General features: G+C 31.5%; 3 protein-coding genes, 1 non-coding gene and 1 pseudogene across 5 annotated transcripts; 2 read left to right on the forward strand and 3 right to left on the reverse strand.

Annotated features, from left to right (window-relative positions):
• Positions 1 to 13,839: 13,839 nt before the first annotated feature.
• On the reverse strand, positions 13,840 to 16,365 carry LOC129320874 (1-aminocyclopropane-1-carboxylate oxidase homolog 1-like; annotated as a pseudogene).
• A 6,458-nt stretch (positions 16,366 to 22,823) lies between these two features.
• LOC129319518 (uncharacterized) lies at positions 22,824 to 25,782 on the forward strand. Of its 2 annotated transcripts, XM_054964623.1 has the most exons (5): positions 22,831 to 23,018; positions 24,772 to 24,886; positions 24,980 to 25,069; positions 25,197 to 25,295; positions 25,467 to 25,782. In XM_054964623.1, the coding sequence occupies exons 1-5, from the start codon at positions 22,951 to 22,953 to the stop codon at positions 25,566 to 25,568; spliced, it is 474 nt and encodes a 157-aa protein (XP_054820598.1). In that variant the 5' UTR covers positions 22,831 to 22,950; the 3' UTR covers positions 25,569 to 25,782. The 2 variants fall into 2 exon arrangements, with proteins under 2 accessions (XP_054820599.1, XP_054820598.1); XM_054964624.1 differs by lacking the exon at positions 24,980 to 25,069 and having other exon boundaries at positions 22,824 to 23,018.
• A 1,432-nt stretch (positions 25,783 to 27,214) lies between these two features.
• LOC129321153 (U11 spliceosomal RNA) lies at positions 27,215 to 27,342 on the forward strand. Its single transcript, XR_008595941.1, has one exon. It is a non-coding gene; the product is annotated as a U11 spliceosomal RNA (small nuclear RNA).
• A 4,002-nt stretch (positions 27,343 to 31,344) lies between these two features.
• Positions 31,345 to 32,262, reverse strand: LOC129320870 (enoyl-CoA delta isomerase 2, peroxisomal-like). Its single transcript, XM_054966528.1, is given in 4 exon segments — positions 31,345 to 31,573; positions 31,575 to 31,665; positions 31,668 to 31,931; positions 31,934 to 32,262. Coding segments are annotated over 4 exon segments (708 nt in total). The 5' UTR covers positions 32,157 to 32,262; the 3' UTR covers positions 31,345 to 31,443.
• A 27,964-nt stretch (positions 32,263 to 60,226) lies between these two features.
• On the reverse strand, positions 60,227 to 61,992 carry LOC129319610 (disease resistance RPP13-like protein 4). Its single transcript, XM_054964708.1, has 2 exons — positions 61,210 to 61,992; positions 60,227 to 61,102 (listed from the first exon to the last, which is right to left on the reverse strand). Exons 1-2 carry the CDS (start codon positions 61,990 to 61,992, stop codon positions 60,227 to 60,229), a joined length of 1,659 nt encoding a protein of 552 aa, XP_054820683.1.
• Positions 61,993 to 72,089: the final 10,097 nt, after the last annotated feature.

Raw genomic sequence — 72,089 nt, forward strand, 5'->3', positions numbered from 1 at the left:
CTTTATAAAATTAAAATATTAAAATAAAATTTTGCATGAAGTTAACCTCAAAAAAAATTATACTGCTAAAAGTGTTTTTTTTATAAATATACAGATTTTATTTAGTTTTCAATGGTTGTCCCAGGAACAAAAACATAGGGTGAACGAATCATTAATATTAATAATATTCTCAATTAAAAAAAAAAGTCTTCACGTTCGCAACAAGATTTGATCTCATTGTTGCTCTTATGAGAAATAAGACACGTTTATTATTGTTATCTTTTCATCTTTTAGTGATTGTGCTTTAGTGAAACAACATCATTATCTATGTCTTACAGTGTTGCTTGAAACAAACAAAAACCTTTTTATCAACTCAATTTGATTAAAATCATATTGAACATATAACAATAGATTTTGCTCTAACAAAATAATAATAATCTTTCACAACATAAGGAATCAGAGTTCAAAATTTTATTAAAAGATATACTTATATTTAATATTTAATTATGTCTTAAATAGAAGAATATATATGCACAATCAAAAAAAAATTATATTCAACCTATATATCATTTAATTTTTCTTTTAGCTACCATTTGAGGCCTATAATATAGACTAATCTGGTTGGTAGCTCGCGGGTATCACTTTAAAGGATATATTTTTTATTAAAAATTTTAATTGTCATTGTATATCCAAAACTCAAACTCTACACCTCTAATTACTTAAGAGGAGTCAACCCTAGCTAGTTGATTCAAGTAGCTCGGGGTTTTATTATAGAAAAAAATTACATATTTAAAATATTTATTTTTAATTAAATCAAAACATGCATAATTTTTATAAATTATTTAATTTATAACAATTTTTTATTAATATTATTAACGTATTAAAATTTACATATCTTGATTTGATTGAATTAAGGTAATTAAATATATAAGTCTTGTCCTTTATTTTATATATTATGTAACTATTATTTAAATTGTCTAATTAGTGATTATAGGTGTTTTATTTAGCCTAATTTAAACCAAATCAATTCTATATCGTTTAATGATTATTATTCTTTGAACCCAGATTCGTTACAAGTCACCCAAATTATTACGAATGGAACGACTTTAACACCATAAATAATTATATCATATAACTTTTACAAATTTACCATATATGTTATTTACTAAGAAAAATGAATAAATTTAAAATTTAATTCCCAATTACAAGATTCTATCGGTATTACTATGACTTCTTTGTTTGATATAAAAGAAAATAAAATAAAAAGTAATTTTAAACACATAAAATAGCTTCCACGCTTTAACTGAGAAAATAACAGTAAAAAAAATAAAAATTTCTAATAATAATTATGAAAACATTCGGAATAAGTAAGTGAAATTAACATTAACCTTGTAGCTACTTTTTCTTTCTGTTAATATGATTGTCCTTTTACTAAAAAAAAGAATAATTAAAATCCATCTTCGTTGCCCCATATCAAACGCATTTCTCTTTCCTTTCCTTGACATGCAGAGGTATGATCCAATGAAACACTGAATTTATTATAATCATAAGAATGATTCTATATAATCAACATATGAATGAAAATATATAACATGTCACATCTGTAATATCTCAATTTAAATTTTAATAGTTAATTTGGATTAATAAAAATTTTAAAAAAATATTTAGAGGAAAGAAAATTAGTAAGAGATAATTATTAAATCTAACTTAGGATATAATTCTAAATTAAAATTTAAAAAAATAATTAAAAAATAATAAAAAATAAAAAAAATATTATTAAATTATTATTATTATAATAAAAAAAGAAAAGGAAGAAGAAGAAGAAGAAAGAAGAGAGAGGAAAGAAGAAATAATAAAAAAAATGTGAGATCCACTGAATTTTTATAAAAACTCACATATTTCCTTCGTTTCTTCATTCTTTCCTTCGTGTGCGAGCTGAGGCAGAGTGAGCGTGAGTCGCCGGTGCGAAAAATCTAAGGTAAGAGTTTTTAATAGAATATTTAGGGTGTGATTTCAAATTTTTCAAGACTAAATAAGTATTCAAAAATTTTTTCTTTGTCATCCTTCCTCTTTGGTTTCTGAGTTTGTACTGGTAGAAAATTTAAGATTTGGAAGAGAGATAAATTTATGTTGAATAAATATGGTTTATGAGGTTGTTAGTAGTATAATAAATATTCTAGAGTATAAATTTGTTGATGATCTTTAAATTTGTGGCTTATAGATCAAATTCTAAACTAGATTTGAAAATATATGTTGATTTATTGAGGTTTAGATGATTATTTGGGATGAGAAATGAATTATTATGGCTATAGGATTATGATTCTAAGCTAGAAACTCAATTTTTAATTTTTGGGTATTTTAGGTACGAATTTATAAAATAAAAAGAAAATTTTGATAATAGACATTAGTTTAGAAGTTGATTTTTAGATTATTAATGTTTATTGATAATTAAAAGAGGAGTTAAAAATTTTACTTAATAGTGTTAACTCTAGATTTGTATTAAGATTGATATTAGGAATTATGTTACATTTTTAATTCTATTATTAGAATTATTTTATTAGTTTCAAAAATTGAAACTAATATTTATAAATAATATGTTATTTGTAGATTGTATTATTGGTGAAGATTGTGGTGGGAGAGAAATTTTAAGGAATAATTTATTAAAAAAGCCATGAAGTAACCATGCTTTTAATTTGTAATTAGTGTTACTTCATGTTAATTGGGTGATTATTGAGAAAATTATGAATTTTGTAATATCGTATAATTGTGCAATATTATTATGAATTTGTTTGATTATTGTGGGAGGTATTGGGAGACTTGCTATTGTTGTTGTATTTATGTGCCACGTGGTACGCCTCTATTGGAGCTCAATAGATGGCTTGTAAGGACTCGGGTTAATCTACCTTTGGCCAGATAATTTAGCACCGAGTGAGGGCTATGGCTCGAGATTAATGGAGCGATATAAGAATGGTTATTTGTGTGTATTATAATATTTTTTATATTTTGTTGGAATTATATTATTTTTAATTCTCACTTAGTAAGCACACATTTAATTGTTTATATACACTATCATAAATTGGCTATGGTTACTGGGACTTTTGAGTCGCATTATGTGATTAACAATTTTCAGGAGAAGAACCACGAGTGACACGTGGAGGAGTCCAAGAGGCTTAGCGGCATAGATCCACTGTCTCTTTTGGGTATTTAATTTATTATTTATAATGTGTTATATTGTCAATATTAGGGCTTTTTGTTTATTGATAATTATATGAATATATAAATGTAATTATGCCTTTCAAACTATTTTTATTTTTGATACACTTTGGATGACTGTAATTTTAATATTTGATTTACTTTGGATTGTTTAAAATGGCATGATTATAAGGCCAAATAACTGGCTTGTTTTAAAAATTGACTAAATTAGTTATTTTACTTGTTGGGAGTATAAGGATGGACAAATGTGATTTAGTTTACTTGTTGAGAGTATAAGGATGGACAAATGTGATTTAGCCTAATGGCATGTGGGAGGTAAAAATTTATCTAAAAATTTGTATTGTGCAAGTTTAAGCTAATTATAAAATATTTTTTTATATTAAATTTATTAATATAAAATGTGTTGGGTGGCTGTAACTCAACTATGGTTAAGTTAAATTATTTAAAAAAAAATTAGTGTGTTACAACATCATATTATTGTAATCAAATATAAAATAATATTTAATTTTCACAAATTATGTACAAAATAATTTTTTAATTTATAAATTATTTATTTTTAAATCTTAAACAAATGGCCTTTATTATAATCATAATAAATATAATCCACTGATGAGTAAAAATAACCTATATATATTTGCTTTAGTGGGATATGAAGAAGGTAAAATTATTTTATAGGATGAAATTCGTAAAACCATTTATTATTAAGGATTAGATATTAATATTTAGCATTCAAACAACGAAAACTTACATATTTCAAGCATTTAATAGTTGAGATCCTTGTGTTAAATGATTTCTAAAACGTATGGCAACTACATAGCTATGCTTCTTCAAAATACAAGGCCATGAAAATTCAGTGAAAGAAGGTACAAAAATCAGCTCATGTCAGTAAGGGATATATATCAACAAGAAGATCCATATTATCTTGGGAGACTTGGCAAATAAGCATGCCAACTCATTTATTAACTTCTTTGAATATGTGTTCGAAAGTGATGTTCCAGTTTTTTATGATGAAATTTTTAATTTTCTCAATAGTTTTAAAAGGTGGATGACTATAAAAGAAGTTATTTACTGGATAAATGAAAGACTGCTGCAAAATTAAAGCTGTCTCAAATTCTTTCCTATAGTAAAGCTTAAGGATTTTTTTTCAGGGAAAAAAATTATGGATAAATAATAAATGTCATACTGGTCCATCATTACGTTTCCATGCACCTTGTATTTTTTATGAATTACCTTTTCTATTTCTTTCATGCATACCAAACATTACTTAGAGAAATAATTTCCCCTCTTTCTCTCTCTTTTTTGCCACATAGATACCACACATTACTTTTTCATTCTCAATCCCATTCTCATTCTCATTAGTGATTCCATTTCCCTTGCATCTATTTTAATATACCAACATATTCTTTGAATAACACCAAAGGGGGTGGGGGGAAGACTAGTCGAACTTTGTAAAGAAATCACCACAAGAAAGCTACCTTCTACTTCAGATTAAATTGATGATACTTTAATCTACATTTCAAATGATAATTCCCTCTGTATTGCAGATTTGCTTCAACCTCATTCTTATGGATGGTTGTCTTTAGAATGGAACCGTCAATTAATTTTTATTTTTCACTAATAATGTATGAGAGTTTAGGAGAAGGAAAGCATGCCTGAGTTGATGTGCCAGTTTAGTTACTACATGGGAATAGAGTTATGATAGAACTCGGTTCAAACACACAGCAAAATGCAATTTCAAAGAAAAAGAGAGAAAGAGAAAAAAAAGAGAGTCTGAATAACCATAAAATGCAAAGTGAGGGCCTTTTTCTCATATTGTTTTCCCATGTAAACTGTCCACACCGTGGTGGTGCTTTCAGTTACGTAACTATTCCCACACAAATTTAAATAGTTAAGGGAAAAGTGCACTCTTGACTCCAGAACATATTATACTTGTGAATTCAAGACTTTTCTATATTATGATAAAGTCCCACAAGCTCATATTGGGTCCAATTGACCAAAGGTACATTTGACTGTTTGACTGGAAAAAAAAAAAAAAAACTGATCATATATTTGATTTTTGTGACTTTCCTCAGGCTCTTGGGTTTGCTTGCTTGAATGTTAAGACCTATTCTTTGCACAATGATGGTATCATAAATTGGATTCTAGATATACTCTAACAGTTACATGCTAATAATATAATTGCTCAAATTTCACATATTCTTGTCCTTTTTTTTTTTGGGAACCTGACCTGGCAAGCTGATCAAGATCTGCTTATTCACCAGAGAATTCCTTAACATTCAGCAAATTGATCAGATCATTCAATAACCAATCTTTTTTTTTCTTTCATTGAGATCACATGTTCTTGGGCTGATAATTCTTCCAGTTGGGTGGTTTCATTACTAGTATCAACAGCTCCCATGCATGATTTCTTAATAGATTGGACTATCAGGATGAAAAAAAATTCTAATCACATGGTTCTGTCTACTGTCAGATTGGTTTTTTCTTTTTTTGTTTTGCAATCAATTTTTAAATGGCTTTACTATCGCTATCAGGAAACATATTCAAGGCTCCAGCTTGTTTCACCTTCTGTCTTCGATCTGCAATACGGTGAGTTTGTCATAGTGCTCCAACTATGCTTCAACTAAAGACAATAATTTGGATCCAACTCAACCAACCACCAAGAATAAACCTGAAAAATTTTAAGATCAAACTTAAAAGTTAGAAAAAGAAAAATTTACTTCAATGCTCATTCGGAATAAACCTGAAGAAATTTGAGTCAAGCCCAAATACCCGAATCCCCTTGTTTTATTATTATAAAACCTAAAACATTAATTTTTTAAAAGTAAAAATTGAAATTAGATAAAAAAATAATATAATATAATATAATATAATATTTAACAATTTGAGTATTTGGGTTAGCCCGAAAGTCCTAAGGATTAGAGTTGAATTTGGTTACATGAGTTTTTTTCTATATGATAAGATACTTAAAACCCGATCCAAATAAGATGACCCAAAATGAATCTAACCCATCGAAATTATTGGCTCTAGCTTCAACTGGTTTAATCACGAGGATGTCACATATACAATTCCTGAAAAACCAGAGCCAAAAGAAACACCGAGAAATGGAATGCAACAGTATTATTTTATTGATAAAATAGTATTCAGACTGAGAGATTGCACACGGAAGAGAAAAGGAAATGACGACAAGTAAATGAAAATTATAATCAGAGAATTGCATCGATCTGCCAGATAGAAGATTTCAAAAAGAGAACATCATTCATAACTATCTGACAGGATCCGTGGTCAATATGCATCGCCCTCCAAATTCAATTCACGCAACTTCCATGTGGGTTTCCTACCCCGCTAACTTCTTCTAGGCCCTTCCTCAGTAGTGACGTACGTTAGGTCATGGCCCTCCACATCCCCCTCCTTAGACTCATTCAATATAGGCTCGATCTCTTGGGCTGTGACATTACCCACCCTTTTGTGTTAGACCTTGTCCTCAAGGTCACAAAGGGATAAAGGCGCAATAACTCATCATAACGTCCTTAAGTCGAAGGCACAGCACCTTTCCATTAAACTAGAACACGTAACATCCATTGGTTACCCACCTGTACCCAGCGTATGTCTTCTATGTCCACTGGCTAAACCAGAGGTCATTCAAGAAGAGTTGTCAAAGGTTAAGGAAGGGTGGAGGCACCGCAGTCCCCTTCACATTTCTTAAGTAAAGAAACATGGAAGACAAGATGGATTCAAGCCTGAGATGGCAACGTGAGCTTATAAGCAACCTTGCCAATCTTTGCTTCTACTGGAAAAGGATCAAAATAATGCTTGGCCAATTTATAGAACTTCCTTAAATGTACTGAATGCTGTCTATATGGTTGTAGCTTGACAAATACCATATCACCAATGTCAAAGTGAACCTCTGTACGTCTGGTGTCTGCAAAGCGCTTGAAACGGGCCTGAGCCTTCTCTAGATTGCTCTTCAGTACAAAAAGCAATGCATCTCGTTGAGTTAACTGTGCATGCAGATCAGGGCATGTGTCACTAGCTAATTTATAGTTAAGTATTGGAGGTGGGTCTCTCCCATATACAGCTTTAAAGGGAGTCATTCCAATAGAACTATGAAAGGAAGAGTTATACCAGAATTTAGCCTAAGGTAGAAAATCTAACCATTGCTGGGGACTGTTAGCCAAAAACACCTCAGATACATTTCCACACTTTTATTAACAATTTTAGTTTGTCCATCCAATTACGGATGATAAGCAAAGCTCATTTGTAGGTGAGTCCCTTGCAATCGAGCCAAATGATGCCAAAAGGAACTGGTAAATGCTCGATCTCTATCTGAAAAACAATAGACACTGGAATACCATGGAGTTTCACAACATGTTGTAAAAAACCACAGCAACAACCTTACTGTTATAATTAGCCTTCAACAGTATAAAGTGTGCATATTTGGACAACCAGTCGACTGCCACCAAGATCACAGAGTACCCACATCTCACAGGCAAAACTGTAATAAAATCCATTGAAACATCTTCCCATATCCTCTCAGGAATGGGTAAAGATTGAAGGAGACCCGCAGGATGAAGCTGAGACGCCTTAGCTCAATGGCACACTAGACACTGGTAGATAAATGTACGAATATTCGTCCTCATATTTGACCAATGGAACAATGTCACAATCCGCTTAAAAGTCTTATGGGATCCAGTATGTCCACCCCAAACAGACATGGAACTCATGTAAGATCTATTGAATTAAATAAATTGCGTTAGCAGGAATCATCAATCTCTCTCGCCCATACGTAGCACCATCTCTAACTGTATAGCCCAGAAATGCATTAGGATTTTGCAAAATCTATGAGCTCAAGTCTTGAATGTCCAGTGACCTCTTCACAGTATCATAAACGCAGTCCATAAACGTGTTCCGGGCCGTAGATAAAGTAAAAAGGATAGAACAGGGCAAGGCATCAATAGCTTGATTAATGTTACCAGGCTTGTGCTCTACTTTGAATTGATATCCTAACAATTTGGGCAAACACGCTTCTTGTTCAGGTGTATGGACTCTTTGGTCCAGTAAATGTCGCAAACTCACATGATCAATCCGAATGATAAATGGATGACCAAATAAATAGTGTCGAAATTTGACCAGTGCCTCTGTGATAGCATAAAGTTCCCTATTATAAACTGATTGAGCCTGTATGCGTTTCAACAGCTTCTTAGAATAAAAAGCGATAAGGTGCCCCTCTTGACTAAACACAGCCCTAATACCCACTCCAGAAGCATCCGACTCTAGTATAAATGGTTTAGAAAAATCAGGTAAAGCCAATACGGGAGCTTGAATTAAGGACTCTTTCAAAGAATCCAATGCAGTTTGTGCTTCCTCATTCCACTTGAAGGTGTCTTTCTGTAAAAGCTGAGTTAGTTGTGCTGCCACTTGTGCATATCTCCTTATAAATTGTCTATAATACCTGGTAAGCCCCAAAAATCCACGCAATTGAGAAACGTTATGTGGTGGGGGCCATTGTTGCACAGCCTACACCTTGGATGGATCCACCTCCACTCCTGCACTCGACACAGAGTGGCCCAAATAGTGTATCTTCAATTGACCAAAATAACACTTTGATAATTTGGCATATAGACTATGCTGTGCTAATACTTGTAAAACAACACTCACATGCTTTAAATGTTCTAACCAATTCAAACTATATATCAAAATATCATCAAAGAAAATTAGCACAAACTGATGTAACTGGGGTTAGAATATTTTGTTCATCAAAGATTGAAATGTTGCAAGTGCATTGGTCAGATCGAATGGCATCACAAGCCACTCGTACAGACCTTGGTGAGCTCGAAATGCTGTCTTCTCCCTATCTTCTTTCTTCATCAAAATCTGGTGATAGCCTGCTTAAAGATTGAGCTAGGAATAATACAGTGAACCCTTCAACTCATCAAGTAACTCATCTACAGTTGGTATATGCACAAGCATTTAAGGCTCAGTAGTCAACACAAAATCATCAGGTTCCATCTTTCTTTTTAACCAAAATCACTGGTGTTGAATATGGGCTATTGCTCAATTGAATCAACCCTTCTTGTAATAGCTCTCTTACCATCTTTTCAATCTCGGCCTTTTGACTAAAAGGGTACCTATATAGTCGTACTCTCATTAGTCCCTTTCCATCGTATAACACAATCCAATGCTCATGTTTGCAAATTGGCGGCAGCCCTTAGGGTGAAGAGAACACCGACTGAAATCCTTGTAACACTTCGACTAAGTTAGATAGAGTGGGTCCAATCCTGCTAATGGTCCATAACGCTCATCCGGCTTGTCCAGCGGACTTAAAACAAACAACTCTGCTGCAGCCTCCAATTTAGTAATTCGAACCATGCTGTTTAGTTGGGCTTGAGTTAAGGGTGGATTCTTCAACCCATTAAGGGTTACAAACTGACCATCCTTCACGAAATGTATAGTGGTTGTGCTGTAGTCGGCTACGTGTGGACCCAACGTCTCCAACCAGGCAGCTCCGATGACAACGTCGACCTCCGCAATCGATAAAATGAAAGCATGAATACAAATTAGATGGTTACAAATTTGTATTGGTAGCTCCACAATATACCCCATACTCGTCATCACTTTGTTAACATTCGGTGCTCATCGCAGTACTGAAAATGGTTCTATTCGTAACCCAAGATGCCGTGCAATTCGAGGATGCACGAAGTTGTCAGAACTTCCTCCATCCAAGAGTACTTGCACAGTGGTGTCATGTATCAACCCATCGAAATGAATGGTGGTAGTTCCCTACAATCCCTTAAAAGCATACAGCGATAAATGGTGTAAGTTGCGTCCCTAGTTACGGCTTCAGTCTCTATTTCCGTTATCTCCTCAGTCTCATCATCTCCTATGAGCATCATCAATTGTTTCTTTGCACATTTGTGGGTTGGCGTAAGTTTATCATCACAGAAGTAGCATAATCCTTTTTCTCTTCTGATATGCATCTATGCTGGTGTGATTCACCTTATTGGGGGTCGATTTGGAGTTGGCAATAATGCTGGAAGTGCGCTCTTACTGGTCAGAACATTATGGTGGTGGAAGACCCCACTGGAATCGGACTTTTTCCTACTCCAACGGTTGGAGACGGAGAATACATTGTTTGTAAACGAGATGGAATTATGGAGATATTCTCCTTGTCTGCATATAATCTTCTAAGGGCCACTGCCTTCAACAAAGTACTCAGCATCTGTGTCACTACCTCCCTACGAATTTCTGGTTTCAGTCCACCTACAAAACAATCAATAAGGGAGCCTTCAATAACTTCTTCCGATCGGTTAGCCAATGCAAGGAACGCCTTCACATATTCATTATACAAACCCTGTTGAGTTAGTTTGAATAACTGTACTCTAGCGCAGTCGTACTGAGTACGGCCGAAATAAGCCTCCACAGCTTGAGCCAAAGCTGCTCAGGTAGGAATCTGGTTTGATTTTTGCAACATTTGAAACCATGCAACAGCGATACCTTCCATGTGGATCCAAACCACAACCAATTTTTGTGCATCTGTGGTTTCATAGAATTGAAAATATTATTTTGCTCGAAATAACCAACCTGCCGGTTCCATGCCGTCAAAACGCAAAAAATCCACCTTGACCTATTTCATAAGCCATGCTGAATTTGATTCGCAAATGGAATTATTGTTTCCTTTAAATTCTCTAGAGGTCCTCCTTTCCTGTTCTTTTCCTGACGTAACTCGTCGAGCGACCACATTACATTATTCATGAACTCCTCAATCTTAGAGAATTTCTCCTTAGTTTCCTCCATAAACTCTTGAACCTTCTTCACCTCACCCTTCATCTGTCAATGAGAGCACCTTAATACCACGTACACAATTCCTGAAAAACCAAAGCCAAAAGAAACACTAAGAAATATATGCAACAGTATCATTTTACTGATAAAACAGTATTCAGACTGAGAGGTTGCACACGGAAGAGAAAAGGAAATGACCACAAGTAAATGAAAATTATAATCAGAGAATTGCAAAGATCTGCCAGGAAGAAGATTTCAGAAAGAGAACATCATTCATAACCAACTCTACCTCACAGGATCCTTGGTCATCTATTTATGCATCGCCCTCCAAATTCAATTCACGCGGCTTCCATGTGAGGCTCCTAACCCTCTTACTTCTTATGGGCCCTGCCTCAGTAGTGACATACATTAGGTCATCGCCCTCTACATCCACCTCCTTAGACTCATTCAATATGGGCTCAATCTCTTGGGCCGGGTTAGAGGAGTTTCAAGGGGGGGGGGAAAACATTCAGAATATCCTCTCCAACAGCAAAAGTGAAGTCGTGGTTCAAGATCTCCGTGCAATTCTCGGTTTGTTTCATCCTCTAGATTTTCAAGTTGCCCACGAAGACTTTTTTCTGTTTTTAGTTTCTCATTTTGATTTAGTTATTTGTATTCTATGATGTAATCGTTTCTTTGTACATAGTTTTGCTTTTAATATATTTTTGCCTTTTATTTAAAAAAAATACCAATATGGAAAAAAGTTATTGCATATTTATATATATATAAAGAGAGAGAGTATAATGATAAGTGGAAAATGTTTCAAGATCAAAGTGATGGTACTTATATACACTACTAAAGAATGGTTTTTCACACTTCCATTCTACATTGATGAATAGATAATCATTGCATGGATTTTTTTCACCGTTTATATTAGAATAAAATACTGTGACTTTAATTTTGTTTTGATAAAATTATAAAGATTTCTCATCTATTTTTAAAACCTCCACTTTAGTCCAATTTTTAATCTTATTAAAAATATTCCATTAAAATATTTTTAAAAATATTCCATTTTGTTTAGGAGGACCATACATATTTGTTGTTGGATACGCATGAAGAGTGAAGAAGCATGCAACTGATAGTCTTGGTTATTTATATAGATAAGAAATAACATTAATATATTAAAATTTATTTATAATTTAAATGGCTTAATTGATATTAATTTTTCTATAAAGGTCATTTTTTTGTAATTTTATTAGACCATTTTCTATAACATTTTATGTCTTCTTTTATAATTTTTTGGATAAATTAAGGGTCAGAATAACGGAAATTTAATAGAAGGTAATATTGCCCCTTGAAAAAGTTTATTTAATAGGATATCGCTTTACCCTTCAATACAGAGTACTAAGTGCTCCTTCGAAAAAATTTAAAGGTAAATTAGATTTTTAACCCTTTTTTTTTTAATTTTTTAGCTTATCACATCTTGGAATACATGATGATTGATCATAAAATTACAAAAAGATACAAGCGTAATTTAAATGTTCAAGAGTTACATAACTTGAAATGAGAGAGAGCGGAATTACCATCAAGTCCCTTGTTGTCATAGTATGCAATGAAGTCTTGCAATGAGGTATGCCTATACACCGGAGGGTCATTTGGGGATAACAATTCCTTGATAGGACCATACATTCTTGTTGTTGGATACGTATGAAGAGTGAAGAAGCATGCAACTGATACTCTTGGTCCTTCATGATGATTTGCCACAACTCGATGCTCCACACTTCTTAATTTGTCATTCGACATAAGCTGCAAGAGCATAATTTATATAGAAATTACACTGTTCATGAATCATATAAGAAGTGAAACTTGCAAATTTGTTAAATATATAACCGCTTTTAGTATTTTATTAATATTGTATAAAGCCGAGAATACAAGTCGATCTTCACAGACTGCCCATTTAAACCAAATTTTTAGGGGCCGGGGTTCGAAAAATTGAGATTAGTGAAGCTGGGCTTCTAAGCTCTGTACGGTTTCAAACTCGGGCGGCTTGTTTTTTATTTTACCGCTACAAATTAAATATTTTATTTTTAAATTAAATTTAGAGTTTAAAATATATATTTATACTTTAAAATTCTAATTTATATTATTTTTTTAATTCTTGAGCATTATCATTTGTATTTTTTAAAAATATAGAAGATTATAATGTGAAAAATAAATTTTCAAAAATTTAAAAATTTTTAAATAAAAAACTAAAGAAAGAGCTTACGAGCTCGACTTTGAAGTCCAATTAATAACAATTAGGTTTAAGAAATAACCAATTTTAAGGCAAATGGGCTCTTGAGTTTAAGCTTATAAGAGTTAAACTTGCTCGTTTACCAACCCTACTCTCATACCCTTGTTTTCAATTCTTGAAATACAAATTTGCAAGTAAGATTTATTAATTAATGAAAGAACATGATTTATGAGTAATGGTATTATTTTCTTAAACAAATTAGCCGACGTCACAAAAGCAAATTTTTGTTTTGAGGACTGAAAATCATAAAATGAGAGGAGCAAACTTTTAGATCAATTTGCTCTCATTCCATGATTTAACAATCCTCAAAACAAAAATTATATTGGATCCTTATATTGGATTTCCAAATCTTCTTATCTATATATATATATATATATATATATTTAAGTTGAATTCATTTTTTTGGTATTTTAATGCCATTCCCCTTCTAAATATCACAATTTTCATAAATGATAAAAGCACGCAACGTTTTGTTCTGTTCACACAAAGAGAAAACTTAAGAAAAGCATCACAGAAAATCATACACACAATAACACTTCTTTTAGGAATCCTTTAAAGCTCTTAATGCATGTTCATCAACATGTAATAATACATTGCAGCATCAACACTTACCGGTATTAGATTTATTTCAAGAGCACCTAATTTATAATGGCTAGATTTATTTGGGCCACCAAACTTATTTGAACCGGCTTTAAATACCCAATGCATATAAAAAAAGTTCATATATTTAAACCTAACTCTAACACCTCCAACTTATTCGGATAAGCTTGAATAATCAAATTATTAAATATTATTTTTTTTAGTCAATTTCAATTTGTACATTAAAAAAATAAGATTTTCAATTTTATCTTATTTAAATTTTATTTTATTAATAAAAAAGAAATCAGGTATTTGAGCTAAATCTATTTGGATTAAGGTTTTGCCTGAATAAACCTGAAATAAAGAAAGTTTTCCAAACTCTCAAACTGGCCTTAAAATTTTTTAGACTTATTCAGGCAAGCCTATTAAACTTGGCTTAAATTACTAACTTTATTTATTTTTATGTAACTAATGTAGATCTCCAATGTTCACAACTAGAGCTCGAGGTAGAGGAGGAACATCAATTCACTGATTGTGACACAGAACTTGAAGTCCACCAATATGGTCTTGAAGCAGAATGGTAAGGAAGTCAGGATCTGAGTGTTTGGTTGAGAAATAGCAAGTTCAGGCTCAGGACATGGTGGATAATAATGACTCAGAAGACAATGCCCTTTTGCACAATCCATGCCTTTAAGATGATCTGCTCTGAGTCCAAGTGACTGATAATAATTCAAACAAAATGTTTCCCAATGCCTCAACTTGCTTTGAGTACTTCATTGTCACATCCCTGTAAATTAGATAGTTCCCTCATAAACATCTTCTCAGGTAATGCACTCCATGTAACATGAAAGTGAAAAAGAAAAAGGTAAGAAAGAAAAGAAATGTCCCAATTTCCACACAAGAAGGATCTTTACTTCTTCGTTTTTTCCCCTTTCCTGCCATATTTTTTTGTCTCAAGTTTAAAAATGGTGTTATTTTAATGTCAAGCCTCTCACACAGAGATGAAAAATAGTCATGTATCACTAGACAATCGGTTCAACTGACAAGAAAATTGTATCAGCTTAACCAGAAGTCTCAAGTTCTAGCTCTAGAAATACACCAACATTGATGATAGAGCTTTTACTTGAAAGGATCTAATCTAATTTGATGCAAATTAATATGGGCATCGTTCCCTTCAACTCAACATGAAGCAAGTACAAAATGCTAGATGTACTATGCAAACAAATAAAGTTATGTAATCCCACTTAGGAATAGAGGGGCCCACATGGTTGTGTCTTTCTCTCTCTGGAAAGCACGTGCCCTTTTTACGGTGGAGCATCCGACATCTTGGACATATACCATATTGAGTTGGAGTACTTAATGAGGAGTCAAACTAGTCTGGATGGAGTCAGACGAGACCCTTTCAGGCATAAACCCTACCACCAACACTGTTGCATTCCTAGAGCAAACTCTAGTTAAATTAACACAACTCTCTTATCAAATGAACCAAGCATCCGGTGGTGGAGCATGTGTTTTTTGAAGAGGAGGGAAGTAGAGGGGCCTGATAGGTTATTTCACTTAGTGTGCAGTACATGACTTGACATGACAACGGGCAAAAGATAAGACCGCTAACAGAGATCTCCTCAACATAGTTAGACAGCAATTCTAGACTATGGATTTACAGTGGAATTCAAATTCACATCCTTGTGGTGAGTGGTTTCAATATGCTCAGCAACCAAAACCAACATTCACTATATGACGATATACTGATATATTGGTTTTTCCATAAACACAATACACCTTGAACCCGAATTCGATCAAGCAGAGTAGGATTTCTGATGATTACATGATTAGAATTTTCTTCATATGGCATTTGAATGATCTGTGAGTTCAAAATTTAATTACCTACAGACCAGAGGCAATTCTTAGGATCAAGAGGTTCAGGACCCATCACACAAAACAAAGTGTCTCTCCAATAAGCATATTCGACTGATACAAATCGAAGTTGCTGTTGAATTTCACCTTCCTCTTTTCCTCTCTACTATAGTACTCTGCCTTCACTTCCCTTGGCAGCTCGTGGAATTCACGCGCCGCCGCCAGCATCTCCTCCAACAGCGTCACCGGAATCCCATGATTCACCACCTGGAAAAACCCCACCGTCTCGGCAGCACACCGGACTTTGCCCACGACATCAGCACGATCTACGTCGTCTTTGAGGTCTATCACCGGAATCTTGAACTGAATCTGACCCCTTTGACTCCGGAGACCTTCGCCTCCGGCTACCTCCTCCGGCGGACGAACGAAAATTCGTGGGAGCTTCGTGATTCCAGCGTCAACGAGGCCTTTAACGCCTGATTTGGATTCATCGAAGGCCTTCAGTTCTGGCAAACGATCATAAATGTTGGAGCTTTCCATCGTTTGAGAATCGTAAAAGTTCAGGTTTTTATAAATTTAGCTTAGTTACTGGCATTGATTTTGTTGAATTTCACGCTGGGAGGAATCGGACGATGGCTTGGAGATTGTGATGAAGTAGAGGAAGACACCTGGATGACGGCCAGCTAGTACGTGGTTCCATATTTTATTATTTTGTTATTAAATATTTTAATATTATATACAAAACAAATTTGCACGTTTCTTGTGGGGGGGATTAAACTAAATAATGTAAATACTAATAAGAGAATTTTTTTTCTATTTATCAATATTATTAGAATATAATAAAGGTTGGATTTAGTGGGAGAAATCTATCTCTTGTAACATAACAAATTTAAATTCAAAAATTTTTATTGAAAAAGATATTTATATTAAATGTCTAATTATACCTTGAATTATTTTTAAATAAGTATACATATAAGTAATGAAAAATATTATTACAATATACTTCTTAAAAATTATTACTTAAAAGTTCTCTGTACAATTCGCGAAATGCCATTTGCTTTTCTCAAAATCTAAATTTTTTTGGTTTAAAAAAATCATTTTCGTTTTCTTTTCTTTTTGTTTTTTTTTGGAAATCTTTTGTTACATTGTGCCTGTGTGAGGACCTCTGGAAAAATTTGAATATCAAAATTTCAATATTTCCATTTGAAATGGGAACCTGAATCAAGACCATTTGGCAAAGTAATGTGGCAAAGTTTTTTAACAATAGTATTTTGGCCTTGTGGGATCAAGGTTTTCTAAAACAAATTCAAAGAGTTAGTGAAATTATAATAAAATTATAGATTATATATGAGTGTGTGTTGTTTTGCATATACTTTTTTTAAAAAAAGGTAAAGATTAGGGAAAATATAATTTTTGTTCTGAGTTTGTTTTTAAGAAAAAAAAACTTATCTACTTAGTCTTAATATATTTAGAGGGGAGGGAAGGTGAAAAATTTTGCTACTTTCTAATTTAGTTAAAAAAAAGGAAAAAATGGGAGGAAAGTAAAAATTTTAATACATTTTTCCATTTCATAAAAAAATATTCCATCTTGAGGCCCATAAATCTACTCCATGAGTGCTTTGGTTTCGATGATTTTGAAAGTCCAAAAACAGAGCTTAGAATATAAAGTAGGTCCATTGTGCTATCAATTAAAACCTGTTTTTCTCTAAGTTAGGGCTTTTTTTATTATTTATAAGTATTATTTTATTAAAAGTAATCATATTCAATGAAATATTAAATATTATATGTGAACATTTCTCTTAACAGAGATTTAAATATTAATCTGTCACGTTGTGAGAGGTTAATCTTTTTTACTAAATCTAACCCTTGTTAATACTAGGACTTTAGAAAATTAAAATATTTTTATATTAAATGATTTTTAGATTAGTCAAATTAAGCCTTTAAAAATGGGCTTAAGCTACCTGTTCAAGTACATATTTATTTTAATTCTAAAAGTTATGATATTTTATATATTTTGATTAAATTTAAACTTTAAAATATGTGCAAAACATAAATTTATAATACAATAATCAATAATTTAATTTAAAAATAAAAAAATAATTTTTAAATAAATTAAAAAAGAGGTTCTAAAATCCAATTAATAAAAACCAAACTTAAAGAATTAATTAATTTTAAGATAATTGAACTTTTAAGCTCGAGTTCACATGCGTCAGCTCATAATAACCAAGTTATATGTGTTGTAGGCTTCATGCATCCACGTACAAGTGCTTTTCACTAGCTTTTAGGGGGGGGGGGGGGAGGGAACTTGTCATCTACTCATCCTGCATTTATGTTCTATCTTCTGTGAAATTGCCCAAATCTAAAGAATTGGAGCGCACAAGGAGAATGCATTTGAGAAACAAAAATACTTTGTTTTCTCCCATAGCTCATGTTGCATGTGGAAGGACATTTAATTTGTTCATCTTCTCATATCTTATCCTTCTTAGGCTTTCTTGGTAGGTGAATTCTGGTGAGACATTGAACTAGGGAACACATTCAATGTTCACCGGCCCTAAAATAATATGAATTGTCCAAATTTAATTTTTTTATTTTTTAAGCTAAAAAATTATAAAATTTAATAAATCTATTAATTACCAATGTGTAGAGTTCATTTTTAATCATATCAATTCAAATTTAATTTTATTTTTATAATTTTTATAAATTAATTATATATATATTTACTCTAAATTGTTTTGAATTTAACAGTATAATAAGTTAAAAACTTTGAATTTGAATAGGATAGATTTATAAAAAATAAAAAAAATATTATTAAATTTTAATTTTACATATTGGTGATTAATAAATTTATTCAAAATTTTATAATTTTTTTTTAAAAATACAATAAAAAATTACATAAATCCAAACAATTCATATTATTTCAAGAATGATGAGCACCAAACATGCTCTCCATTGAACCACCCTTTATGGTACAAACCAGAAGTTTTCTTTTTATTATGTATGCTTCTGGTCTGCTTTTCACGGGGCCACCAATTTTTTTCAACATCATGGTTTGCAAATGTCCCGCCTATATGCGTACCACTATCAAAAGGATTTTAGGTTTATTTGGATAACCTTTAAAATGTGCTTCTTATTTTTAATTCAACAAATAGTTAAACTTTTTAAATAGATTTTTGTCAAATATAAACTAAAAATTAAACACACATTTTATTTCCTTTAGATCTCATGAAGCAGACTTTGCAACCTATCGTTCAGGATATCCAAGTTCTTACCTCACATTTCTGCTAACATTTCTTCATTATCACAAATGAAGAAATTTTTTTCTTTACAAGCAGCTTTTCTCCTTGGTTTCTATGTAATTGATTGAGTTTATGACATTTTCCTTTAGTATGAATATATATATATATATATATATATTTGACCTTTCCTTAAAAAAGAAAAAAAATGATTTTTTTTTCACAATTACCCATTATTTATAGATTGAGCTTTGATAGAACTACATTGACGATAAAACTCTCCTAATAATTATTTAATATAGTTGCATACAAAGACTCAAATTTAAGATCACTAATTAAACTAGTACAATGCTTTACCCATTGAGCTAGGTTTTCATTGATCAACTTGTTTGAGTATTTTAATAAAAGTTAAAAACATTTTACAAAGAAGTTGAAAGCTGCTTTTTTTAAAAAAAGGAAAATGACAATCAAAAGCCATGCAAAAAAATCAATGTGAAATAATAATTCGAAAGTTTTATTTTTATGAAACCTAGTTATAAAAGATCTTTAATATTTTTTTTATAGGTCTTTATTTCTCATTGTCCCCCTTTTAAAAGGCTTGTTTGGATTCCTTTTTTTTTAATAGACAGCAAAAAAAACAAAAACAAAAACAAAACTTCACGTGAAGGGTCCTCAGGGAGGCTAATGTGGAGACCAAGCACAGCATCCATGGCCTTCTTGGTCATGGCGTACCAGTCTGCTTCGCTGCTCAGTACCCAAGGAATACACCTCACGTTCGTAGTCCATTCACACTGGAGGGAGGGACCGTCTTTCCATAATCTCACTCTTTCATTTCACACTGGATATGGTTTCATTAAAAAATGGTCGTACCAGATTTGACCGTGCTTGTGCTGTCACTCGCAGTAGTGCCTTTTAATCCGGTCTCTAACAAGTCCCAGATTTGCTTGATTCCATTTCAAAATTGAGAACCCGACCTAGCTGGATCAATCTGGGGCAATAAATCATCTCCACATTTGTACTTAGTCTGAATTACCCTAACCCATAAGGATTCTCTTTGATGAATCATCTTGTAGGCCTTCTTTATAATGAACGCCTGATTCTGCTCCATCAAGCTCTTCACCCCCAATTCACCTTGCTTCTTGTCTCGGTACACTTGATCCCAAGCAACAAGATGCACATTCTTCTTCTTGCTAGTAGAGCCCCAAAGGCAATCCTGAGAATCCTTCTCTATCTCGTCACATGCGGAAGCCGGGTGATGACTTCATGTGTTTTTAGGAGATTTTAGGTTTAATTTGAAATCATTTAAATAATTTTTAAAAAAATGAGACTATTATTTTAAAAAAAATGAAAGAGAAGTATTTGAACATAAAAAGGGAGAATTGGTAGTGTTTTGTTGAAATAAATGAATTGCTTGAGTTAAAATTACATTATAATGTTATATTGTATGTAGGGTGATCCAATAAAAAGTTAAAGTGCTATGTGTAAGTAAAAATTAAAAAAGAAGAAAAGGTAAGATTTATGCTACAGCATATTTAAATTATGCTACAGCATAATGCAAAATAACAATAACAGTATTAGTGACAAGGTGGTTTACATCGCAACGTAACTCAATTATGCCGTGCGTAAGCATCAAGTAATGAAAGACATAGTTTTCATGAAAAGCTAATATTTTTAAGGCTCTAAATGTTTTTGCTCGTCATTCTTTATCTTTGCTCATCACCAATAATTACAAACTAACCAATGAAGAGATAAAAATGCCATGGATGAAGTGGAGAAATTTGAATTTCATGGGAGCTTAGTGATTTCATCCAAAATTACTTCGATTAAGCTTTTATTCTCTTTTTCCTCTTTATTTTGATGTATTTTCTATTTAGTTTTGTAAACTTATGTGCAGTTAAATCTCTTTAGATCTACAGGAACTATAAACCTATTGATGAATTAAACTCATTTTTACCCATTAATTAAGTTTATTGTTGATTTTAGTTGCTTAATCTTGTACTTTAATATCTATTTGATACTTGGCCAACATTAAATATGATTTTGGATGCTAAGATTTTTTTTAAGAAAAGGAAATCTCATTTAGACTATTGGATTGAATAATATAGGATTAGATTTTATCTATTTATAATTAGGATAGACATATACCTAATTACCCTAGATAATTATTGTGGAGTGTTCTTGGTTTGAGTTGTCTCTTGAATAATTATGTTAGAAATAACATAATTAAATTAAGAGAGATTTATTAGTAAATTAAAAAATACTAATAGCTATTAAAACTTTTGATTAAAAAAATTGACTTTGAAATTAATTAATTGAGTTAAAATGAAATTTAAGAAGTTAATAGAGGATTAATGACTCTAAATTACTTTTTACTCAAGTGATTGTTGAATTTAAATATTTCGTGGTTTTTTTATTAAATTTAATTTTAATTTTAGTTAATTAATAAATTATAATTACCTTTGCTTAACGTAACAAAAATAAAAACTTCATTGCTTAATTATTATTTTACTTGATTTGTTGTGAGATCAATTTTAACATATTAATATATTTTATTTTAATCAGTATCCTCACGGGGATACATTTTTGTGTGCCTCAACGGTAGTAGAGCAGTCTGCATAGGATATATAGGGATAGTAGACCCCACCGAATTGACCAAAGTATTCCTCCCAGCCAGCGTCAGATTGCACGCTTTCCAGTTTTTTGAAGTCCTTTTAGCTGACGGCTTTTGAAATAAACTCAATTCAACCAAATCAACGTCGTCCCAATAAGAAGAAAACTTCTAATTGGTGGCATACAAGTTGTATCAAAATTATAAATTTTTTGTAATTGATAAAGTATTTTGTTTTTAAAGAATATTAAGACCTGCTTTGATCTTTATGAGTTTTAAAAACTCAGTTCATCTATTTTTTATGAGAAAAAGTAAAAAACTTCTTCATGCTTCTACATCAATTTTTTTTCGTCAAAGCATGCCGTATTTGACCAATTCATTTAGTTTTTACTATTGTGAAAGACTGTGGATTATTTAGAATAATGATAACTAATATAAATACGCCAAGAAGCCAGCTTGTTTTAAAAACACGAAATTAGGGTTTTTTTTTTTTACCAGTAAGAATTTAGGGTTCGATTTATATAATTATCTCTGTGTTTAGATGCTTATTTTAAGAATTAATAAATAAAAATAAAGAAAAAAGTTAATTAATAAAAAATTTTTTTTATTAAAAATTCAATTTGGAAAGAAAAATCTAATATTTTTAACGTGTATAAAATAAATAGTTGTGCTTTGTATTTGTAATTAGAATATTTTTTACATTTTAAATTTTTAATTATATTAAATTAACTCATAGTTGCCAAGAAAAATAAATTAAGGGATAGTAAAAAATTTTATTCTTTAAATTTACCCAAATAATATATTTATTTTTAAACTTTAATTTTTATCAATTAAATTTTTAAAATTTCTTAACTATATTTAATCAATAATTATAATTTAAAAAAATAATTATTTTTTATATTTAAAAATATAAGGTATTTTTTAAAAGATTAAATGTTAATAAATGTAAGATATTTTTAATATTTTAATATATAATTATTATTTTTTTAAATTATTTTAAATAAATAAATTATTTTATATTTATTTTAAAACAAAATATTTTATTAAATAAAGATAAATATAAAAAGATAATATTAATTAAAAAATATATAATTATTTTATTGTAGTAAAATTGTAAGATTCAATTAAAAATATTTTATATATTTTTTAATAAAAAGAATTGTGTAAGGTTTAAGATTAAATTTGAAAATTAAAATATTAAATTTAAAATTAAAGTAAATTATTATTTTAAAAATTAAATTACAACAAAGACATGTAAGCATAAGAAAGTGACTCTCCACTCTGTGGGCTCTGCGACTTGGCCATTTGCTTCACAGTACTATTAATTATTAATTTCTCTGCCTCGAGCCGCTCGCTCTTCTCTCTCGCGAGGTGGTGACCCCCTTCGAGCTCCGACTCAGCTCTCGCCATCTCTACTCCGAAGCGAGAGAAAGAAAATGGGGTTCACTTCCTTTATGGGTCGTGTCCTCTTTGCCTCTGTCTTCATCCTCTCGGCCTGGCAGATGTAAGTCCCCTTTCCAGATCTGTTTACTGTTCTCAATTCTAGTCCGATTGGTACCGACGACTTCGTTAATCAGCATTTTTTGTTTCATTTTAATCAATCTGGATTATCTTTTTTGTTTGCTTTGTTTCATTTATTGTACTGATTTGATTTGTTCGTGGGTGTCATGTATGACCTGATGTCTTCTTCGCAAAAAGTTGAAGTATGTTTGTCGAGTTTCAAAAAGTCAACTTGAAAGCCATTGGCAACAGCTTCGATTTCGTTGTGAAGTTCGATGTATTTTCTTCTAGAGTTGGTTCTGGTGGTTGATTGTGTTGATGATATATTAATATTTTTGTTTGGCTTTTTTTTCACAAATCTGTAACCATGTGGGGGTTGTGAAGTGACCTTGATGGAAATCTTCACAGGGGTTTTCACCGATACTTACAAGAATTCTATGATTTTTTACAGTAACGAATGGTGTGAACCTCTGAAGAGCTTGACTTGGTTGTTCTCCCACAGTTAGATGTAACTTTAAATTTTGGCCTTGACTTTTTTTTTTTTTTTTAAATTGACTGTAAATTGTGAAGATACTGGAGCAGTGGAAGAGCTCAACTCAACTTCTCGAGTGGTCACACTCTTATAGAAGTAGGGTTTTACGATGATTTTCATTTTTGTTGATTGCTTCAATTCTATGAGGATATTGAGGTTTCATCGTTCACCACAAATTTGATATCAAGTTGAATGCGGTCACGTGTTGAAAGATCTTATTTTCATACTTTTTTTTGGGTCTATAAACGGCTGCTGAGTAGTTAATATATAGGTTAGAGAATTAACCTTTTTTTGTTGTTGTCATTTCCTTCTTGCAATCTATTGGAAACGGAATATGGGACATTACATCATGTTATCTTATTTATATATCTATGAATTATGAATGTATGTATAAAATGTATTTTTTTCTACCTCAACCTGGGAATATAGCTAGGTAGTTAAATTTCATAAATAAACCCAAGTTCGCTTGTCAGTTTTGTAAAGTAATGATCTTGTTTGTTAGTTTATTTTTGTTTAACATGAGTTATATGCAAATTTCTACCTGACGTATGCTAAAGAAAGCTTAGCTCCTATAATTAGATGAATTGTTCTCTTGAGCTTACAAATGAAGATTTGAGAGTGTGATGATGTTATCATAGCAGTATGCAGTATTTGCATTGATATAGCCTGCACGTTCCTAGGTTTTATGAATTCGATGCCATTGGTGAACCTTTTGCAAACGACTTGATGGCACTCTCTCTTTTTTCGAGGGTAGTGCTGTGTCTTAGGTTTGAGAAGGAACCTAGATAAGTTTGGGAGCTCAAGCAGTAAAGCAAAACGCATCTGTGGCCTTCTCTGCTTTATTAGGTTTTGTTATTCTGGAATCTTGATTTGCTTTTATTTCCTCGGGGTGGTCTTTTAGCAGCCTTTTCTGCAATTTGAAGTCATTCCCCAACCACCCAAAAAAAAAAAAAAAAAAAATCACTACTTAATGTTGGATTACTCATTTAAAGTTTATGTAGGTGTAAATTGACCGACCCACACCATGTATCTTCATGAACAAAATATCAGGCCCTAAATGTTGGATAACTTGGTTAATTCAGGTTTGCTAATGCTTTCACTTTGTGTAGCAGTCTGTCACCACTTTAGCTGATTTTGATTGCTTACAAATGAAGATGTTTGAGTATAATGGTATTATCATAGCAATATGCAGTATTTTGCATTGACATAGCCTGTATGTTTCTAGGTTTAATGAATTTGATGCCAGTGGTGGACCTTTTGCGAAGGAGTTGATTCCCAAGCTCACTGTTATGAGAAAAAATTTGTCCTCCAAATTGGGGGTTGAGGTTCCAAATATTGATGTAAGGCCTTGTTTTTATCTATTATCATTTGTAGCAATTGGATTTCATTCTTTGTAACATCAGTTTCCTTTCTAATTGAGGTGCCATGTACAGGTTCAGTATTTTGTTACTACTATCATTGTACTGAAGGGGCTTGGAGGAATCCTATTTGTGTTTGGCAGTGCATTTGGATCTTTTCTACTTGTAAAACCTCGCTTTCTTGTATTAGAACACAAATTAGTTGCTATTAGTTAAATTTTTTAGACATGCCATTGTTTTGGTCTCGAAGTGTTGTAATGAAGATTGAAAAAGGTTTTTGTTTGCTTTGCAGCTTCTGCATCAGGCGCTCACTGTTCCACTTCTGTATGATTTCTACAACTATAAACCTAATGGCCCTGAATACAGTCTTCTGCTGAATGATTTTGTTCAGGTTAGTGCAAACTTGTGGTTGTTATTATTCGAGCATGATGGTGTCATACAATTATCCCACCTAGTGGGACAAAGCTTCTTGTGCAAACTTGTGTGATTCCCTGTGTTTTGCAGGTGATAATTTCTGAAGTTTGAATGACATAATATGTTTTGGGTTTGTTTCCTGTTGCAGAACACAGCACTTTTCGGGGCACTGCTGTTCTTTATAGGGATGAAGAACTCAATTCTCAAGAGGCAACTGAAGAAGAAAGCCCCAAAAACAAAGACAACTTAGAGCAGAGGTGCATTGATGTGTTCTCGAAGAACAGTTTTTTGACAGCCTGCTGAGTTTCAGCATCGGATTTGTTTAAGCTTTCTTTATATGTTTTGCCTCTTCAGTTTGGATTAGATACTTTGACTTGTTTTGATGATAATTTTATTTATATAAACAGAGTGGGCATACAACGTGTTTCTGGATATATATATATATATGCTTTGGCTTCCACGTATCATTTTATTCTAACATTAAGCTGAGCTGAGATTTGGCATTAAGCAAGGCTTCTAGCCATTGCTGCTTCTACTTCCTCCTCCACCAAATAAGATGATTGTTATTGATCACATAAATGGTTTAAGGCACAACTATCTTCTTAAAAAAAGGGGCGGGGGCGGGGGGGTCTACAACCATGTTATATGTGCAATGATTGAGAGCACCCAACTTTACACCCACCTTATGTAGGGGATACTAATGGCTTGTTTGATATTTTTTCTGTTTTTATGTTCTTGAAACAATTTTGGGAAGTAATATTTTAGCACAACTTTTGAAAGCCAAAAAAAAAAAAATCTTTGAATCATTATTCACAAAAACATATTTAAAGTGATGAAATAAAGAGTGAAAAATTATTTTGTTATATTAACGTGATTGTATTTAATGAAAACGCATTTTTTGCTTTTTGATCTGATTTTACAGAATGAAAAATGACAAAATATTAAAAAGATGATATTATTTTTTTTAGTTTTTTAGAATAATTTTTAACTTCTTTTGTTTTTTAGAGTAAAAAATGGAAAACATATTTTCAAACAAGATTTTTTTTTATCTTTTCAAGACAAAAAATCATCCCAAAAGTAGGTAATCAAACAAGTAAATGTTGAAAGATACTATTCCAACTTCCTACTTTTTGACCTCGGCAAGATTTCAACTCAACAAAGCCTGAACAGCCTCCCAACGTCCTGCAAGTAAACTTTGAAATTTGCATACTGTTCTGCCTTTTCAAAATAAAATTTGGCTTGTTTTAGGTGAATAAAAACTGAAAATTTTGTTCAGAATCTGTCATTTGTTCAATGCCAAGGCGAATATTTTCCAATAAGATCCAAAAGGTTTCTTTTGTCAATGAAATGGAAGTGACGAAAAACCATTACCCATTCTTCGATTTTTAATCCACACGCCTACCTTATACGAAGATAGGTTCAAAGAGCGAAAAAGAAACTTCATGGAAAAGTGAAATTTTCATCAGTAGAAGTATTGTAATGGTGTTCGCCTTGATTATTTTTCCGTTTCTATGGCTGTGGCTTAAAGAATGAAGTTAAAGTCATAGGGGCTTGCTTCCCCAATAGCTATCAATCTCGAAAGCAATTTAGTTGTAAAACAAACAAGAAACACAGATAAGAATATCAAAGAGTTGCGATGGACGAGAGCATGATTCAGTGAAACAAGTGAGTTAGTTGTGAGAACAATCACAACTCAAAGATGACTTCAAAGTTCAAATACAAACACGCACGAGAGAGAGAGAGAAGAGAGAGAGAGAGAGAGAGGTTGCAATGCACAGGTAGTGACAAGATTTTGTTTTACATACGGAGGGGAAAAAGAGTCCCACATCGGGGAAGGAGAAGCAAGGAGCGAGTAGAGGGGGTATAAGTACGAGCGATGGGGCGGGGAAGAGACTTAAAAAGGGTCGGTTGGCTAAATATGCCACGCTCGTCCTCGTTTGGCGAGTGCTGTATGGCTATCAAGACATATGGCCGACATAATTTGTGGAACCTTCATAGGGTTGGCTCGCGTGGCCGACCCTCCGACCTCCAGTTTCCCAACTCTCGTTCTAGATTTTAGTTTGTTAGTCATTGTTATAATGTTTATTTTTCTGTTTAATTTTTTTAAAAAAAGAGTTAGTTTTGTTAATAAAAAAATAATAAACAAAGAAAAATCATGAACGCTAATAGTCGAGCCAAAAAAACACTTAAAAAATTCTACAAAATCACTAAAACACCAAAAGAAAAAACCAAAAAAAAAAAAAAACCAGTTTAACAAATGTCCAACAAACCATTTGATTCCATCTTTTTTTTTAATATCACCTGAAAGAAAATTTGTAGCTTTATTCGCATCTTTGTAAACAAGAAACAAACAATAATTCTTCATAGAAGGCTATAAACAACAAATATCATTGATAATACCAGCACTTTTCTACTCACGAGTAACAATCACACCCTTGATAACAACCTTATATAAAACCTAACAATCCCTTTCAACACATATTTCAAATCCCTAAATTTTTTAGCAAGTGGCAAAGTCTTTTTCAAAGTTAAAACTTCAATAATCAAAGTGAAGAATCCATCACCTTCTCATTTATACTTGTCATGAAATACCCAATTCATTCCTTCCAACAATCCCAATACCACTATAGCCTTTTCCTCATCAAAAGCTCCATCATAATTCAATTTAATCATGCCTTTATTAGGAAAAGTCAAGAACTTAACTTTCTTGCTTTACTAGCCTTAAACACATTTAAAAATATGGATAGCATTAATTTTACACATAGATTTGTCAACCAAAAAATTTACCTCAATAGGATCAACATTTTTACCTTCAAAAAACAAGCCTACACAAATTTTTCAAATATACCAAAAGTAAGAGCTATTTGCAAACCATATAATAACACAATCCTCAATTTTGCTTACCAAAAATTTCTTAATTTTCATTCAAGAACGACTACCAAACTAGATAGCTTTAGCCCAATGACATAATAAAACCATATGTTCCCTAGTTTCCTCTTCATTACCACAAACTTTACACACAAGATTATTTCAGCATTTCTTTTTCCATAAAGCATCACAAGTAGGCAAAGCACTTGTCACTAATCTCCATAAAAAATGCTTAATGTTAGGTATACACTTAAGCTGCCAAATCTCACCAGATTTCATTATTAATTCTACTAGTGGAGCTAGGATCTTTTGCAACTACAACTCTTTTCTCCATTGCATACTTATAACCCCAACTTTATAGTGTGATATACCATTTTTAACACCATCCCAAACAACTTTATCCTCACAACTAAACAAATGAAAATGCATACTCAAAATCTTACATTTTCCGCCTCAATAATCAAAGCATAAATACATTGCAAATTCCAACCATTACCATCCATCAAATCTCATACGAGTCCATTCATTTCATCCTCAATAGAAAAATTGACCTATAACTTTCCATTTTCTAAGCCCCATACCCACCTATTCCTCCAAACTTTACATCTTACCCATTTTCAACTTTTTACCCCAAGTTTTTCAGTTAAAAAATCTCTCTCAACAGATACTCAACCAAGATGCAAAAGAACCTTTTTGACTTCTAAAAAGGATGAATGTGAAAATACAAGCCTTTTAAAATATTAGCCCAGAGATAATTCTCACAATTCAACAATCTCTAAACAGATTTTGCCAATAAAATGGTGTTAAAATTTTCAAAACATTTAAAACCTAAGCCACCTTCATCCTTAGAAATCGTCAATAATGCCCAAGATTTCCGGTGAATCCTCCTCGCATCACTCTTTGGACCCCATCAAAATCTAGCAACAATTTGATATAATTCCACTCATGACTTTTTAGGAAACTTAAAGCTGAACATAGGGAAAATAGGAATGGGGTTAGCAATTGATTTAATTAATTCCTCCCGTCTCCTTTCAGATAACAACAATTTCTTTCGCCCTCAATTCTTTCAATCAATCTTTTTCTTACAAAAGAATAGCTTGACTTTTTACCCCAAGTTTTTCAGTTAAAAAATCTCTCTCAACAGATGGACTCAACCAAGATGCAAAAGAACCTTTTTTGACTTCTAAAAAGGATGAATTGTGAAAATACAAGCCTTTTAAAATATTAGCCCAGAGATAATTCTCACAATTCAACAATCTCTAAACAGATTTGGCCAATAAAATGGTGTTAAAATTTTCAAAACATTTAAAACCTAAGCCACCTTCATCCTTAGAAATCGTCAACAATGCCCAAGATTTCCGGTGAATCCTCCTCGCATCACTCTTTGGACCCCATCAAAATCTAGCAACAATTTGATATAATTCCACTCATGACTTTTTAGGAAACTTAAAGCTGAACATAGGGAAAATAGGAATGGGTTTAGCAATTGATTTAATTAATTCCTCCCGTCTCCTTTCAGATAACAACAATTTCTTTCACCCTTCAATTCTTTCAATCAATCTTTTTCTTACAAAAGAATAGCTTGTGTTTAGATCTACCCTACAAAATAGGCAGACCTAAATATTTTCTAGATTCATTATGATTGTTATTGTTTGCTTTTTTTAATTTTTTTATTTATTTTATTTTATTATGATATATATATATAAAAGAGAGAGAGAGAGAGAATGTGTGTTAATTATTGTTTAAAAATTAAGTTTGGATTTTACTTAACTTAATTATCATATTTCAACTTAGATTGTAGGGAAAATTAGTTTGTGGGGTCCACGTAGTTTTACTAAATTATCCTTTTTTTAAGGAAAATTAAATATTTTTTTAAATTTTAATTCAATTATAACTTAAACTTAATCATTTAAATTTGTAATTTATTTTTTTAAATTTGATTCTTACAATCCAATCTTTATAATTTTAACAATTTAAAATATTAATATTTATATTTGTAAAATAAAATTATAAATATTAAAATTGTAGTAAATTTTAGGACTAATATTTAATTCATCAAGCTTTTTAGTCTTTGCAAAAACTATTTAATTTTTTATAATTTTATTTTTTAGTTAAAGTATACTTTCGGTCATATATCTTTATATAAAATTTTAATTTAATCACTTAATTTTATAAATTATATTTTTAATTTTCTAACCCTAATATTATTAATTTTAATTATAATTTTTTTGAATCAAACATTATTATTATTAAAAAATTAAACTTAATATGTTAAATTTTAAAAATATTTTGTTAATACTTAAAAGTTCAATGTAAAAACTTGTGACTTAACTATATTGTTAAGATTAAAGAATTAAAAAATATTTTATAAAGTTAAGAAATTAAAATGAAATCTTATATGAAATTGAAGGACTAGACATATACTTTAACCTAATTTTTAAAATATATAAACTAATATTTTAAATAATTAAAATTATAGCAACTGAGCAACAGGAGTCAAAGTTCAAGAACTTATTACAATGAGTTAAAATTACAAGAATTAAGTTATAACAAATTAAAATTAAGGATTAAATTATAACCTAATTAAAATTATATAAATCAAATTATTATTTTTTCTTCTATTTCCCTTTTTATTCGATCTTTGTTTTTTACAAAATTAGATCCCCTAGTCATTCCGTTTGTGAATCTTCCAGACACCGTTGGTTTGTGTTGAAATGAGATGATCTGGCGCTGAATAGACTTGATTGAACAGGCAAAAATTGCCACAATTAATATATATTTTTTAATTGATATATAAAATAATTATTATTGATATATAAAGAGTTTGTAATTAAAAATTTAAAAATTTATAAAATATTTATTATTAATATTTAATAATATATCATTAATAAATATTATAAATCAATTATAATATAAAATATAATAAATATTATATTTATCAAGTTTAATCTTATAATATAGACTATATTTACAAAAGCCTCAATATAAAATTTTTAAATTTCATTTTATAAAGAAAAATTTCAATGAATTTAATTTTTAAAAAAATTTACATATTTAATCAATTAAATAATAATAAATACAAAAGTTCAACTGAAAATGGAGAAAAAAAAAATACCTGAATTTTTTATATATATATATATATTCAAAACACAAAAAAGTATACAACTATAATACCTCATACGGGCAACGGCAGGTTGTGGGGGAACATATCATTGGATTAATTAATCATTAATCACTAATTAAAATGGTAATCACATTCAGATCTTCGATACGATGACCTTATGAGTCAATCCCAGAACCTCACACATCTCTGGATACAAGCTCTTCCTTATCTCTGCATACACTTCACCGTTCCATTTCCTCTGTGCTAACTCTTCCCCTAGGCGCAGAAGCCTCCATCACGCTCTCTGCGCTATCGTGCGCCGAATTCACAATCCCCATCTTCATAGCCTCCGCCGCTTTCACCTTCACACCTCTCACAACAATTCGCGCATGGCGGCCGATGACCGGATCTTCGATCTCATCCCAACGGAGAAGTAATCAGGAAGCGTCGTCCCCATGTCGATCTCTGGCATGTACAGAACGCCTTTGTCGCCCCTCATAAGAATATAGTCGTAACTGATCGCGAGCATGAGACCGGCGCCGGCTGCATGGCCGGGGAGTGCAGCGATTGTGGGCATCGGGAGGGAGATCAGCGCCACGATGACCGGCTTGAAGGAATCGACCATATGGTGGAGCCGGTCCGGGCACCGGAAGGAGAGCCAGCGGATTGGGCCCAGGTGAGATCGAAACCGTTGGAGAAGAATCTGCCGTGGGCAGTGGTGATGAGGACGGAGCCAGGGGTGGCCTGAGAGCGGATTTGGGAGAGGGTGGAGAGGAGGGAGGTGATGAGGGTGGGATTGAGGCGGTGCTCGTCGTTGCCGGTGAGGGTGAGAACGAAGAGAGAACCTCGCTTCTCTAGAGTACACATCTTGGTGTGGGTTGAAGATAAAAAACTGCAGAGCTCTGAATCTGAATTTCAAATATCAAATCCTTTTTATATGTTTTGAGTTTTGATCACATGACCATAAAAACAAGAGGAGGTGAGATTAGGCATTTATTATTTGATTGGGAAAAGTTCATATGGTCATTATGTGAGCTTTTATTTTACCTGAATTTACTTATTAATTATTCAAAAAAGATACATTATCATTTTATAAATAATTATTTATTAAATTATAAATAATATTTATTAAAAAATTTAATATGTACTACCTTTTATAAATATTATTATTAAATATTTATTTATTAAAGGCTTATGTTCACTTATTATTTTATTAAAAGTACGTTGAGTGACGCACAAAGTCAAATTGCCTTGCTAATGTATGAGAATGATGAGTGCTTTGATGGAGGAAAGGAAGGGTAAAACACACATAGCTCACTGTTATAAAATAAGCTTATAGAAATATTTTTTTTGACTTTAGAGAACGCTTTTAAAGTACTCCTGTATCGAGCGCTCCAAAATTTACAGGAGCGCTTTTTTAAAAGCGCTCCCATAAGAGAGCTCCGATTTATAACAGCACACGTCATGTATGAGAGTGTTTTTTGCAGGAGCTCTTCCGTATACTGACAATTTATCAGAACGCTCTTTTAAAGAGCGCTCCCGTAAGTTACTTTACAGGAACGCTCCTCAAATGAGTTCTCTCGTGTATCATATTTATTTTTTTTTAAATCAAATTTTTTAAATTTTTCTTTTTACAAATCTTTAACAATGACAAATCATAATATAAAAATTAATTTAAAAATAATATCAACATAAAAATTTAGATACAAGAAAAGAATTTAAAACTGATATAACAATTTCAATTTTTAACTAACCTAGTTTAATTTTTAACAAGCCTAACAAATAAAACTATTGTTATTTTTTTAACATTGAAATCTAACTTTCTATCTCAAACAGTCAATAATATATTCTGACCATTCTTCAAACTATCTTCTATTTGCTCCAATAAAATACTACACAAGATATGAAAGCAATATATAAGTAATTAACATTATATTAACTTAATTTCAAAGCTTTTAACTTACATTTTTAGGAATGATCACCTTTGTTGTGTGATTACTTCTCTCATAAACTTCATAACATAGTATCCACATTCTCAACCTTGTAATTGTGTAGGTACCTATAAAATAATAAAGAGTTATTATCAAAATATGGTAGAAATAAATCTAACTTAATTTAAAATACTTCAGTGATGAAGTTATATATATGGATACAAGTATTTGCTGTCGAAAATCCGACAGAGTCTCCCCTATAACTTGGAAGTTCCAGAATTTTTTAAAAATTCTACATCAATCCAGAACAACATATTTAGAATAACAAACATAAAATATCAATCAAACAATCATTTAGATATGTACCAACTTGTTTTATTAAAAAAAATAATACAAACCTTTATTCTTTTTCATTGAATAAAACTCAACAGAATTAGGTCTTTCGGTGTTTGGAGGGAGACCTTTACCTCCTCGATACGTGCTATAGCCCTATTATATAATGATTAAGTATATCAAGTAAAAATTAATTGTTATAATAAACATATATAAAGAATATAGAACTAAAATTTACTGATTAAATAATATCCTCATAGATTTAATATTCTTAAAGTCACTATCTCTTAATGAATCAAGATAATAAATCACAGGGATGAATGAATTGATACAAACAAGCACCCAATGTTGCCTGAAAAAATAAAATATTTCATTAACTAAAATATCAACTAAAGTTAAAAAAACAATAATAACAATTTACCCTGGATTGTGAGGAGCTAAAAATAACATGTTTCTTTTGTCTTTGACTTTGAATGCATCAGTTAATCTTTTGAGAATGGGTACTCAACACTATAGGTACTAGTGTTCTGCGGGCTAATAAATGAAAATTTTGTTATCAATGAGCCCGGCACCACAAAAGTATGACATAAGTACCTAAAATGAAAGCAAATAATAGAATTATTCACAACTAAAATTAAATAAATACCATAATAAGTAATAAAATTGAGAAAGTACCTGATGTATAAATTAATTTGTGTGTTTGGAGCCAATCCTTAGTCAGAATCTCGTTTATATTTCAGCTGCTAATTTTTCGCTAATTATTTCACCATAAATCTCCTTTTCAAATTCTACTTCACGGATCTCATTTTTAAATGTTGTCTGCATAATCACTTCAAGTGCATTTTGATGAGGATATTTCAACTGAGAAGATTCTGTGCTGGTCTTTTCCTGCCTTAGTCACAGAGGTAGATCCTTTCGACGGCTTTTCTTTCGCTTTGATAGCTTCTTTACAACTTCTTTAAATTTGGAGGACTACAAGATGTAAAATGGATTGGTAAGGCTGCAAGAAACATGAAGGATTTTAAAGAACCATCAATTATTATACCTATAACTTAATGAGCTTTTTTTTATTTGAACTGGCAACTTAGCATCATTTTCTATTGGAATAGTTATAGTCACCTTTAAGTGATCAGCAGGCAACGGTTTGAAATGTATAGTAACACTATTGTCATTATACATAAATGCGAGTGCCATAACACGACAATGTGGTGATTCTAACCATAATTGACATTGAGACTCACCCTAAAAATTAAAAATTAATATTTTTAAAAAATGTGAAACATAATTGTGAATAAAGAAAAGATAATAGAAAGAAAAATTATAACCTTAAGAAAGTCTTCTTTAGTATGGAAGGAGCAACTATCTTTATCACTGGAGCTACCTTATGACACATTTACAACTCCAATCATTTGCTCAAATCTCTTTTCCATTTGAGCTTGAAATTTTTTTTCCATTCTCGCCTCCATTTCTGCCATCCTTGCATTAAAATCATCTTTAGTAAAAATTTTGGACCGACGTCCAAAGTAAGTGCCTTAAAAAATGCCAAATCCGACTCCTCTACACGACCAGAGACCTCTAGAGCTCCTAATGCCCTACCAAGGACATCCACATACTCCCCCACATCATCTTGTGATATTGATTGTGATAATGCTTCCTATTGAACAAATTGTAAACTAATTATTAAGTAAATAATGTAAATAAAGTAATACACTAAAATATTAATACTCACACAATCCTCTCAGAATTTTGAGTACGTTCATCAGGTAATTTGCCTTCTTTATCTTCACGACAGTCTTCCAAACAAGAGCTCGAGAATTGAAGCTTGGTAACTCACTTCTTTCCTCTATTCAAAGAAGATATTAGAATAATTAAAAAACATTTGCTTATATATATATATATTATATATAAAGTAATATCAACAGACGATATTAATTGAAACTTACCAACCATGTTCAATATCTAGATAGTTCTTTCGTCCTGCTCTATATTGAAAAGGAGTACTGCGGCTCTAAGAGATTGACCTGGTTGATCTGTTGAAATTCAGGCTGTTGGCGCATTTTAATAAATTCATCCCAATGCTCTTGCTGGATCTCTGGATACATTTTAGGAGGATGAGGATTGAATTCTTCATTTGTGGAGCATCACTACTGTTCTCAGGTGGGGCAGCCATATACCTGAAAGGAAAAAAGTAAATTTTTAGCAACAAAAAAAAATTAACAACCAAAAATAAATTTTTAACAATTAAAAGGAAATTTAAATAAAGAACTTACAAGTGTTAAAATAGAAGGCATTATCTCCAGTTGAAACATCAAATGTCCATGATGTTCCCATGAAAGGGTCATCCTCAACATTAAAATCTTCATCCTCTTTATTTGTTAAAAGAACAATCGACCAATTTTTATGCGCTGGATCTGACACATAGAACACTTGTCGAGCTTGTGATGCTAAAATGAATGGTTCATCTTTATGAGCCACCTTATTAAGATCTACTTGAATAAAACCTAACTCATCAATTCGAAAGCCGTTTTTATTGTCAACCCACGTGCAACAAAAACAGGTTCGCAAAACTTGATATAATCTAATTCCCAAATGTGCTCTATAATCCTAAAATATGACATCATTGCATAGATTGGGTTCTTGTCTTTAAAACTAGAGACATGCATTGATTGAGCTTTAAGCGTTACACCACTATTTTGTATAGTGCTCCGAGCATCTTGGCTTTTCGTATAAAATGTAAAGTCATTAATTGCATAACCTGTATAAGAAAATACTTCAAATCCGGGACCCCTAGTTAAAACTTCAACCTTTCTTATGGGTGAGACTCTTCAGAAATACGAGCTCTAAACCAATATATAAAGTGCCGGTTGTGATATGTTGCTAGCCATGTTTCATTTTTACCTTTATTCTGACTCTTAACTATTGCCTTGTGTTCGTTGATATATGGTTGAACTTCCTCAGTATTGTGTGAAACATACAAGTGAACTTGCTCCTATTGTGTCTTGTCTATGTTAATGAGTTTCTTCTTAATGATTCCACCTTGTTCACCTATGGTGTCTTTTGTGTACTTTGGCAACCCAATGGCATCCACATTAGAGAGATATCTATGCATAATTCAATTGCTTCTTCCATGATGTACCTCTCAATAATACACCCCTCGGGTTGACTTCAATTTTTTACATATCTTTTTAATACTTTCAAGTAACGCTCTACTGGGTACATTCATCTCAAATAAGCGGGGCCATACAATTTTATCTCTCTAACTAAGTGAAATGATAAATGAACCATGATGTTAAAGAACGAAGGCGGAAAATACATTTTCAACTCACTTAAAATCTTAGCTATTTTATGTTCTAGCTTTAGCAATTTTTTGGATCAATCACCTTGCTACAAATTGCCTTAAAGAAGAAACAAAATCTAGTAATCGTGGCTCGCATCTTCTTCGGCAAAATGGATCGTGTACCAACCGGCAATAAATTTTTCATGATGATATGATAATCATGAGTCTTAAGACCTACTAGTTTGAGGTCTTTCATGGATACGAGGCTATTTACATTTAAAGAATATCCTTTTAGCACTTTAACTTCATGCAAGAATTCACAAAAAGGTAATTTTTCCTTTCTAGACAAAGTGTGAGCTGCTGGAGGTAAAAAAGTGTGTTTTCCCTTCCTCTCTGGTGCCAACTCTTCTCTTAACCCCATACTAATCAAATCCATCCTTGCATTAATACCGTCTTTACTCTTTCTTGAAATATGGAGTAATGTGCCCACAAGACTATCACAGACATTCTTTTCGATGTGCATTGCATCCAGGAAATGCCTAACATCTAAGGTCTTCTAATATGGTAGCTCAAAGAATATGGACTTCTTTTTCTAACCATTCTTAACAATCTTAATTGCAAATGGTTTTCTAAATTTAATTTTTAAATCTTTGACCTTTTTAAAGAGCTGTTCACTAGTTAATGGCATGGGAACTCTACCCTTCTCCGGGTGGCCATTAAAGGCCTTCTTCAATCATCGGTAATGATGTGTTTGCAGCAAAAATCGTCGATAACCAATGAAGACATTCTTCCTACAATGTTCCAACTGCACTGAACAAGTGTGTTCTTCACATACTGGACATGCATCTCGTCCTTTGATACTGTATCCTAATAAATTGCCATAGGCAGGATAGTCATTTATGGTGCCAAACAATATTGCTCGCAGGATGAAATATTCTTCTCTATACCCATCATAAACTTCCACACCTGTCTCCCATAAAATCTTCAGATCTTCAATCAAAGGAGCTAAGTACACATCTATAGCATTTCCTAGTTGTCGAGGCCCAGAAATCAACAATGATAGCATCATAAATTTACGCTTCATGCACAATGCTGGAGCGAGGTTGTAGATCATCAAAATAACTGGCTATGTACTATGAGTACTACTTTGCATGCCATGTGGGTTCATTCCGTCAGTGGCTAGTGCAAGGCGTAAGTTTTTATCTTCAACCCCAAACTCAGGGTATATAAGATCAAACTTTTTCCATTGAGGAGAATCTGTTGGGTGCCATAGCTTGCCATCCTTAATTCTCTTATCAGCATGCCATGTTAAGTGTTTAGCATCTTCTGCAATGCTGTATAGGCATCTAAATCTTGGTATGATTGGAAAATACCATAATGCCTTTGCTGGGCTACATCCATTTCTTTTGTATCGTAATGCATCACATTTTGAACACTTATCTAAGGTTGAATACTCTTTCTGAAAGAGGATACAATCATTTAGACATGCATATATCTTCTCATAGCTCATCTCAATAGAACAGAGCACTTTTTTTAGCTTCGTAAGTATTAGGTGGAAGCTTGTTGTACTCAGGTAACATTTCATATAAGAGTTCAAGCAAATTCGTGAAACTCTTATCGCTCCATCCATTCGCTGCTTTTAGGTTGTATAGTTTCAAAATAACTGATAGTTTTGTGAATTTTTTACAACTAGGGTATAATGGTTTATCAGCATCACTCTTCAATCTCTCAAACACCTCAGGACAGTCCCTAAGATCCTCTTCAATCACATCAATCATTTCATCAAGACGGTCAACATCATATATCCCATTATCACGATCAAATATTGAGTAGCTCGCACTATCCCTCCAATTACTTGCATTATTCCTTGTCTCCCCATGCATGGTCCAACAAGTATAAGTTGAATCAATCCCATTACATATTAAATGATCTTTCAATTCTATTGACTTTACTCTTTTTCTATAGCAACACTTCAAACAAGGACATATGACTCCACGAGGGTCTTGATCACAACAAAATGCAAATTCAATGAATTCATCCACACCATCCCAATATTCTCTAGATAGTCGATTAGCTGACATCTACTTACGATCCATATCACTAATATGATTAACAAAATTCAATAAACAAAAGACTTAAATTTCTATAAAAAAATTCAACAGCATCTTCCTTAAAAGAACAACCTCCCAAATGATCAAACAATTGAATTCCACAACACAATACATTTAAACTAAAAAAATTAATTCATCCAAATAAAAATTTAGTAGCATAATGCATCTAAATTCTGTCAATTAATTGTAATTTAATTAATAATAATAATCTTCCTTAAAAGTATATTTCATAAATAAAATAAAAATGTTCAAGTAGTTTCCTCAACTTTAATCTAAATTATCAATTACAAATACTCCATAATTTTAATATAAATAACTTCAATTCATATATTATATATAATATTGATTATTAAAAAAATATTTGAAATTTATTCTCAAATATATATAAATTAATTATTAAAAAAATACCTTCAAAGTGTAATCTTCACGGTAGAAAATAGCAGTATTCACGGCAGGACATCGCTTCCTCTGCTGTACAGCAGCGACGCACAGCGGCAATGGAGGTCTTCACGGCGTCGCTTCCTCCGGTGTACAGCAGCAGCACAGATTTGCAACAGCAATGCAGATCTGGAACAGAGATGCAGATCTGGAATAGAGATTCAGATCTGGAACAGCAAATAGCAGAGATAAATGGATGGCGGCGTGATGGAGATGGTGACGGCGATGGTGATTTCAATGCAGGAGATGGACGGCGACGCGGCATAGAAATAGAGACAGATGCGCGACATAGAGAAGGAACGAGTGGCAACAGTGAACTGGAACAGCAAACAACGGTGATGATAGACTAATACAGCAAGGATCTGGAACTCGTTGGGAACGCACTGCCTCAACAAAAGAGAGAGAGGTTTGAAAGAAACTGAATGGAGAAAAGAAAACTAATGGGAAATAAATAAAGGCTGGAAACACTCTTTCGGAGTGCTCATTAAAGAGCGCTCTTCCGAAGCGCTCATTATGGAGCGTTCTAGAAGAGAGCTCTTGAAGAGTTCTTCCACAGTGCTCTTTGACGAGCGCTCTGCCGGGCTCTTCCAAAGCGCTTAAGTATGAACGCTCCCGAAGGTATTTTTAAATTTTTTACAATATTATATATATATATATATATATATATTAATTAGGAATGTTATCTTATTGAGAAGCCTGACATACAGGAGTGCTTATTTAGAAAAGCACTTCGGTAAATTCTGCATTCACATTTTAGAGCGCTTGTTTAAAAAGCGTTTCTAAATACTCACTCCTAAAGATATATTTTGTAGTAGTAGCTTATAAAAGCCTACGTTGTATTGACAAAAAGAATTGTGCTAGCTAATCCTGGGGTGATGCTAGGTCAAAGTTCGAATATTACGTTGAGCAAGTTTGTTTGACTGGGTGAATTTACAGAATGTTGAGATATTTCCAGTTATGTGCTTGTTGCTTATTTACAAAGAATGACAACAATATACTCCTTCAAATTTGAATTTTGATAACAAAAAGAGTAGGTAAATTGTCCACGTTATCAAATCACGAGGGTGCGCTTCATGTGAAGAGACAAGGGTGAGTGCACTGTATATTTTGAGCAATGGTAAAGAGTGGATGAGGTTGAGTCATGGTCTTCCTGAATGCAACCTTTTATTTAGTTAGGTGGCCTTGTATTCTATAAAACTAGATTGGACTTTTATCAATTCCTCTCTCAAGCTTAGTTCATCAAATTTGATCCAAATAATTAAATTAATCCATTTAATGATTAATTTAATTTTTAATACGTTGAATATGGTAGTAGACACTTGAATTATTTTGCCAACTTAAACTTAAAGGTGCCACGCAGGCAATTTTTTTTTTTAATCAAAAGGAAATTGTTGTATTTGAACCAGCACCTCTTACATCTCTCTGTTTGTTCTCTCCTCGCCCTTGCTGCCCATATCAACCCTAATCTTCCTTTGAAGAGAAGGTGCATTTTGTAGAAGCTGAAAAATTTGAACTCCAGCTTTCTCTTGTCTTAATCTCTTAGATTCCTTCTTTAATTATTTTTGGGAAAATATTATCATCAACTCGTATAATTTCATTGAGTTTTGTTTTTAATTATTGTAATTTTTTTAATATTTTCAATCTTTATAGTTTCAGTGAGATTGAGAGACATTTGTTATTTGAATTTCTTTAGTTTTCAATATTTTTAGTAATTTTAATTTTTATAAGAACTAAAAATATTAAAATAAACACTACATAGAGTACAAGAAAAATTTGATACAACTATAAAAATTAAGAAATATATTTTTTTTTATTTTTTTGTATTATCAGGAGTCTCACACAGTGAGATAAAGTTTATTGTTGTTGTTGTATTATAATGGCTCTCAATTTTAGGGCTATACATGGGCAGAGTAGAATTGGACATCATCTCAACCCGATGCCCAGCCCGATATTCAGGTTCAGGCATTGGGCGGTGCTGGTCGTCGCCGGTGAAGGTGAGAACGAAGAGAACCTCACTTCTCGAGACTCGAGAGTGCAGATCTTGGTGAGAATTGAAGATAATATGGTGAGAGCTCTGAATCTGAATATTAAATATCAAATCTTTTTTTAAATGGCTTTTTGACTTTTGATCACACGATGACAAGTGATGGATAACGGAGGGCGATGGAAACAAGGGACGAGACTAGGCATTTATTATCTCATTGATGTTCTGACGCCCAAACTTTTTTAAAATTAGGTTAGAAAATATATTTTTTTATGCGCCACTTTTAATCTAGAGTAGAATAAATAATTGATCATTAAAATATAAATTTAAAAATATCTAGGATTATAAATTAATTTTTTGTGCTATGTTACTTTTTAACTTTTAAAAATAATTAACTTTAATTGTTAGTTAATTAAAAAATAATATAAAAAAGTTTTAAAATTATAAAAAAAATCAATAAAATTTTTTGATCTTTTTCTATATTTTTTTAGCCTTTTAGTGTAATTTTTGAGAATTTTTTTTACTATTTTTTGATCAATTAATAATTAAGTTAATTTTTATTAATGATAATTATTTTTAAAAATTGAGGGAGGACATTTCATAAAAAATAAATTTAAAATCCAACACCTGCACCTATAATTTAGAGGGAATTCATTCTATTACCTTTTAATCTATGTCAAAGTCCAAGTTGGCAAAATAATCTAAAGTGCCTATCATATCAATGCCTATAACACAATTCTTAATACCATTAGTTTCTATTTAAGGGATTTAAAGAAGAGGGGCTAACCGATTTAATGGAAAAAAGGAAATTTAAAGAGAAAATTTTATTTAAGATCATTTGACCACATTTAATGAAAAAGAAGGTTCCTTAATCTCTAAAAATTTATTTTAGATAAAAGGTACTTAAATGAAATTAAAATGCATAGAAAAGTATCTCACTATCATTCATCCTTTCAAATTCTCTGCTAAAGTTATTCATTTTCCTATATAAACTTGTTTATTGACCTATAAAAGTTATTTCTACAATTGTTGAATCTTTATTTTATTTCAAGTGTTGTAATTATGACAAAATAAGTTGTTCATTTTTTTACATCAAGTTATTTATTGATCTATATGAGTTGTTTGTTCCATTATTAAATTTTAATTTTATTTGTGTTGTAATCATGATAAAACGAGTTGTTTATTATAGATACTAAAGTTGTTCATTAACCAACAAGAGCTGTTTGTGTTATTACTGAATCTTTATTTTATTTCAAGTATTGCAATCATAATAAAATGAGTTGTACATTACCCATACAGAATTTATTCATTTACTTACATGAAATTGTTCAATAATCTACAGGAGTTGTTTATGTAATTACTGAATCTTTATTTTATTTCAAGTGTTGTAATTATAGTAAAATAAGTTATTTCTTGCCCATACTGAAATTGTTTATTCACCTGTATGAAATTATTTATTGACCTACAAGAGTTATTTGTATTGTTATTAAATCTTTATTTTATATTCCAAGTATTATAATCATAGTAAAATGAGTTGTTCATTACCTATATTGAAGTTGTTAATTTACCTATATGAAATTGTTGATTTACTTATAGGAGTTATTTGTGCCATTACTAAATCTTTATTTTATATTCTAAGTATTGTAATTATGGTAAAAGAGTTGTTCATTGCCCATTTTAAAATTGTTCAATTTCTTAAGTTATTCATTAAGTTGTTTGTATTATTATTAAATTTGTAATTATTCTTATCAATCAAAATAAGTCAAATTAAACCTCCACAATATATATATATATATATATATATAAATGTAGAATGAGAACACATGGCCATGTAGTGTATAATGGCTAATTTTCTCACTTAAGTGGTTTTTGTTAATTAAGTCTCTTCTAATATATATTGATTAACATTATTAGAGATTCTAGGTTGAAAAAAGCATCCTTTATCACTTACTCTCGAATTCTAATTTTTGCAGTATATTTATAGAGATAAAAATACTCATTAAGTAGTTGACTAAGAACATCAAGTAACTTAAAATAAAAATGAAAATAAAAATATTAATAATATTACCTAAATTTGTAAAAGTGACCAGCCTGTCAAATGTTTCAAACGTCTCAAACGTCTATTAGCTTGAAGTCTTAATGTGAAGACTGACCACTCTGACGATGCTATGTAAGGTGGAGAAATTTTGACCATTGCCACGTGTGAGTTCTTCATTGGAAGTTTAACGCTTTTATTCAAATATCTTTGCTTCTTTTGTTCTTCAGTGTTATGCTCCTCCCATCCTACTCCTCTTACAATTCGTCCTCGATTACCACCACAGATGAGCGAATTCGATATGGATCTGACCCTTTTCCCTTTGTCCTCATCTCTGTCCATGGACGTTTTCAAGGAAGAATAGCCTTAGGATTCCTCATCCTTTCTCAGCCAATCAGGCGAGTCCTTCAAATCTCACATTCATTTTTTTTACCATAGATTTAAGCTTCTAAGCTAGCAACCAGACTGTGCAGGCACTAACGATTAGAATCTAGCAAGGAGCTCAGATTTCTAATTCATCTTCCTGCTTCGCTCATCAGCCTTGGCCTTGTTCATTTTCTTCATCTACCATCGTTCTAGTCACCCAAATTCTCAAATTGATCTCCATTTCCTCTGCCTTCGTTCTTCTTTATCTCAGTTGTTGTGAATCTGGAAGATAATCCCAATTTTTTTTTAATGATTTCTCTTGTGGATTACTGTATATGTGATTTTGTGGAACTAAAATTGCAGAGAGAAAGTGAGAAAATGCAGCGATTAATTTGGGGAACAGATTGGAAAATGGGATTTTGATCATGTTCACGCATCTTCTCTAGACCCTTTTTGGGGGGGGGGGGGGAATGGATTTGGAACCCATTCAAATAAAATTAAAAAGAACCGTTTATTTTTCTTCTTTGTTTTGGTTGTTGCCATGGATTTCAGAGCTGGGAAAGATGGTTATGGATTGCCCTGGTTTAACCATGCAGTGCCTCTTTGACGAAACCATGAGCCTTCCATATCTTGTGTTCTTGATTTGGATTTCTTGTGGCTTCAAGTATTGGGTCTGCAAACCCACCACGAAGCAGTTCACAGCTCCATATAAGCAACAATACTAGTGAAGTTGGTAGGTGACAAACCCACTAAGCATTTAACACCACAAATTAACAGCCATTTGAGGAATTTAACATTAAAAATTATAAAAAAATTTAACATTAAATTGAGTTATCCAAATTATATCTGAATTGTTCAAAATATATTTGAATAATCAAATTATAAAAATTATAAAAATTTTAATATTAAATTGAATCGTTCAGATTAAATCTGTATTGGCTAGATTGATAATAAGAAAATTAATTAAAAAAGGATTAAGGTCCAATTTTATTTTTGTACTTATTTTTTAAAAACGTTAGGCACCCTATACTTTTAAGTGGAGGCAATTTTCCCTTTAAAGTATTTTTTGAAGTCCAAAAATGCCCTTTTGTCAGGAGGCTATTAACTTTGCCATTTTTTCGTTGACATGGCATGTGCGTGGGGCCCATGCACAATAACAAGTAAGATTTTGATTATGTATTTTAGTGTTAATTTATCCTTAATTTTTTTTTCAAGAGCCCTAGGCACTGTATGGTCTTTTTTTAGGAGTACTAAATACCTTAAATTCATATTAAAATAAAATTTACTAAACATTGTTAAAATATTAACTATTTTTATATTTAATAATTTAAATTTTATTATTTATAAATATTTATTCAAAATTTATAAATTACTTTTTAAATATTAACAACTCAAACTAGCATTTCATAAGTTTATAGATAACTTTCTATTTTTTATATATCAATTTTTGATCTTCTCTCCGAGACAATGCCCAATTCGTTAGGCCTTTTGTGCGTGTTCGAAACTTACTTATATTTTTAATATTGGTTAAGGTTTTTAAATTTTTAGGTCATTTTTTATAATTTTGTTAGTCAACTAACGATCTTCTTTCAAAATATTACACTACCTAAATTTAATACTTTATATGTTACAGTTATAATGTCCTCCTTAACATTATCAGGACAAAGAATACGAGACACAAGATATCGTTATGATAATCAGGATTAATTAAACTCCTTATATAGGTTATCATAACACAAGAGTTTAAAAAATTAGTTTAAAAGATTGGAATTTCAAGAAACCCTTTTGTAAAAGATGTTTGAGCTCAAACTATAATTTAAAACCAATTAAACAAAGTAGCAAAAACATAAAAACTAGATAATCTTACAAACAAGTATTAAAAAGGGCATTTTGAACCACTCCTAAAATGCTCAATCTACCATAGCGGATGGCATAAAGGGACTAAATCCCTTGCTATGCAGTGCATCGTGGTGCATTGCTACTATCATGAATTATCATGACAGCACCTCCGACAAACTTTCAAAGTATAGTGTTTCGCCATCCGATGTCTGATTTAAATGATTCAAGTATCCACACATCGCTCATTGAGTGCTTTAGCTATTGACACTGGTTTTTACACTCATATATTATACCATTCAAAAAATTAGATGACTGGACACAATTTAGTCCATTTTCAATTTCAAACCACAACATGGGTGTCCAAATCTCCAAACCTAGTGCTAATGGCCTTAAGACCACTTGAACTAAATCAAATAGGCCACAAACTACCTAATAAACCAATCATATAACATCACTAGCATTTCAAATACAAATTGGCCATTAAATCTCAAATTCACTATAATTCAAAAGGTAACAATAATTCACATTACACATCTTCATAACCATTCCAGCATATAAACAACACAAAAACGTTACCTACACTGGTATCTCAGCCCCTTATAACAATTTCACCATAGTTATAACATTATAAGTCGAGATACCCATGATTACACAATTATCATGCAGGTAAATTAAAATAACACATGATCCTAAGCTGGCATCAATATCGAATAATATTCACTACAATTACAAAAAAGAGAAAAAGATAACTATACAAACTCAAGCCTCCCAATCTTAATAGCACCTCCATTTCCTTTGCCCCTATTGGAGCCTTCACCTGTCAAATGTAACTATGGGGTGAGTCGATGACTCGATAACAAAATAATCTAAACAAACTATTTATGTGCGAGAACAATTAGTGAGTATGTAAATTGGCATTTAAACATGTAATCTAGATGTCAAGTTTTCATACTCACACATGGCTATATAATGAAAATATACATGATCAACACACTGCTTTATACCCTCATTATTTCTTCCGACTGAATCTGTGGACTAATAATTTGATAAAACCAAGTCCATGTAACTAGACTGGCTTAAGCTAACTAATCATGAAAGGCAGCCCCAACTTCACCTACTATGGACCATAAATTTTTCCTTTCCATAAATACCTGGGGTGTCGTATGCTTAATCTATCTCAAATAGTACTAGAAATTTTAAACAATGATATAACTATGCACCCAGGTCTCTACAATGCTAGCGTGTACTATATGAATTTCTAAACAATATTTCTAGACAACATTAGGGTAAACTTCCACCCTCTCACAATAATCATGCCAAACATTATGCTAAACAATTTCATACATAGCTATAAACATGTAGTTTATTTACAGTAATTGTCACACCTGGAAAAAAATTCAACATGGATGGCGCGGGAGCGGAGGTCCTGACCTTCACGACGGGAACCGGATCGAACAAGGAGTTGCCACCAAGATTTTGAGGAAAATCTCGGGAAACCATTTAAAAGGAGGATAAGGGTGATCTGCGAAAATAGAGAATAAGTTTGGGAGTCGGTTGAGTGTGGGGAAGGTGTTAGGTACCCCACAACACCCGTTCGTCAGAACGGTTACCTGAAGTTTGTTGTGCTCTATTAATATGGTTTTATAATTATTTTAATTATCCCTTTTATATTCATGTGTTTGATATAAAAATGATGATAATTGAGTGAGAAATATTTATTTATTTACAAGGGAGGACGGATTTGACTCAGAATCTGACTCTGAGGCCTGCGTACCCTGTGATTGGATCAAAGTCCACGTAGTTCGGGCTTGAAAATTGTTGGTGAAATATATTTTTTAAAGAGAAATTAATTAGAAACAATTCACCATTTTGCAAATAAAATAATTTTTGAAATTTTGATATGTGTGTTTTAAATTGTAAAAGGTAATTTAATTTTAATTATTTTCTCCATTTTTGAATTTTTGGAATAAAGAAAGGAAAGTGTTTAAAATTATTTTTCTTTATGTTTTATGATTGGAAATTTTAATCATAGTACCTGCAGAACCTTATTGGTTCATACGATAATGCAATTGCTCTAAATATCTGCGGAGATTCTGAAATCTCACACGATAAAAGAATTTGACAATTTAATTTATTTATTTATATTCTTATGTACATTTTTAAGTGTTGATAATAATTTTTTAGCATGTAGATACATGTTTTGAAGAATTTTAATCATCATATCTGCATAGCTTTATTGGCTTATACGGTAATATGATTATCCTAAATATCTGCGAAGATTCTAAAATCTCACACGATAAAGGAATTAAATTTAAATACATTTTTAATGTGATTATATTAATATATAATTTATACATATTTTAAAAACTTAATCGTTATATCTGCAGAGTCTTATTGACTCATACGATAATACAATTATCTTATAAGTCTACGGAGATTCAAAAAATCTCACATGACTAAAAGATATAATTGGTAAATATTATTTCCATTTAAATACATTAATTTGGTTAATTAATTTTCTAAATTGTGTATTATATGATTATTTACAAAAATTATTTATTTATTAAAAAGATTAAAAATTACTATATCTGCGAGGACTTATTATCCTACACGATAATGTGATTAATTTAAGTTCCTATAAAGATTCTTGTAATCTTACATGGAACTTAAATAAATTATTTAGATTATAAAAAGATAGTTAATTTTTACGGTGGGTCATTGAAACCCTTATAAATACCTATAAGATTGATCTTTATACCTATAAAATCTTATTGATTTACACAGTATGAAATCATTCTAAATGCCTATGGAGATTTTTAAAATCTCACACGACAAATAAATAATCAAAATATTTGCATTTGTAGTCGGTGCATAATATGAGTTAGCTTTCAAAGAATAGAGAAAGAAATTATTTTGACACTTCACTCCTTTTTTAACTTGAAGATATGTCAATCAAGATTTTTTTTAATTGGTTTAATGCTCAGATATGACTTTCGAAAGAAAATGATGAGAGTAACAGTAATAGCATCCAACAATTAAAATTAACAAGATTTGCATACCATCACCACCATTAATTACCTAATTTATTTTGCATGAAAATGAAAATGAAGTTGATGCCTTAAAGTTATTTGTGAATAAACAATAGTCTCATATTAAACATACGCATACTCTTAATTTTTTCCAAAATAATATGATTGAAAGAAACAGGCACATGAAATTTTAAAAGGAGTACAAAATTTTAAGCAAGAAAGAACGTATATAAGTCACCGAGTCCGAGATAAAGAAGCCCTAAAGGTTAAATCCTACTTCAAAACACATCATAGGCACCACTGCTCTTTTAATTCATATTATTCATGTTCCATGTCTGACTGCTCTAGAAGTGAAAGCTCATCTGATAGCGAGCATGATTCATCTCATTATTCAAAAAGGCACAAGAATAATAACAGACTAAAGAAGAATAAGGAAAAATATCGAAGTAAAAACCATAAGCATAAGAGGAAGAAACATAAAGTGAAAGAGAAGCAGCGAGATGAGAGATGCAGCTGTCCTGTGCAGCTTGCCAAGTTTTTTGGGGAGAGATAAAGACGATGGTGTCCGACACAGTACTTTCCTTGAACTCATCTTCTTTCATTTTTTCAAGTTTAAGAAGAATATTCTTGCTAGATACAGCACTCCTTCTCTGTCTTATTCTTCCCCAGAAATTCCTTGTCTCGATGCTCTGCTTCTTATGCTCCAGTTTCTTTTCTTCTTCATCTCGGATCCGTCTCTTCTCCTCTATCCTCCCTCGCTGAAACGTTCCTATTTCTCCTTCTCTCCATGCTCTGTTTTTCTGTTTCCTTCTCATCTCTCACTCTCCGTCTCCTTCTCATTCTCTATCCTCTCTCAGACTCTCTCTTCTTCCTTTGCTGTTTTTTTTTCTCTTCCAGTTTTCCTCTCTTGGCTTCCCCCTCGCTGAAACGTTCCTGTTTCTCCTTCTCTCCATACTCTGTTTTTCCTTCATTTTTCTGTCTCCGTCCCTTTCTCCTTCGTTCTCTCCTCCATGAGCAAAAAAATCCAGTTCCCTCCTCCCTAGATCTTTGCATGAGAGATCCCTTTATTATTGAAGCTCGGGCTCTTTTTCTTTGCCATGCACGTCTTCTCTATTTCTTTCTCCTTTTCTCTATTTCTGCTCGCGTGCGTGTCCAGCATTTGTTTTTCTTTCATGTTTTTCTATGCTCTGTTTTTGCTTTCAGTTTCTTCTTTCTTTCGACCAGCTATGTTTTGCGTTTCATGCTCTCTATATCTCTTCGCTCTTTCTCAACTTTTCTGCTTTTTACGTGCATGCTACACTTCTGCTTTGCTTTTACTGCTGTCCAGTTTTTTCTGCTCGCATGAGTGTGTGTCTTTGCATGGCTATCTGTTCTTCTCAGTCACATGTGGGTCTACTTTCTGTGTTTCTTTTTGTATGTGTATTAGATCTACTACTTCGCATAAGGCTTGTGATGAAATGCTTCATCCAGCCTTCTTTTTTTGTTTTTAATTTTTTTAAATGAAATTAACACACACACACACACACACGCATATATGTGTGTATTTTTTTTTAATGAAAAATAAGATTTAAGGATAGAAAAGTTAACTCTCAAAAATTAACTCCCAATATTTTAAATAATTGGGATAATTTAGGGGATATTTTTAAAGATTTAAGCAAGATTATATTTTTTGATTTTGTTAAGATATAATTCTAACAACAACAACAACAAGCCTTTATCCCACTAGGTGGGGTCGGCTACATGGATTGCAAGACGCCATTGTGCTCTATCATTTATCAAGCTTTTAGGAATATTATTAATTAACAAATCGCGTTCAATAACTTCCAAAAGTGTTCTCTTAGGCCTTCCTCTACCTCTCTTAATCGGACTCAAAGTTATATGTTCCACTCTTCTCACCGGTGCCTCCCTTGGTCTTCTTTGTACATGCCCAAACCATCTCAACCGATTTTCTACCATTTTTTCTCAATAGGTGCCACCCTCACTTTTTCGCGTACGTGCTCATTTCGAATTTTATCTTTACATGTATGTCCGCACATCCATCGTAACATTCTCATCTCTGCTACTCCAACTTTATGCTCTTGCTGTCACGTTAGAACCCAGCATTCACTACTATATAACATTGCCGGTCTGATAGTAGTGCGATAAAACTTTCCTTTAAATTTATTAGGCACCTTACGGTCGCAAATAACTCCTTTAGCTTTTCTCCAATTAAACCACCCAGCTTGAATTCTATGTAAAATATCTCCACTGATTTCGCCATCATTTTGAATAATGGCTCTCAAATATCTAAACTTTTTCACTTGAGGTATAATTTGATCTCCCAATTTCACTTCCAAATTATTGTCGAATAGTCCTTTACCAAATTTACAATATAAATATTCCGTCTCACTTCTACTCAGACGAAAACCTTTCGACTCCAATGTCCTCCTCCATAACTCAAGTTTGCAATTAACCTCTTCTCTTGTATCTGCTATAAGAACTATATCATCCGTGAAGAGCATACATTTCGGAATTTCCCCTTGAATATGTTTTGTCAAAACATTTAAGATCAAGTTAAACAAATAAGGACTCAGAGATGATCCCTGATGTAGTCCAATCTTTATAGGAAAATTCTTTGTTTGACCACTAGGCGTTCTTATACTAGTTTTTACCCCCTCATACATATCTTGTATGGCTTTAATATAAGCAATCCGTACTCCCTTTTTTTCTAACGCTTTCCAAAGCACTTCTCTTGGTATACGGTCATAAGTTTTTTTCAAATCAATAAAAACCATGTGTAGATCTTTATCTTTACAACGATACTTTTCCATTAATCCCCTTAGTTGATAAATCGCCTCTGTAGTTGATCTACCTGGCATAAAACCAAATTAATTCTCAGAAATACTTGTCTCCAATCTCAACCTGTGCTCAATTACTTTCTCCCACAATTTCATTGTGTGGCTCATGAGCTTAATCCCTCTATAGTTAGTACAATTCTGAATATCTCCTTTATTTTTATAAATAGGAATTAATGTACTTCTCCTCCATTCATCAGGCATTTTCTTGAACCGTAAAATCACATTAAATAACTTAGTTAACCATCTCACCTCTTCTTCACCTAAACATTTCCACGCTTCGATAGATATACAATCAGGTCCGTTGGCTCTACCATTTGCCATTTTTTTAAGAGTTTCCTTTACCTCCTTATCACGTATTATTCGATAGAATGACAAATTTTGTTCTCCTTCACTAGTTACTAAATCCTCCAAATTACTAGATGAACCCTCTCTATCATTGAAAAGTTTAGAAAAGTAAGTCTCCCATCTATTTTTAATTTCATCATCTGTAACTAAAGTTCTTCCCTCTTTATCTTTAATACACCTTACCTATTCTAGATCTCTTGATTTTCTTTCCCTACTCTTGGCAATCTTATAAATATTTCGCTCTCCTTCCTTCGTCTCAAGGCTCTTATAAAATTCTTCAAAAGCTTTAGAACGAGCTTCACCCACAGCTCTCTTAGTTTCCTTCTTAGCCATACGGTACCTCTCCCACTTTTCCTCATTGTTACACAAATGTATGGCTTTAAAATAGTTCTTCTTATACTTGATTTTATCCTGTACACTATTATTCCACCACTAAGACTCCTTATCTCTCGGGCCAGAACCTTTTGATTCTCCCAAAACTACTTTTGCAACCTCCCATATCTTTTTAGCCATATCCTCCCACATGATGTTAGCACTTCCCTGAGATTCCCAAATTCCTTTATCCAAAAGATTTCACTTGAAAATATCTTGCTTCTCACCTTTTAATTGCCACCACCTAATCTTTGGTGCTACTACTTGTCGACGTTTTTGGATTTTACTCATAATACACACATCAAGGACTAGGACCCTATGTTGTGTCGTTACAGCATCTCTGGGGATCACCTTGCAATTTTTACAAAATCTTCTATTTGTGTTCCTAACCAAAAGAAAATCAATCTGTGACCTTGAGGCTCCACTTTTGTAAGTGATGAGATGCTCATCTCTCTTCTTGAAACAAGTGTTGGCAATCTTAAAATCATACGCCAATGAGAAATCAAGAAGAGTTTGTCCTTCATTGTTTAGCTCTCCAAAACCAAAACCATCATGCACCCTCGCATACTGACCAGCTTCCCTCCCGACATGCCCATTAAAGTCTCTTCCAATAAAAATCTTTTCACTCTGTGGTATGTGTCGAATCAACCTCTCCAGATCCTCCCAAAATAATTCCTTAAGACTGGCTTCTGTCCCGACTTGCGGCGCATAAACGCTAACAATATTAACAGTCTCACGTCTAATTATCATTTTTAAAGAAATAATTCTATCTCCAATTATGCTAACTTCTACAACGTTTTTCTTCCACTCCTTATCTATAATGATGCCTACTCCATTGCGTGCACTTACTTTTCCTATATACCAAAGTTTGAAACCTTAAATATCCTTAGCTTCTTCTCCACACCATTTTGTTTCTTGCAGGCAAAGGATATTGATTTTCCTTTGAATCATAACCCCGACAACCTCTACAGATTTACAATTCAATGTCCCAACATTCCAAGTACCAAATCTAATTTTGCTCTCATGGACTAACTTCTTTAGCCACGTGCATCCAGAATGATGCGGTAGCCCTTGTTCATTTAACACTACATCCGGGCGTCGATGCAGCGGCTCTAACTCACTTATCACTGTACTCGAGCCATGCAGTGCGTTACCTACGAGCAACGACCTAGCATTAACATTATAACGTCTATTGTCCATGTTCATGATAGATTCAACAAAGTTTTACATTGGCTGTTGATGACCTAACACAACCCTCCTCCTTTATCCGGGCTTGGGACCGGCTATAAACATAGGCGGAGTTAAAATATAATTCTAAAAAGGATTAAATTTTATTTTTATATTTTTTTGATTATTTTAATGAATTAAAAGAAATAAAATCCTAACCAAAAAGATTATCTAAAATAAAATTAAGCCCTCTCCATTAAATTAAATTTTTGTTTTGAAAACATAATCCTAAAAAGGATTAAATTTCATTTTTGTATTTTTTATATTTTTTGATTATTTATTATTAAATTAAAAAAATGCTCGAATAAAATACAGTGTTCACAGTAATCATCTCTGTAATAACTCATACATTTTCACAAGCATATACACATATACATAGCGTTTAACATAAAATCTTTCAAAAACTCATATTTGCAAACATATAAGCTCATTCCACTTCACATAGAGTTTCTAAATCCTAAATTATTTTTCTAACAGTGCACTAGTTCAAATTAAAAATGTGCATTTTGCTTTGGGTTTGCATTCTTAGCTTTAATTTAATATTTTTGACCTAATTTCATGTTATTTTAGTTTAAGATTTGATTAGATGCATTTCTGGAGTTTTGTTAATGTTTTTAGAAGGTTTTTGGATGAAGAAATTAAGTGCAAAAAGGATAAATTTTGTTAATTGCAAAAATGGTTCAAAAATGCCAAAGTCGTCAGAAAGTCACAACTTTCGCCGCTATAAAAAAAATGCTATATTTTATTTATCAAAAATTGATTGGCTAAGACATGTATATACTGAGAGCTCGACTCAAAACACATTTTTCAGACTTTTAGATATATTTGGAGCTTGGGTGTGCTAGTGTTTAGGCATTGGAAGTGCTTGAAGTAAGTGAATGGAGTTTTGATGAGATTTGGAGCTCCTTTTCTTTGGTTTTTCTATTCCTCTTTCCTTTTCTTCTTGTAATCTTATAATAGCTGTGAATATCTTGTATATTTGCAACTTTTTAATGTGTATGAGTAGCTGAACTCTTTGCTTTAGGGTTATTTTGAACCTTTATATGGATTAACATTAAAGTCCTCCTCTCTTTTTGTGATTAATGATATATGTGTTTATTTTACTCTTTCCTTAATGTTTCTAAGTGATTGGCCACCATTTAAATATTGGATTCACTTAATTGATGCTTAAGAGGGCTATATTGAGTGTAGAACTTGAGTAAAATAGTGCAAGAATTTGATATTTACATGTTGAATGGATGGTTTGGCTAGTAAAATAGAGATATATTTGATACTCTTGCATAGCCACATTAGAGTTGGTATTTAAAATTAAGTTTTATTAATTGTAATAAGAGATTGAGTAATTAATTAAACTAAACACTTGTTCATAACTTGAGAGAGCTTGTCTAAGTATTTTTAAAACCCTAGGTTGGCACTTATTTTCATTAAAAACATTGATGAGAGAAGATAATATTGGTGTTATGAAATGCAAGGGGGATATCCTAGATCCCAATTTGTATTTAAAGTTTGTGAATTAATTATTTTTCTTTATTTTTTAGTGTTTTAGTTTGTAAAATCATTTTTCACCAAATTATGTTTGGTTCAACTTAGTTGAACCCACTTAGTCTTTTGTTGGATCACTATTTTTAAACAAACCTTCGAGAAAATGATACTTTACTTTTATTATATTACTTGCTACAATCTATGCACTTACGGTGAGCAACATCAGTCACGGTGGATAGCACAAAAAGACTCAGACACATTTGGGTCTCTCTGTGACATAGTATGCTCAAACTCCAATCCAACACTCTTCCAAGACTGTTCAACAATCCAAAAACCATATTAATAATCTAAAAATATCATTAACCCATAAATATCTTATTTTGACTAATTTACCCTTCTTAAACACTTAAAATTTCTAAGTTAAAAACTCAGGATGTTATAACAGTTGGTGTTAGGAGTAAAATAAAAGACATGACAAATCAAGACCAACAATATGCCAACAAAAATATTTATTCAAAAGATATCGCTTATTCTATTAATGTGCAATGAAAAAGTTACTCACCAGGAGAAAAATAGAGAGATGAGAAGGAAAAATCCCTTCGTTAATTTAGAGATTCATTTCCTTCATTTTTAATACAAAATTCTAAAATATTAAAATATTAAATTGGGTGGTGTAATGTTTTCAATAATAATATTTAAATTATTAAATATTAAAATAATAAATATTTTAATAATATTTATTAAATTTTATTTTAATAAGATTTCATAGTGTCTAGCGCTCTTAAAAAAGATTTTAAGGTGCTCAACGCTCATAAAAAAAGAGTTTAGGGACAAATAAAAATATGGTTAAAGTCTTATATGTTACTATGTATGGGCTCCAAGCACATGTCGTGTCAGCATAAAAAGAAAAAGAAATTAATGATTTACTAATAAAAGAGGCTTTTTGCTCTTCGAAAAAATAATTTAAGGGTAAAATTATCTCACTAAAAAGTATATGGTGTACAACGTTCTTAAAAAGTAAGTACAGGGGACAAATTGAACTTTAACCCATTAAAAAATTGTAAATTTTTTAAAATTTTTATTTTGATAAATGTAATTAAAAATAAAAATTTTAAATTTGGATAATTTAGATCTTGTAAGGGATTATGAGCACCATGGTGTTCATTTTTGGGTGAGTATGGAAGACACTGTAGATTTAATATCAAAATTTTTTATAACTTTTATATTAATAAATATAATATTAAAAAATTAATTTAAATGATGGAGATCATTTGAAAGTGAAATGAAAGATTAGGATTTGACCACGCTCTCTCGTGCTCATCACAATGCGGACGCAATGGACTCTACTTAACACACACGGAGCCCACAATAGAATCCCGCTCCCACCTCCCTCCCTCCCTCTCTCTCTCTCTCTCCCCTCCTTTGTCTGAAACTGATCATGAAGAGAAACACAGATGTGTCATAATCAATAGCCCATCCTTCGTTTGATTCCTCATAACTCGTAAAAAGAATAAAGCTACTGTGAATGGGCAAGTCATCCTTTTGATTCCTTTTCATACACGAGACGTAAGAAATGTTGAATAATCCCCGCCATTGGATTGAGAATGTACTACTAATATTCCTCCCTCATTGTTAAACTGGCCTGCATATGTGCCTTGAAATTCTTGACCTCAGGCACTGCACCATTGGCGTTGCTCTCACCCGGCCACGTGGATGCATCAGAAAGGGAGAATTTTAACTAAGGGCCAATAAAAAATCTAAAATTTCAATTCAATTTAAAAAAATTAAAGTACCATTTACTTATTTTTAATTCTGTTCGAGATATAAAATTATAATTAATTATTAATTTTTTTATTTCACTTATTAACTTACTAATATGAGTTGTAAATTGCATAACTTAACTTATTAATAATTATATAAGACTTAAATATATATCAGTTATTCAATCACAAGCAATAACATTAATTATTAATTTGTTAACTTTACTTATTAATTTATTAATATAAATTATAAATTACTCTAATACTTTACAATTTACAACTAATGTTAATAAATTACTGCTTGTCTGACAAACTAAAGTAATTTACAACTCATATTGGTAAATTAATAAATAAAATAAAAAAATTAACAATTAATTATTTTACATCTCAGAAAAAATTAACAAGTAAATGATACTTTGATCTTTTCACTATTAAAATTATTTTCACTTTGGTTCTCCTAAACTCAACTGAATTTTTAGTTTTTTATGACCCACTAATAATTAAATCACATCCTTAATTCTTAGTTCAAATTCTCAAATGTTCCTTACTTCATTTAGTAAAAAAAAGTGAGAACAATTTGTAAAATCAGTGAAAAACTAAAGTTTGATTGAGACTTTGAACAAGATATTCAAGGTGTTAATTTGATGGTATTTAGACTATTGTTTGGAAATTTAGTTTTTATAGGTGTAGATCAATCCATGGGGAATGTAGTTTTAATATATAATATCAAGTCTTGCAACATACATGCATACAGTTTTATTGATTTTTTCTTCTAGTTTTGAACATTTTCATTCAAACCCATGAGTAATAGTTGGAATCTCAAGCACACAAAATTGTACATAAAAAAAGTGATTGCGTATGTGTGAATAAAGTTACTGTGCCAAACAAAAAATTAAACTATGATACATGATATAGATATTTATTAATTAGATAGGTTTTTCTCTGTATTATATGAAATTTTATTAATGATGAGATTGAATTCACTTGTTCATAGTTTGTAAATGTATGACATGCTATAGATTTATATTTTGCCTCGATGATTTTTAATTTAAATAATTTTTTAAAATATAAATAAATTATGCTATTTTTAATTGTTTGATGTTATGTCAATATCTTTTCCATTTTTTTTAATACAATATGAGTAGGGGTGAGCATTCATTCGGTTCAGTCAATTCGATTCCAATTTTTTCAAAACTGATTAACCAAATTACACAAAAAGTTTGGATCAAATCGAAATACTTGATCAAACCGAATTATAATGGTTCGATTAGATCAATTTATTCTATTCATAGGCTTTGATTTGGGTTCATGGAGCCTAATTGTGCATATATTCTTCTATCCATTTTTTTCTCGATATTGAAGGCCTAATAAAAAAATAGCAATCTTATACTTTAACTCATGAGAAAATTAATAAAACCTAATACTTTTGTATTAAAAATTAAATTATAGAAATAAAAAATAGAATATCACATTAAACAAAAAATTACTATTACTGCAAGTAGTAGAAAGATGTTTTTTACTTATCTAGATGAAAAGAAAAATATATATAATTCTGTTGGCTCAATTTATTTGGTTCAATAATTCTCTAATTGAATCGAACTGATCAATTAAAATTTTAATTAAAACAAAACAAAATCAAACCGTATAACTAAATAGACCAAATTTAATTTGATTTTATCTTCGATTTCGATTGGTCTTGTTCACCCCTAAATATAAGGGTTTAACTATGGGAGAATTTCAATAAAAACCTCTTGACCACACTTATTTAAATTTAAAGCTCTTAAATTTATGAAATTACACTTTAGTCCAGGGACACTGGTTTGATATTAAATTTATGAGGGAGATGACAAAATTGCCTCTCATTTCAATTAATATCAGAACTTTCCTATTTTACTTTTTAATTTACTTACAGAATATTGTTGATTGTCGTACTTAACTTGTTTTTATTTTAAGTTTTTAAATTATCTTAAAATAACTTATTGATTCCTACACTGTACGTTATTCATTTACTTACGAACTATCATTCATTGCCTAACTTTACTTATTAATTGCTAGATTTTTACTTGATTTCATTCCAAGAAATGACCAAGTAAAATAGGACAATTAATAACATTTTATAAATAAATGAATAAGTGAAGTAGGATATTTCTAATATTAATTTAAATAAAAGATAATTTTATCATTTTATTTAGAAATTTAATATCAAATCAGTACTCTTAGATTATAGTGAAATTTTAAAAATTTTAGAGTTTTAAATTTAAATAAGTATAGTGAAGAGGTCTTTATTAAATTCTCCCTTAAACTATACCTTTTACCCAAACCTAACTAGCCCACCCAGCCCCTCATTTTCTAAAGCTAGCGTGAGCTTTTTTCTCTAAGCTTACGCTAACTTACATTGGTGAAAAAGAATGAAAAAGAAAAATACGCACATTCTTTTAGAATTTATTAAAATTGCACAAAAATCATGTGTCAAAATATTTTTATATTTATTATGGAAATTAATAAGAATTTTATGTATGCTATTATTAAATACTCCCTCTGGTCTCTTTTATTAGTCACATTTTAGAAGGTTTTTCTGGTCATTTATATAAGTCATTTTGCTTTTGTTTTAACATTTAATGTACAATTTCAAAATTATCCTCCAGCAAATTCTAAAAAAAAAGTGCACTATTTCAATTTTCAAGAAAATTGTTTCTACATTTCAAATAATTCTTTTTTTAAATTTAGAGGCAAAATTAGAGAGTGATTTATTTTTAAAATAATTTTATTATTCTAACTAACACATCTTAGTTTTGATGAGTTAGTTAAAAGTGACTTATAAAAAGAATTAAAAAAAGTATAGAAGACATATGTTTTTTTTTTAATTCACAAGAAACTTGTGTGAATCAGCTATTTACTAATCCACAAAACAGAATAGGCATAAATACTTTTTAAATATTAAAATTTATATAATTTAAACAAAATTGAGACCATCTGGATTAATTTCAACGCCAAATATTTTTATATTAATCTTAAAAAGGTTGTAATTTTTTTAAATAACTCATTAGGCGGCCAATTCATCAAATTTCATTCAACAGAAAAATATCAAACAAGATTAATTTCAATTAATACAACCACAAAAACTAAAAAGAAAATAGCAATGTGAACAAGGCCAAAAGCAAAAATAAATAAATAAATAAAAGACAGTATCATCAATCAAATAATAAAATAAAGGAAAAATCACACCAAGATCCCTTATAAGGATTTTAATTATCAAGAGATCCCATCAAATGTAAAAAATACTCCCAAGCCCCAAATTATGTGCAATTATAATTTGGCAAAAGAAAATAACACTATGAGTTTAGTACCTAATTGTCATTTTTTTTGCCAAGTTGTTATTTTTTTTTTGTCAAGATTTTATTGCACAGGGTTTGAAATTTGACAGTATTTTGTACATTTTATGGAATTTTAAGAGAATTGAAATCCTTGTGAGATTTCTCACTAACTTTTCCTAAAACACATGTCTCATCAACCTTGGCTAGGAAGACCTTATTGTGCACGAATGGCAATGCCTGTGGCATGCTCTTCATCATCACTCACGCAACCACTCAAAATCAGGAGATTCTTCGCCTTTAGGTGTCCCATCTTTCTTTTTCCCATGAAATTTGACGTATTGGAGTGAAGGAAAACGTTGGTGAACTAGTTTTTGGTCAATCTTTAGCTCGGTATGCTTGATGATCAAAATCTCCACATTATACCACGTGTTTGGTATTTCACAGAGATTTCCTCCATTTATGTAGAACTTTTTCAATCGCCCCAATTTGCTAGGTTGTAACCATTCTGGCATCTTTCTTTCAGGAAAGCCTTCAAGATCCAACTTCTCTAGTAATGGCGGAAAAGAGACTCCTTCAACATTCATTCTCAATGTACCCCAAGATATTTTGAGACACCTGAGTTTTTTAAATTCCTTCAACCCATCAAATTCGTCTCCCTTAAGAACAGCTTCACTCCCTATATGTATACTTAGTCTCTCAAGTTTGTCCAATTCCCAAAGATGCTCTAAAGTCCTCCCTGAGTTACCTATTATAAATCCCTTGAGCACTTGGAGAGAAGTGAGATTGGCCAGCTCCTTTGGCAAGCTTTCCATCAAGTAGCATTCTGATACGTCCAGGTGTGTGAGCTTTGTCAATGATGCGATCTCTTTTGGTAGAGTTTCCAGATTATGACAGGCTTTGAGGTCCAAAATTTCAAGTCTGGTCAGTTCAGCTATAGAGGCTGGAAGTTCTGTGATTCTTGAGATCCCACGAAGGCTGAGATACTTGAGTTCCCTTTGAACTCCCAAACCTTTTAGCAACGAATCACCTTTGACTTCGATGTGATGCTTAGGAGAAGCCTGCCAACGACCTAGTTGCAGAACCCACAAACTCTTCAACTTAGAAAGCCAATCGTCTTCCCAATTGAGATAGCTCTTGTTTACATTAAAGATAGCCCTTAATGATTCAAAATTTGAGGATCCAATTTTTGATGAGCAATCAAACAAGCACGCCGGGCATTTTTAGGATCAAAACATGGTACCTTGCCATCATCTAAGTGCAAAATCTTCTCCTCCCTTTTGGTGGCTATTGAGATCAGCATGTAACGGATCCAAGGGTGAACTTGACATTTATTCACTATTGGGCACTTGCCAGTACGATAGGGTATGATTAACTCGTGTTGCAGAAGCTCATCAAATATCTTTTCGCCTTCTTTCTCATCTCTAACTAGCCTTTCTCCGATCCACCAATAAATGAGAAGCCTTTTCTTGAGGACAACATTTTCAGGGAAAATTGCAAGAAGCAATAAGCAAATTTTTAGGTTAAATTCATCGCCGAGAAAGTCATAACTCACCCGAAGACTTTTCATGATTGGATTGTCATCATCTTTCACAATCTCCTTTCCCAGTGGAGATAATTCTAGGGAGTAGTGCTCCTCATCCTGCGATATTCTTGACTCGCCTACGTTTGGCTCGGACTGTTTTGTATTCTCCAGCTGCTTGAGAGCTAACTGGTTGAGTGACTCAGTTATCTGAGTGAGCTTGACATGGATAGAATTAAGATCATCGGCTTTAACATTGCCATGATGACCAAGGTCAAGAATCTTACGATGATGGCGATCTAAGTCTGAGAAACGCTCGAGCACCTTCTCTTGCGATATCTTGACCCTCTCGTGTTGACATATCAACTGGTCGACGATGTCTCCATTAATAATATGCAGGGCGATATCTTTGTCTGATAAAACATTTCCATTGTCATTGACGATCTTTTTGACCCTCTTCAGCAATGCAGGCAAGGCTTTTGATGGATTTGATTGGATCGACATCTCTAACATGCAACGATGTACAATTACCAGGTTTGGGAATGCAATGAAACACACACATAAACTGATCTTAAGTTTATTTGGCTTCTGAGAGGTAGTAAGGCATATGGAATCGTCCCTTTTCTTTGTTTCTACTCAAAGATGTACACAATACTTTCCTATAACATCATCGGTCTTCACTTTTCTGCAAGAAGATTGAAGATGGAGATTATATATATAGAAGAACGATCAAGAACCAACAAACAGAATATGTGAATGTAAAAAGCTAAAGTGGTGAAGAAACCCCATACGTGTATTGCGTAGCATAATTAAGAAGGAAACAAAAGGAGGACTAACAGCAATTTACACAAGTCCGTTGTCTTTCTTTTTCTTTTTCTTTTCCCTTTTGTCTTTTTAAAGAATTTCTCATTAGATGTCTAAAATAAAAAGAATCTTCATCTGTCGTGTCTAACAGAAGGAAATGAAAGTAATTATATTATCTATTTGCAGTATTGTTCTCATTTTTTTGCCCAAAATTCTCTTTGGGCTCATGAGAGAAGGAATCAAAAGGAGGACTAGGTATTTATGACATTATGGGAATCTAGAAAACAAAATCAAAAAATCAATCACTCCATTCTGTCATATGGAGAAAGCAAGAGGACACAATTTGTCTTCTTTTATCGTGATCTTGTTGGAGTCACCTGCTCGCACTTGTGTTCTCATAAGAGAATAAGAGGAGGACTAGCTTATTACGACATATTTTACAAAAAAAAAAATCTTATTGGTTTAACAAAAAAAAGACCTGTCTTACCTTATTATATAATAAGGAATAATCAAAAGGAGGAACCAAAAATATATGCATTATTTTTCTTTTCTTTTCTTTTTTAATCTCTAAAAGCAAAAGATTGATTCTCCCCCCTCGTTCTTGATCTTTCTCATATGAAGAAAGCAAAAGGATACCTACCTATTTATGGCATCACCATTCATTTTTTTCTTTTCAAAATCTATTGTTGGAAGTATGAAACATGATATTAAAACCTAACTTGGCCGAGTTGGCTAGTCATACTAGTCACTAATGAACCAATAAACTAGTCCCCTGATTTGGTCTAAAATTTTAGATGAGTCAACTTATTAAATTTTATTTATATTTTTCCCTCCTTGTTAAGTCTAAAATGATATAATTTTGAGTTGATCATGACTAGATTGATCTCAATCCAACCATGATTTAGATTGTTGACCTTTGAATTACTATTTCGACTAGTTTGGTGGCCAATCTAGGTTTTGACTATTTTTTTGGTAATAAGCCATCGGTGTACAAAGCCAACAGCGTGCTTTGACTGATTTGGATTAAGTCAGGTTAGGACCTTTTTGAGCAAAAGCTCTACCACAAAATACTGTTGCATTTCCAAGACTCAAACTAAAGATATTTGATTAAGTTGGTACAACTTCCTTGTTTGTTAAAAATAGGCTGGGTTTCACTCGAGTGATAAACTGATAATGATATTATAGTTATGCATTTAGACACATCAGCCCCAAGTCCAGTAAACCTATATATAGAAAAAAAGTAGTCTGAAACTATATATCCCAAACAACGTTTTACCTCGAAGCTACTCTTGCATTTTAATTGGAAGGTTTTTTTTTTTAAGTAAAGTCAAACAATATTTATATAAGAAAAAGAGTTAACACAATATTAACGGAATCATATATGACATGGGAGCCACATATTATTCCTTTAGTAGTATACTGCATGCGCGCTGGTGTGAGTTTGATTTTTAGAAACCTACATGATGAGTTGCACCTGAATCCACCTACCATGATTCATCATTATCAACCAAGTAGATCTTAGATATTATAGCCATAAGATTATCTTCTTTTAAAGATGAACTATTCTTTTTATCTTTCTTCTTTTTGAAGAAATGACAATCTTTCTTATAATGATTAGCCTTTTCATAAAAGAAATGAATTATTTTCTTTTCTTGTGGTCATCTTGTGCTTGGGATTTGTCTTTATCTTTCCCTATTTTATGAGGTTTTGTGGGATTGCGCTTCCTCCACCATTGGTGTCTTTTACATCATCCTGCTTTCTATATTCATCTTCTAAACAAATATGGTTCCTCAGTTGCTTAAGAAAGATATCTTCCTTTTTATACTTATGATTCTTTTTGAATCTTTCCACGAAGAAGGAAGTGCCTATAATTGAGGAGACAATGATACGTTCATCCATGTGCATTTTTTGTTATTTGAAAATTATTCAAGATATGCTGAATTTCATGCATTTGTTCTTTAACATATCTTCCATAAACCATTCTATAATTATTAAAATGAGCAACAAGAAATTTCTTACTTGTTGCATCTTGTTGCATGTACCTTTCCTCTAGTTTGTCCTAAAGTCTCTTTGCAGAGGTTGAATATTAAAAAATATCAGGGAGAATCATCAAGTCCATTAAGGATGTGTCCAATGTAAATATAGTTATCATTCTCCCACTTTTGCCTATCTTTGATTTGGGCTGGAGTTTCTCCTCCTTCTTAGGGCTTAAGAGTGGTGAGGACATAAACTACTTTTAAAATTATGAAAAGAAATTTCATCTTCTTTTGCCATATCCAAAATTTGCCTCCTTTAAATCTTTCTAATTTCACAATGTTTGTTGTAAACTCCTTTAAAGAAGCCATTGTAGTATACAAATTTAAGCCTAAAGATTGTTGGTAGGTACGGCTCTTTAAAGAACAAAAGAAGTAGAGACAAAGAAGAAAGTTGTACATGTCATCTTCAAGGTGTGCACAACACTTTCCTTTAGACTTAATTCGCCCTTACCTATTCCAATCTTTAGGTGCAAGTTAGGTTGATGGCAAATTTCTTTCAAGATACAATGAAGAGCCTTGAGTATGATTTGCACTACCAAGACTCAACACAAGACAACAATGGTTTTACAAAGTGATAATTTGATTTTATTTCTAGTGTATTCAAAAAATATAGGCAATAAGTTTCAATCAATGGATCTTCAAAATGAGTGATGGTGAGGGATATTTATAGATACTGAAGTGATACCTTGAAGTGGTACATTTTAAGTAATAAAACTCTCCTTAAAAGTTATAACTAATATTGGTTCATAACCCTTATGTTATTCATAAACAATCTTTTGTTAATTCATGAACATTCTTATGTTGATTCATGAACCTATATAGTTTAATAATTAATATTAACCAAGGGTTATTTATAACAACTTTTCATGAAAAGAAACATCCTTTTAGTATATAGAGTTTTCTTAAAATACATTTTCTTTCACCAAGTGACACCTTTAGTTTTATAACCCTCTAAATATACCTTCAGAATTTAGAGAGACATAATTTTGATGACTATAACTCTTTACATAACTTTTTATAAAAATTCCTTAATTTATAAGGACATAACTACTTAATTTATAAGAACATGAATTTTCAAAAGGACATGATTTTTCAAAAACATCTCTTTATTTTGAAAATATTCCAACAATCAAGTTGAAAGTTGGATGCTCCGAAAGTTGGGAATTGGATGCTGTTATGGCTTGTTGGCTAAAGCAAAAAGCCTCATTAACTGTAGCACAAATAAGTCCAGCCTTCTTGAACTACCACTAGCACCACAAATATTTATCTCCTTCTAAATGTTTGAAGGCATGCTTTACAAATTGTTTACAAAAATTTTGCAGGCAATCATCCCCCATTGGTAGAAGAAGGAGAAAATTTGGACCTCTCATAAAATAATCCTAGATTCATAACTGATTATCACCTCTAGGTGCCTCCAAAATTTCATTTAAGTGTTATTTTTTTTTACAAAGAAATGTTAAAATTAATTCCCCACCCCACCCCACCCCACCCCACCCCACCCCACCAAATTTTATATTGGTTTTCATTTTGACCTTATGGATGAGTTTTTAGACCCGTCCCTTCCACCAAGTGGTTAGACTTGGAGTTCATTCGATAATTGATAAGCATGGATTACTGGGACAAATTCAGAGTGAAGCATTGGGGTACCTTATAAAAAAATGAATGGGGTAAAATTTTAAATAATATAAAATATGGGGATCAAGTAAATTTTATCAACTTTTATAAAACAAATTTCAATAATTTTTAAAGGGAGGTCAACAGTTCTTGTCTTTAGCGTTTGGTTTCGATGTCATCACCTGCTCATCAAGTGATTAGCATCTAGACCACCTAGATTTATAAATTTTATTTTATACATTTATTTAACATTTATTAAAATAAAAAATGTAAAGTTTCAGTAAATTTACCTCATCATTAATCTAGACAATATATGTTTAATTTAGATAGTTCAATTCAATATTAATTTTTTTTTATAAATTGACTATTCAAATGTATTCTGAATAGTATAGATTTAATATTAAATTTTTTAGAATTTTATAAATTTGCATTCTAGTAAATATGATATTAAAAAATAAAAATAAAAAGTCTTCAAACTAGCACTTTAGAAAAAGATGGGATTTAATAATTTTAAATCTAGACTATCCACAGTACAACTAGATACTCTAGACAGTTAATTTATAAAAATTTTAAAATTTTTTAATATTAAATTGGACTATCAAGATTAAATATGTATTATCCAAATTGGTGATATAATATAATTATTTAAATTTTTATTTTAATAAATATATAAAAATCTTTAAATATGGACCATCCATATCTTTAATCTGGATGGTTCAAGTGCTCATCACTTGATCCAAAACCGAACCCTTTGTCCTTGATAGATTATCCAAGAGGAGGGACCATTAACCATTGATAAAGAAACTTTGAAACTTATAGAGCTAGCACCTTTGGTATGATAGAAATGGAAGGTATAATGATGGAAATGGAATTGGAGAAAATGTTTGTTTGATATAATAAAATTGAAAAAAATTTCAATCATTTAATTCCATTTCTATCAAAGTTGTGGAATTGGCTTCTATTAAAATCAGGCCAACATGCTCAACCAATCAGCCAACTTGTTAACCCACCAATTTTGGCAGGTCGAGTTGGCAAAATGAGCCTATTTTGCAAAATGGATTAAGTTGACCCAAACTATAAAAATTTGTAAGTTAAATAGGCTAACTTGCCAACCTTATTTCTTCTTATTTTTTTTTTTTTAAATTTTGGCATGGTGGACCTCATGCGTGTTGGACTCCCATCATCCCACTCCCTAACTTACTTTTTTGTTGGACCAAGACTGAGTTGCTCAGTGCTTTGCTCATATATGTATGAAAACAAATGTGCTTCGTATTATTACTTATGTATACAAGCTTTCTCTTCCTCTTCATCCACACACTAACACTCTCCTTCTTTACAACATCGCTCTTTCTATGGCATTTCTCAATCTCTTTCTTCATCAAAAGGCTCTCTCTCCCCAATTCACTTACCTTCATGTTAATCATTTGCATTTCTTCATTTCCCTAATGATCTTCTATCGCCTTGTGCTCCTCCTTTTCATGTACCTTTGAAGCTGTTCTGTCTCGTGTGTGTAATTTCCCTACAAACAGTATTTGCACCACAGTTCTCAATGGAAGCCTCGAGTTTTGTGCGAGGTGCTGCAAGGCTTCTTGTGACATCTTTTGGCAATCCAAAACTTGACATACTTTTTTCCTTTACCGACGATGCTTGTTAATTATTAATTCAACATGGAGTGTAGACTAAATTACTAAAATTTGGTTGATTAAATTCTATATATTTTTATTTATTTATAAGTTCTTTAATTACTAATTTGTAACGAAGTGTAAATTAAATGTACATATTTATGTTATATAAATTTTAATTTTTTTATACAATATCAAGGTATCCACTGCTGGTAATAGTGAGTAATTCCCTTATTGTGAGGTCTTCCACAAAAGGGCAAACGGTTGGCCATAGAGTACTCTCCATTTACATATGTGAGAAATCGAACCTCCTATTATATGATTAAGGGATGAAGTGAGATAGCTATTATGCCACACTCACATGAGATAAAAAAAGATTTTAAAGCAATTTTATGAGCTAGCCTTTCAAAAATGGGTTGATTGGATTTTTTAACCTGTTTTACCTGACAGACTGTTTCAACCCAACTTACAAAAATGCCAACAAGAACGGGCTAACTTGAAACTCAATTGCCGAATACTCTATATTAAGATCCAAGGATTTCAAATTCCGTTTTTGCCCCTTCTACTTTCGTTTAGTCACCGTGGGGTGCCAGCCCTCTCACCCTGCAGCCGGCGATTCACACTCTAGAGCTCGTCATTGCCTATTCATCTCCATGGCCACCAACAGCAACAGCACAGTCAAAAAAGAAGCCGTAGCAGATCTACAACATGAGGCTAGAGATGGCTTTGATCTCATCTCCCTCCCTCTTTTTATAGCTTTGATCTTGTCTCCCTCCACCCTCAATCTTCTACCCGTTTTTGTAAATTGATTGGTGGGTTGCGATGTGTAATTTTTTTTTTTGTTTCTTTTTCAGATTTGATTTCATTTTTTTCACCGAGGTGCTTATGGATTTTGGGTTGTTAGCTCCGATGCACGTTGGATTTCTGGGTTCAAGCTTGATACTCTGACAATGGCATCCACTGGAATGAGATTTCTGGGTTCAAGCTTACAAGTCGACAATGGTGTCCATTGGCAATGAGATTTATGGGCTCAAGCTTTGATTGTCCTCGTCTGACAACCCTGGGTTCCATGAAGGTTGATCTATATATAATATAATTTTAGTAAGTTCAATTTAGGTAAAAAAAAAAAAGGAGAAGTATGATTACAAAATTTAATTAATCTTTTATTCTTTTTTGTCAATTTTTTTCCTTTTAATTTACATATTCTTTTTTTTAATTTTAGGAAAAATTAATCACACGATCCCTTATATTTTTATTCATTATAACTTAATCTCTAAAAATAATCTGGTGCTATTCAATCCTTACAATTTTATCCATTTAAAATGTCATTCCTGCATTAGAAAAGAAAAATATAGTGAATAAAGCTATTATTATTAAAACTTCATACTCACATTTTAAATGACTGAAATTATAAAAATGGAGTTATATTTAATTAAAGTTTAAAATTGGGTTATAATTGAATTAAAGTCAAGGAACTGAATCACAAGTAATTTAGTGTGCGTTTGGTTTTCAGTTTGCCAAAAGTTCATTTGGTGAAAGTTCATTTGGAGAAAGTCAATTTAATGAAAGTCAGTTGTTGTAACGAAATTTGTGTTTGGATATATTTTTTCAAAGTCAGTTTGATACATTGAAAGTTGTTTGGTTTGTGATAGTGAAATGTGCTTTTGAATGTACAATTACCAAAAAGAACATTGATTTATAATGATTTATAATTTTTATTATATAAATATAATATATTCAAAATATTTAAAAAATATAATAAAGATTATAAATAACATAAATTTTGATTTATAATGCTAAAAATTTGATCTCTAATTATTTGTATTTTTTAATTTGTAATTTTAAAAGATGTAATAAAGATTTGTAATTTTTATTATACATTAATGTTAAAAATTAACATGATTAATTACTTAATTTATAATACTAAAAAAATTGATACCTAATTATTATTATTAAAATAATAATTATATTTTTAATGAATTAACTATTTTTTAAATAAAAAATAAGAGATTAAACTTAGGGTAGTATGGTCAAATAACATCCTACTTTTCAAATCCACTTTTCAAAAGCTTCAGACAGTTACGTTTCAGAAATCTACTTTCAGCTACTGTTTGAATGTACTTTCAGGATGTATTTTCTGCCAAATATTTTACCCAAAACTTTCAACTTTCTGAAAGTAAAATTTTGCTTTCTGAACGTGAAATGGAGAAAAACCAAACGCACCCTTAAATTATTGGACTTGAATTTTATCAAATTAAGATTTTTAAAAAATTTGAGTTACAAATGAGTTGAAAGTATATTGATTGAATAATTAATTTTTTCAAAATTTTATAATAGCAAAGTATGGTGAAATTGCTTGGGAGCAAGATTTTTCATCATTTGTATATTTTCTTAACATAGCAAATTGAAAAGGGTAAATTACATTTTAAAACGCTCTAAAAATATTATTAATTTTTTTCTTTTTATATAATATATAACACAAGCCCGCAGCAAAGATTACAAAGCACCCTCTGTTTTTTTGGGCCACGTACGTAACACCCTCTGAGCCGCGAGTTCTTCAACGCCCCTCAATGGCCAAATCTTGTCCGTTCAATTGATCAAAATCTCATTAATGTATACATCATATGGCTTTTAAAAATGTATGTAAATCATTTATTTCTAAATGGTAAAAAAAAAAAAAAGACAGTGCATTTTGAAATATCTTGTACGAGTGAAAATATGTTAAGCTTAAGCCAAATTTTAACTAAACAAGCCTAGCCTATTTATATATAAACATGCATAATTATAAACTTAGGCCTTGTCATTTTTGTTGAATAAGTCAGGCCAAAATTTAAATGGGATGGACTGTATATCTCTGCAAGCCAAGCTAAGCTTATTTGACAAAAACTAAATAAACAAGCTTGGAAAGACATAAAGCCTTTCTTGTTTAAATTTTGGTCCGATATACTCCTTCCGTTCAAAAATATAAGGTGTTTTTAACAGAATTTCATCCTCAATAAAAGTAATTATTTACTTTTTAACTAACCCTATCTTTCCATATTTACTTCTATTAAACACCCTACAATAAATATAAAGTTATTATTAATAGAGGCACTTTTTTAAAAAAAGCAATGATTACACTTTGAAAGACTAAAAATGCCTTATATTTTTAAACATACAACTCTTTAAAAAATGCTTTATATTTTTAAACGGAGTGAGTAGTTGACAAAAACGTGAGACTTAAATTTATAATTAGGCATATTCATATAATAGGCTAAGATTGTTTAGTTAAAATTTGGCTTTGGCCTAACTTATTTTTAACCCTACGTGATCTTTTCAAATTTTATTTTTTCACTGATTAAAATTAAATTGTTCATATGCATTTTTAAAAGCCGAGGAATCTGTACATTGATGCGGTTTTGATCATTTGAATATATTAGATTTGGCCGCTGAGAAATGCTAAGAAGCTCATGCTGAGAGGTTTCTGATCCTAGAGATTTTTTGTCTTTTAAAATTGCAATTGTTTAAATAAGTGTTTGTAATTTATTTTTTAAAATTTTATGAAGAGTCTAACTTCATACATTCTTTATTTTGAGATGTTATTGTCATTCTTCCTTAAATATACAGGCACATCATATAAAGTTTATTTTTTTTCCATGTTCTATTGGTACTAGACCCATATTCTAGTTACTTTCAACGTTGAGGCATTATCGAACTTCATTAAAATTTACTTTAATTTACTATGATGCAAAAATATGTTTGAAAATATTTTAAAGAAGCTTAACTGACTAAAAGCCAATATTCAATTTTAAATATTACGTTATATGCATATTAAAGTTAGTGAACTGAGCATACAGACCATCATTGGTTTAATATAGATGTAATGAAACGTATATTGATAAAAATATACATGGCTACTGGTTAAAAAAAAAGTTAATATATAAATTAGATTTTAAATTATAGGTTTAAAAGTAATTTAAATTCTAAACTTTTATTTAATACATTTTAAATCCTAAACAATAAAATTTAATATAATTTCACTCTCACTATTGTATTAAAGCATATGACCATTATTTTTTTAAAAACTTGATCTAATACCACTTCATACTTAGAACTTAGTTCTTTTTCTTAGCTTCTTGTAATGTAGCTTTACACCATTAATTAGGTTACTTTTATTCAATTATTTGTTGCATCTAGACAAACTGTGGTAAATGAGCCCTTGTCCTTGTCTCTAACGCGCTTGAAATGTTATTGTCACAAATACTTTTTTTTTTGGCAAATAAAAAAGATGACTATCTTGTTTTGATTAAATCTCTCAATTTCTTATATGAGTGTAATTTATGCTTCAGTAATTATTTATTCTCTTAACACAATTTATATATATGCTCTTGAGTCCCTGATTCAATTCACCTAAATTTTTTTATATTAAAAAATATTATTAACTTAGGCCAAAAAAATATTATTAGTTAATGAATCATTGAATTAATTTATAAAAATAAGCATTAAAATATGTAGATTTCCTCAGCTTATTTTGCGCTTAAAAATC

This window comes from Prosopis cineraria, unplaced genomic scaffold (assembly GCF_029017545.1).
Source record: "Prosopis cineraria cultivar Desert tree isolate PC_DT_omini unplaced genomic scaffold, ASM2901754v1 PC9, whole genome shotgun sequence".
Lineage (NCBI taxonomy): Eukaryota > Viridiplantae > Streptophyta > Magnoliopsida > Fabales > Fabaceae > Prosopis > Prosopis cineraria.

What these genes read in the sequence shown, in the direction of transcription:
- LOC129319610 (XM_054964708.1), bottom strand. Translation starts at nt 61,992, where the DNA reads ATGTCGATCCAATCAAATCCATCAAAAGCCTTGCCTGCATTGCTGAAG. An exon ending in TGCACTTAGATGATGGCAAG is followed by an intron (nt 61,103 to 61,209) that starts GTACCATGTTTT and finishes AATGTAAACAAG; the next exon opens with AGCTATCTCAATTGGGAAGA.
- LOC129319518 (XM_054964623.1), top strand. Translation starts at nt 22,951, where the DNA reads ATGGGGTTCACTTCCTTTATGGGTCGTGTCCTCTTTGCCTCTGTCTTC. An exon ending in ATCCTCTCGGCCTGGCAGAT is followed by an intron (nt 23,019 to 24,771) that starts GTAAGTCCCCTT and finishes GTATGTTTCTAG; the next exon opens with GTTTAATGAATTTGATGCCA. An exon ending in TGCTGAATGATTTTGTTCAG is followed by an intron (nt 25,296 to 25,466) that starts GTTAGTGCAAAC and finishes TTCCTGTTGCAG; the next exon opens with AACACAGCACTTTTCGGGGC.